This window comes from Rousettus aegyptiacus, unplaced genomic scaffold (assembly GCF_014176215.1).
Source record: "Rousettus aegyptiacus isolate mRouAeg1 unplaced genomic scaffold, mRouAeg1.p scaffold_m13_p_6, whole genome shotgun sequence".
In the NCBI taxonomy this organism is placed as follows: Eukaryota; Metazoa; Chordata; class Mammalia; order Chiroptera; family Pteropodidae; genus Rousettus; species Rousettus aegyptiacus.
Window position 1 is genome coordinate 95,338,120 of NW_023416309.1, and position 64,695 is coordinate 95,402,814.

General features: G+C 53.5%; 1 protein-coding gene and 1 long non-coding RNA gene across 2 annotated transcripts; both read right to left on the reverse strand.

Annotated features, from left to right (window-relative positions):
• Positions 1-2,254: 2,254 nt before the first annotated feature.
• Positions 2,255-20,992, reverse strand: NGFR (nerve growth factor receptor). Its single transcript, XM_016158545.2, has 6 exons — positions 20,813-20,992; positions 14,369-14,510; positions 10,706-11,065; positions 6,782-7,034; positions 5,413-5,573; positions 2,255-4,743 (listed from the first exon to the last, which is right to left on the reverse strand). Exons 1-6 carry the CDS (start codon positions 20,876-20,878, stop codon positions 4,442-4,444), a joined length of 1,284 nt encoding a protein of 427 aa, XP_016014031.1. The 5' UTR covers positions 20,879-20,992; the 3' UTR covers positions 2,255-4,441.
• A 25,722-nt stretch (positions 20,993-46,714) lies between these two features.
• Positions 46,715-55,490, reverse strand: LOC118603822. Its single transcript, XR_004951310.1, has 3 exons — positions 55,313-55,490; positions 53,774-53,883; positions 46,715-46,807 (listed from the first exon to the last, which is right to left on the reverse strand). It is a non-coding gene; the product is annotated as an uncharacterized LOC118603822 (long non-coding RNA).
• Between the last annotated feature and the right edge of the window lie 9,205 nt (positions 55,491-64,695).

Below are 64,695 nucleotides of genomic sequence, written 5' to 3' on the forward strand. Positions count from 1 at the left end.
AATAAAATACACCCTGAATTTTGAAAGCTTAGTAGGAAAGAAAATGAAACAGTTCATTAATAATTTTAAAATATTGATTACATGTTGAAATAATACTTTGGACATATTGGGCTAATTGAAATATATTATGAAGTTCATCTCATCTAGTTCTTTTTGCTTTTGCAGTGTGGCTGGTAAAACATTGAAAACCGCATATCTCACTTGCATTCTATTTCTATTGGACGGTGCTGCTCTAGAGCACTTCATTTAATCAACAGAGTTTTATTTGGTGCTAGCTATATGCCAGGCAAGGTGCTGAGGATGAGAAAGTGAGCAAAACCAGGCCCTGTCTCTGGTTTCCTGGAGTTAACGGTAATCAAATAATCACTCAGACGGGTGCCTAATTGTAAAGAGAGATAAGTGGTCTAAAGCGAAGGAGTGGAACATGACGTTCTCTGAATCTGGAGTCAAGAAACCTGATTTGGGTCCGGCGTGCACTGAGGGCTTCCCCAAGGGAGCACTGAATGTGCAGGTAACTTGGGAAAGAAAGGGAAAGAGTGTTCCAGACAGAAGGGACAGCGTGTGTCAAAGACTTGTGGCCAGAGGGAACATCGAAGCTTGAAGAATTGTAAGATGGCCGTTTTGGAGGAGCACGGAGAGTGAGGAAGAGGATGGCTGGGCCAAGGTCGTGAGTCTAGAGGGGCTGGCAGGGTTTTCACGGAGCCCCTGAGGCCGCATTGAAGATAGGAAGCCCATGAAGCGTTTTCATCGTTTCTCGTGGGGGAAGTGGAGCAGGAGGGGTGGAGGGTAGGCTGAAGGAGGGCGAGGAGGGTTGCTCCACAATTTGGTGTGTGGGGGTGGCAAATCCCTAGTACAATGTCTCTAAGCCTCTCTGCCCCCTACTCCCGTGAGCTCTAGGCCAGCCTCAGTCACCTCTGTACCCTGCTACCCAATCCTGCGTGCTCTGAGAAGCTTTTTAGAATGCCCACTTCTCGCCATCCTTGTGGCCCCTTCTTTACTTCAGACCACCATCGACCACCTCCCAGCCTATCCTGGCACACCCTCGCCCTGCACACTGCAGCCAGAGCTAGTGCTGTCTAAACTGCAAATCTCGGCTGTGTCCCTCCCCCTGCTGAAAACCCCTCAGTGGCTCCACAGTGTTCTAAGGATGTAGTGCAGATGCCTTAGCATGTCCGTCCACAAGCCCTCCTCCATTCAGCCTCGGTGACCTCCTGCTCACTCTCTGGGCTCCAGGCACAGGAGCCTCCCCAGGCCCTATATGTTCTGTTCCCTCTTCAGGGCCTGTGCTGAACTGTTTCCTCTGCCAGGAACATTCTCCTCTTGCAGTTTGTTCACCCCACTCATCCCTAAAGGCTCAACTTCAATGTCTTTCCTAATAAACCTTCCCTAACTCCTGGCAGAGGTTGGGTCTGGGCTGGGACCCCCCAACTCACCCCTAGCATGGCACTGCACACTATACAGGGCCTGCCTGCTGTCTCCCCCTCAAGAATGCAAGATCGCCGAAGGCAGGGATTTCTGTCTCCCTTATTCCCATAGGCAGCATCTGGCTCTCCTCCACCAAATCAGAGCTGTTTCCTCCACCAGAATGGGGGTTCCCTTAGGACAGCAATTGTGCTTTTTTCATCAGATTAGAGGTATCCTCAAGGCTGGGATTGTGTCTCCCCATCACACTGAGTGTTACCCAAGTACTGGGATCACTTCTCCTACTATCCAAACCCCACCCCCCGCCACCATCCTCAAACTCTCACAGTCTGGGAGTGGGAGACAGAAGACAGCCATCCCTCCGCCTCATGCCTCTCTCTCTCTTGCTGGCCCCTCCCAGGATCCTGATATGAGGAAGGCTTGTTTGCTGTTCCCCCTTCCCTCTCCCGGGAAGAACAAGCTTCCTCTGCCTTCCTCAACAACCACAAGCCAGCCCCACCAGAGGACCTGGCCAAAGAACCAGCAGGGTCTGAGCAGCTCTGACCAGTTGCCTGGCCGGCCTTGGAGAGGACAGGCCTAGGACCGGGAACCATGCAGCCCTGGGAGCTCCCAGGCCATGAGCCAAGCAGGGCTCAAGCCCAGGCTGGCAGGAGCCGGGGTTAGGACCTGTCTGGGAGAGCGACAGAGAGGGGCCTAACTCCAGGCTGGGCCAGCCAGGCTCCTGCCAGGCCATCTGGCGCCAGATCCTGTGCATGTGCACGTGTGTGTGCACATGGGGGTGGCGAGGAGTGTCTCCCAGGCCATGTGGGTGGCTGGGAGCTGTGGGGTTGTGACCTGGCCCTCCTAGGAAGTCTCTGGCTCCCCTGTGGTCAGTTTCACTTCTGACATCTGGTCAAGTTCACAGCTGGCTAGCTTCCTGCATGGATATTTTCACTTTCCCTCTCCAAGATCTGGGGGCAAAGGGCCTCCACTCCTTCCCTATTCCACTTAAATTAACTCCATGGCTACATGTGTGAATTTGATGGATTTCTGTTGAAACTTACCCATTTGGTGCGCATGTGGGGGAGGGCGGGGTAACAGGACAGGAACTGAGTTAGAAATTATACCTGGGTCCCTGCCACACATACAGTCCCTGCTGACTCAAAACACGTGTGTTTCCAGAAAAATTTCTTTGCACTAATTTTCTTTCTTTGCTATTTAATGTTCATCATTTATGTTTTATGTGTAAGTTTCAGGAGGGCCCAAGAAATGATTACACAGGATGCAAGGGGAAGGTGTCAGGGAATCTGGAGCTCACAGCTCCCGGCTAGGGGACCAAAAGGGTTTTATCTCAGCCCAAAGGGAGGCAGGAGGGGCCCCAGAACCAAACACATGCTAAAACTTACTTGCCACACCCCAACCCCCTCCCCAACTGCTGAGGAGGGAAATAAATACACTCAGACTCTGTCCACTCTCAGGTGCACAGGTGAGGGTCCAACAGGTGAGTTTCCTCCTCCCATCACAGATTGAGATCAAAGCAATGCCGTCTACATACAATGTTCCCAGTCCCTTATGCAAGGTTGAGAGAACCTGGCCAGGGGAGGGGGTGGCTGTCAGTGCACACCTTGCTCAGGGCTCGTTCATGCTAAATAGATGGGGAGCCACACTCATTCCAACATCAAGCAAAACAGAACAGGCCAGAAGGGACCTCCAGACCCCTTCCTGGCACCAAGCTAGGGGAAAAACAGTCCTTTGTAGGGTCCCCTGAACTTGGGAGAGACCCGCTAGGGGCTACAGTCTAACTCAGTTCATTCTTGTCGCATTCCCACACTGGCCCACTTTTTTTCTTCATGGCAACATTCAGGGCCCAGCCAAACCCATGCCTGCAGGGGAGGGGAGGATGGGGAGAGCATTCCTCCAAGTGCAGGCCCTTGGAACACAGGCGCCAGCTCAAGCCTCAGCCGTCCTTGGCCCGCCAAACCCGGGGGCGAGGGAAGACAGCGAGCAGAGTTCAATTCCCTGTGATGCTTCTCTGGCAGCTGCTTCAGGCAGAATCCGGTCCCAGCCCAAAAGAAAGAACTCGTGGAGAAGAGTTCTCATCGCATGTGTGTCTGTGTTGCAGGTGTGTGTGTGTGTGTGTGTGTGTGTGTGTGTGTGTGTGTGCGCACACAGGGGGAAGAGGTCCTAAGTCCCTGACCCCCAGAGCTGACACTACGGGAAGATACTGCCTGTGTTGGGATGCGTCTGTGCTGGGATGGAGGGCATCTCCAGCCTGGGCCACGCCACGAATGCTACACCGACATGTCTGAGGGAGACAGGCCTGGAGATGGCAGAAGGCAGACAGGATGTGGCTGCAAGACACATCCCAGAGGATTGCCTGGCCCCCTTCTCCTAGTTCTCAAGCAAACCTGAGGCCTGAGCCCCTCGTTCAGAGGGGAGGGGGCCGGCCCACATTTGGCTGCCCCAGTCTCTTCCTGGGGCTCACAGTCCTGTATGGAGAACAAGAAGGGCGGACTAAATTTCGAAACCCCTCACAGCTCTGACAACCCTCTGATCTTCATCTTAGGCCAGAGGGGAGGAATGAGGGGAGCTGAGGGAGGGTTTGGGGAGCGAGGATGCTCCCTTGCTCCCCAAGTTCACAGTGTAGAGTCCATGGCTCTGGTTCCTCGGCCTCTCCCTCGGAGTTTCTGGGGCCTTGTCATCAACTCCAACACCATTCCGGGTGTCAGCACCTCAGGTATGACATCCATTAAGGTGGGAGGCCCTGGCCCACCTAGAAGTTTGGGGGGAAGGGAGCAGAAGGCCTGAGATGATGACAGGGCAGGGGCAGGGTGAGAGAGGCGGCAGGAGCACTTCTGGTGCTGGAGAGGGAGTGCGATCAGCAGTGGGGCCACATGGGAACAGCGGCAGGGCTGTGGTTTAGGGGCCTGGGCTCCAACGCCCTGCCCAGAGGAGCTCAGCTCTGACGCTGGCCCATAAGGGATGGCTGGAGCCTCAGTCGTTGGAATGTCGGGGCAGGGCAGGGGTTCTCAGGTCTGGCTCACACAGGGGACGTGGCAGTGGACTCGCTGCACAGGCTTTCGACGATGTCGGCTCGCTGGATGCGGCGCAGGGCAGCCAGGAGGGCATCGAGTGTTGCGCTGTCCTGGGCGGCCCAGCTGGTGAGCAGGGCACGGACAGGGCAGGCCTCGTGGGTGAAGGAGTCTATGTGCTCAGGCTGGTAGCCCAGCTCGCCTGCCAGGTGCCGCCAGGTGTCCCCCGCAGAGCCATTGAGCAGTTTTTCCACCTCCTCTTGCTTGGCCGGTGGCAGGCTGCTGTAGAGGCCTCCATCCCCCTTGAGGGCTGCCAAGAACACAGGGAAAGTCAGACACTACCCGCGGGGGGCCCCCTTTCCTCCACAGGGGGCCTGGGGGCCTAGCAGAAGACCAGAGAAGGACCAAGGCATTTCTCTTCCCAATCTAGGGAAGGCTTGAGAGCCTAGGGGCAGAGGGATGGCCAAGATGAGGTGCCGAATGGGGGGCCCGGCTGTGGAGGGGCTGGGAGATGCTGACTCACTCCCTCCCCACCCATTGCTCCAGCATTACCCAGCCACCTAGCCCCTCCCCCTGCCCCATAGCAATCAATCAAGGCAGAGGAGGAGACAAGACTTCTCAGTCCTAGACCCAACTGTAGCCAGTGTCCTGGAGCTGAGCTATATGGGCCACTAATTAGGGGACATAATTAACTACTTGTTCCCCAGAAGTCCAGGGCAGGAGGCTAATTGCAGCCACTTGGGGGAGTAATTAGCCCCAGGGGGGACAATTAGCTTGATGAGTCTGGATGCTCCAATTTGTCAAGGCCTCCATTTCCCAAGTCAGTCCACTGGAAAGAACCCCCACCTCCCCTCACCAACTCTCCCCTCCCTCCACCCGGAGGCACTGTGAGCCAGCCCCTCTGGCAGTCCTTCCTACAGTCTACTCTTAATCACTCCTGATGGCCCTGCCTCAGCCCCCTGCCCAGCCTCCAGCTCACCCTGGCCTGCAGCCGTCTGCGTGTGCGGCTGCTGGTCATGCAGGCTCTGGCTGTCCACAGAGATGCCGCTGTCGCTGTGGAGTTTCTCTCCCTCGGGTGGGGGCGTCTGGTTCGCGGGCCGGCTGTTGGCTCCTTGTTTGTTTTGCTTGCAGCTGTTCCACCTGGAGCCGGAGGACAGGCCCAGTCTCAGTGGGCGAGGGACCGCCCTGGCGATGCAGTTAAGTGTCCTTGCTCTGGTGTGTGGGGGTCAGGGGAATGGCAGGCGCCCACCTCTAACCCCAACCACAGTACCTAAGGTTCTTCTTTCTCTAGATAGCTGCCCTGGTCTACACTGAAAGCACCGTGAGGGCGGAGGGGCGCTCAGGGCTTGGTGCGCGCTGCAAGTGTTTGATAACGTTCATGGAATGGTGCATAAATAAATAACTTCCCGGGAATTCCATCCACTTTTCCCAATCTACGCTTGTAAAATACTCGCACATGTGTACAGGATATACAAGGACTTCCTCTGCTATTACACACAATAAGAAAACAAACCAAATGTCCATCAACAGGAGATTGCTTAAATAAATTATGATCCATTCATATTATTGAATGAGTGGTTACAAATGATCAGATAATCTATATGTCCAGAGGAAAGCCCTCCAGAGGGAGATGAAGTAAGAAAATAAGTTGTAGAATATGTATACTATATCCCATTGATGCTTTTAAAAGAACCTGCGTGTTTATGTACAACTAAAAAATTTTATGTACATGTGTTTATAAAGGCACAGAAAATGGCTGGAAAGGATTCAAGCAAATTCCAATGAGGAAAGGGGTAGGATTTGGGGAGGTAAAAGGGAAATTTTGCTTTTTTTTTTTTTTACAAGACATTGCTCTTGTTTGCATTTTCCCAAACAAGCATATATTACTTTAATGATTTTTTTTTAGAAGCAAAACGTGCACTTAAATGTTTAAAATGTCTTCCAGGAGTTCTTGCACACCCTGGAATTCTGGATGTGGGTGCCGTAGCATCTCAAGTGTAGGAAGGAAGAGATACGCATGCCCAGGTAACTGCGTGGGTACAAGGGGTTCAGGAAATGAAGACACAGGCAGCTGGTAACGCAAGCTTTCTGCGTATGGTTGGGGGCCAGGAAGTCAGGGAGGGGAGCAGCTTGGGAGCAGGCAGTGCTGGTACCAGAACAAGACAGGGACGATCCCCCTCCCTACCTCTTGCTGACCTGCCCCTCTCTGGAGTAGTGTAGCCAATGGTGAGTGAGGATGAGCTTGGTTGGGCTTGAGTTAAGAATGCATGCATTTTCAGGGCAGGGTCACTGTGAAACCTGCCTTGAGGGCAGAGGTGCTGCTCCCTGTCCCTCACCCCCCTTCTCACCTCTTAAAGGCTATGTAGGCCACAAGGCCCACAACCACAGCGGCCAGGATGGAGCAGTAGACAGGGATGAGGTTGTCAGTGGTGCCTCGAGTCACCACGGGCTGGGAGCTGCCCATCACTGTGGTCACCACATCTGCCACTGTACTGGCCACGAGGTCTTGCTCTGGAGGTACCTCAGGCTCCTGGGTGCTGGGGGCGGTGCTGTCTGAGCCCTCTGGGGGTGTAGACCGTGTAATCCAGCGGCCAGGGATCTCTGGGAGAAAGGGTAACAGGAGTGAGTGCTCATTCCCCTCAGCCCTTCCCCTTACTTTCTGACCCCCGGTGCTTCTTCCCAAGTCTGGGCCCAGCCCACTCCAGGTGCTCACATGCCCAGCTGTTAAGCAAAGGGGTGAGGCCTAAGATTGTGTACATGTAATGATGGTGGAGAAGAGCAAGAGCCTAGCAATCAGACCTAGGTCCCTTTTGGCTGTATTTCTGTGTGACTCTGGATCAGTCCCTTCAACTCTCAGGGCCTCCATTTCCCTGTCCATAGACTAGGGATGTTAAGAGAGATGGTCACTAAGCTCCCCCACATCTCAGGGGTACCTGCGGTCCTAGAAATCTATTCTGCCTCCCCTGGGGGCCAAGAAGCCTGGCATGGAGGTAAAAACACAAAGAAGAGAAGAGAGTGGGCCCCAGGTAGCCTCCAGCTAGAATCACTCTGTGGAGTATTTTAACCTCTCTGGCCTTAGGTTGCCCCAGTGGCCCCAGTCACCCCTGTCTTAAGGAAGGATGAGGGTACTCACGTCCATGCAGAGAGGTACCCTGTCCCACCCCACCTCCCCAGAGCTGGCACTCAGCCTCTTTTCCTGTCTTCGATATCCCAACTCTAGGCTTGGGCAGGGTGGAGGAACTCAGCTACCTTGCTTCCCTCCAGCCAGTCCTTGGACTGTGGCTAGCTTATTTCTTGCCCTGCATGGCCCTCACACCATCTGATCTTGCCACCCAGAGAAGACAGTGTCAGGTAGCCCAAACCCTCCCTAGGAAGGAAGCAGGCTGCTGGTGGATAGAAGACCTACAAAGCAGGTACTGCCTAGCACCTCGGCGGGAAGGAGACTGTGCCTTGCCACCCACTTAGGCCCTCTCATGCCAGCTGGACATAGCCAGCCCCCTTGGCAGGGGACCCAGCTCCTCCTAGTACCAGTGGGTTGGATTTTCCATTCTGTCACCCAGCTGGGAGCAGTACCCAAGGTGGTAGACTCCAGATGGCCTGGGGGGTACCTGTCTGGGCGAAGCTGCCTACCCCATCCCTCCTCACTTCCCACGCCTGGGGCAGAGAGGGAAAGCAAAGCAGACAGGACATGCCTATGGGGTGATGGGGAAGGCATTTCGCTCCCCGGCTTGCCCACCCAAGTTGAAGTCAAAGTTGCCCACTGGCCTCCTGGGCCTCCTTGGCCCAAGACAAAGATGCTACAAAGACCCCCATTTTCAGCACCTTTGGAGGGGTAAGTCTCCCAGATATGAATCTGGAATCCATTTGGCTGGCATTAGAGAGGGAGCTGCCATCTGCTGCCCCATCCTGCCCTTCCCCGACCTCACAGTCCTGATAGCGGGTGGAGGGTGTAGGACATGAAGTGGAGACCTAGCCTTGTCTTTTGGGAGCCCCAGATAAGGCATTAAAGTGAGGAGGGTCTTCTTTTGCCCTGCTGGGAGACTGGGCCAGCTGGAAGGACAGCCTGAGCCTTGAGGCTGACCCCAACCCATAGGCTAAAGGTGGAGGGTGTTGGTGAATCAGGCCATCACAGAGATTTGAGGGTAGTGGGAAAGGACTGGGAGAGGGCAGTAAGGGACAGACCAGGCTGAAGACAGCACCGTCCAGGGCACTTTCCCCACATCTCTCCAATTCCCCTAAATGGGGGGTGGAGGGGTGGAGGGTGGTGGGGATGAGATCCAGATGTGGCCATGTCCACTAGCATTCCAACCCGCTAAGCCCTTGGCAGGTCCTGACAGCCATTTCCGGAATGGGAGCTGCCAGACTTGCGGGTGGAAAGAGAGACCAGGTTCCTCCTCCCAAACCCAAATTTCACTGGGACAATGGGGTGGGGAGGGGCTTCTGCCCTGAGGGTGGGGTGAGTCACCACGCTGACACCTGAAATGTATGTAGCAAGAAAGTACTGTGCACTGCAGTGGAGGGGCAACCAAACCATGAATCAAATTCCATTTCCTGGAATGTTCCCTCTGCCCCAGAGTTGACATTTAACCCTTCAGAGGCTAGAGAGGAGAAGGCAAGAGGGCCAGGGATAAACACAGCCCTCAGGGGCACCCTCCATCAGGGTGGCTGGGAAAGTGGGGTGGTATCTGGGATGAATGCCCCAAAGGCAGAGCCCACCCCACCCCAGCCACTACCTTTCTTTGCTCGAACCACGCCCCTGACTAAATCCCCCCACGGCTGGTCTGGACTTGCCCACGGAACTGTGCGGACTGCCTGCTCGCTGCCAGCTGCTGAAACTCCCTCCCTGCTGTGCCCTGTGCCTGACGCCACTTGCCTGTCTCCTGGCCCAGGGCAATCACCACTAGAACCACTGTATTCTGTACCCCGATCCTTTTCCCAGCGCCGCCCCCCCCTCAATGCGGGAAACTTCACACACACACACCTGGCCTCAGCCCAGCTTAATAGCCCTCTCCACCCTGAGCTCCCTGAGCCAGAGATCACAGGAAGTGGAAGGAAGGCATGGGTGTGTGGAAGTCAGAGTCACACCGGAGGCTTCCCATGGAGGGTGTCTGTCTCTCCCATCTGAGGGGCGGGGCTGACCAACGGCTGTGATGCTTCCACTAGAATGGAGGCTCTCCTGGGAACTAAGTGCTAGGACCTTGTCTCTCTCATTAGACAGAGGCGAAGCCTGTCTCTCTCCCACCAAACTTAGGGCTCCTTAAAGGAGCTGCTGTGTTGCCTGTTTGGAGTAATGGCACCCTGAGGGTCAGGGACATAGCCAAATGGGTGTCCAGCCACAGGGTGATGAAGATAAAGTAAAGGCATTGGAAGCTTCTCCCTGCAGGGAAAAGCCCACCCATCTCCCCAAAACAGACATCACCACCCAGAGACCAAAATTGTCCTGCCCTATCTCCTCGGGGCCCTGCCTGGCTAAGCACCCAGCTCCCACCCAACCCAGGGAGCTGAGCCCTCCATGTGCACCCTACCTCTCACCCTCAGGATCCCAGGCCCCAGGCCGCTCTCCTTCTTTCTCCCCACCCCCCCGAAAGCCCCTCCCCCACAACCTCCTTACTGTTGCCTGGGTCCAACTTTATCCTTGGGTACACTGTAACAATGACTATTGATGCCTCCCCCATACAGGACACGTTGAAGTGAGCCAGCCACCTCTAACACACAAGGACACTGGTAACTGTGGGACCCATGAGGAAACCGAGGTCCAAGACAGGAGTGACCTTCCTAACTAATGTCATTCAAATAGCAAGTGACAAGGCAAATCCCATCCCAGGTCCCGGAGCCATGAACCACCATGGACGTAGGCCAGGCCTCAAAGCCAAAGGGTCCCAACTCCTGAGGGTTCTCAAGCCCCCTTTCCAGTTCAGAAAGCCCCCCTCAAGGATCAAACACGGCCTGCTCTGTGCTCTGGACACAGTGGCCACCTTCTAGCTGCTTATCAGCGACCTATCCAACCCCCAGCTGGTAGTCACATGATTAATAAAGCCCCGGAAAATGAATTAGAAATGTAGTAGCTGTAGCCTGGGGGGGCAATGATGGCTTACCAAACACTTAGCCCAAATGAGGAAAGTGTGAAAGAGAGCCTTTGGTGAGAAGGAGGGAAGGCCATCTCCTCTGTCGGATTTCAAGGAGGGTGTCCTCTGGCTAAAGGCCAGGCTTGGCTCTGCCCGACGCTTAGGGGGCGCCCTTCCCCGCCCGCAGCCAGTCGGCCACTTGCTCACCCTCGCACTCTGCATCTGCCCAGCGCGTGCACTCGCGCAGCTGGCGCTCCGTGTCCTCGCACACGGTGCAGGGCAGGCACGGGTCCACGTGGTTGGCCTCGTCGGAGTACGTGCCATTGGGACACTCCTCGCACTCGGTGTTCTGCTTGTCCTGGCAGGAGACCACGAGGCCCGAGCCTGGCTCGCACACGCGGCACGCCTCGCAGTTGCCGGTCGTCTCGTTCTGGTAGTAGCCGTAGGCGCAGCGGCACACGGCATCGTCGGCCTCCACGCACGGTGCGGACATGCTCTGCAGGCCCACGCACTCCGTACACGGCTTACATGGTTCGGTGGCGCTCACGACGTCGGAGAACGTCACACCTGAGGGCAGATGAACGGGCAGGAGAGCTGAGGGCTCAGAATTTAGTCATCTACCCTTTGGGCACTTGGCGTGAGAGTGCTGCAGGCCCTCCATCCCTCCGTTTCCCACGCAGGGGGCTGGCCCCCTCATGTAGCCTGGCTCCCTCATTGACACCCACCCTCTCCCCTTGGGTCCCTGATCCCAGGCAGCCCAGTAGGAAGAAGGAAGGGGACCAGCAGCCCCATGCTCCAGGCCCCCAGCCATGCTGCTCCTGAGGCTTTTGCAGGGTAACCCAACTGGTGCAGGTAAATTTATTGGCATATTCTCTTAGAGTTCCCAGTCCTGTGCCCTTGTTCTCAGCAAGATTAAAGAATAATCTGAGTGTGGTTCCCACCCAGCCCTCCCTGCAGGCCAGAGCTGAGTTGTGAACCCAGCCCAGGCACAGGGCCTTCACTAGAGAGCCTCCTGCCTCAGCTGCCCTTCCATGCCTCTGCGCACAGGTGGGTGCTCAGGTGTGTCCTGAATGGGAGTGACTCCAGTTAGACAGTAGAAGTTCCCACCCATGACGCTCCTGTATGCTGCTGAAAGGCTTGGCTCTTGAGGGTGGGGATGAGACTCCAGGCAAGCAAGTTCAGGTACAGCAGGAGAGATTGAAGCTAGAAAGCAAGAAGGACTTGCATATATCGTCCTCTGCCCTTTCAAGTGGTGTAAAGAGGAGACTTCCAAGCTTGCTCTTGACTCATGCTCTTAATGAATAGATGTGCACTCCAGAATAAGGGGAGGGACACCAGGGGTGCCAGGGTCCTCTCCTTCCTGTACAGAGAGGGGAGAGGCACAGAGCAGGTCTTCACTCCTTCCAGCCCAGGGCAGAGAACTCGAGTCAGTCTGAATCCCAAGAGGATGTGTCCTTTCTTGCTCCAAAAGCAGAAAGAGCATGGGTTTAATGACCTAAGAATGGGGGAATGAGAGATTGCTCAGAATGTGGAAGCGGAAGTAGAGAAACTAGGGTCCCATTGAAGGGGTCCAATTTCAACCTTCTCTAAAGGCACCAGGAAACAAAATAGAGCACGAGGTCATTGTCATGGGGGGTGGGGATGGATAAGCAAAGAAAAATCCAGACAGAACTGAAAGGGGCAGAAATTGAGGGAGAAGAGAAGACAGAGTCAATTCTGGCAGAGGGCCCCCTGTGTTATTCTTTTTAGGGATTAGGCAGATCTTGATTTAAAACTGCTGCCATCACTTATTAGCTGTGTGACTCTCTGTGTTTTGCTTAACCTCTCTGAGTTTTTTTCTTTTTTCTGTAAAACATGGAATAACATCTCTGCTCACAGGGTTGTGGTGAGGAATAAATGAAGTTTCACTGTAAGGCACCAGACAAACAGTGAGGGTCCTACAAAGGCTAGGCCCCATGGGGTGGGCAATGGTAAGTGTGGTGAACTCTGGTAGCTGGGATATCATCAGATAGCAGAAAGGACTTCCGAACATGAACAGCCAAGGCAGGATGTCCAATAACACAAACAAGAGGCTCTTATCTTGTTGGCATGTAGCAGGGGGTTGGTTCTAGTCACATAGGAGGAGAAAGGAGGGCCCTGCCCATGGGAAAATGCAGAAAACTTCTGGGAGAGGGTTTTAGGGGGTGGGGAAAATGTGGACTTTTTTGGCAGAGAATGAAGGCAGGAGCTTAATGGGCTTCCTTGTGGAAACGTTTTGAGGATAGAGGGAAAGTCTGCTGGGGTCTCCATCCCATAAAGTGGGCTTGTAAAGGCTGCCTGTAAAGGCAGCTGGTTAACACAGCTGGTGGGGAGCGGGGAGGAGGGAAAAGAAGGGGGAGCAAATGGAGGAAATGGGAGGGAGGACTCCTGCCACCCCCTCTGAGCTTGCCTTTCCTTCCTCCCCCTCCCAGAGATGCCAGAACCTCCATCTCCCAGTCTCCTCTACCCTACCCCTTGCTTTTACAGAAGGTGAGTGGGGTCCCATCCTGGGAGACTTAGGATCCAGGGAGGAGAGGCCCTGGGCTGGAGTCTAGGAAATGAGAGAGGCAAACTTGGGAGGTTCCAAGGTAGCCATTGGTTGGCCAACCCTTCCCTGGGATGGAAACCCTATTAGGCCAGGGCCAGGGGAGGTGGCCAGAAGGCAAGGGCATTACAGCATGCCATTACAGGATGCCTAGTCTGCCCCATGCAGTCCTGGGCATCCCTCTGCTGGGGGATGGAGTTATAGGATCCACAAGCACAGAGATAGGTAAATGGCATATTTGGGGACACCAAGGAGTTGGAGTTGCCTGGCTGGTAAATAGGTGCCCGTTGTGCTGATGGTGGTGGTAGGGAGGCATCTAGAGGTCAGACTAGGCTGGCAGAGGGGTTCAGAATCCCCAGTTCCTATACCCTTGTTCCCAGTGTGACTATAGAATAATCTGAGCATGGTTCCCACAGCCCCTTCAGATGGGCACGAAGTGCCAGGCAGAAGGCAGAATCTGACTGTCGGCAGTAAGGAAAGATTTCTGGACAAAGTCAGGAAAAGGCTACTGAGTCCATGGCTTGAAGGCAGCAACTGAGGCTGGCAGCATCCAGCAGAGCTGAGACTCCTGACTCAAAATTGCACAGAAGTCAGACCCCAGACCCACCATCCTTCTTCCTCCTTCATCTAGCAGCCCTGGAAGACTGGATTCTCTCCCCTCCCCAAGGAAATCCCAGGTAGTAATGACCAGAGCACCCCTCTCCCCTCCTCCACTTGAAATCACCCCACAGTAAGGACATCCTTAGAGTGCTCCAACCCCCATCCCTGCTGCCTTGGGAAAGGCCAGCTTCCTTGCTCAGAGCTGGAGAACAGTTGGCTTGAGGGGAAGGGTAGCCACGCCCTCCCAGGATCCCCCAAGGTCAGTCTCCAGGGCAGCCAGGATTTGATCCTCCACCCCTCCCCCCAGACACACAGGGTAAGTGGCAGCCATTGATTTTGCAGTGCAGATGATATTTTTAGCTGGTCTTAGCATCGGCTACTCTTTCCACCTGGCCATGCTCTTCTACCAGGTCTCTCTGCTGGGGGGTGGTGGGAAGGGGGTCCCCCTGGGTAACCCCCATCAGGTCCCCCTCCTTCCTCTGCAGACCTCCCTCATCCATTTAGCTGCTCTTCTCTGCCTCCTATCCTGCTTTTGGTACCTTCCTATCCACTCTGGTGCCCATAGAGTGGTGGGCAGGAGACCCTGCCAGGATGCAGAGAGTACTTGTAAGGCCTCTCCTGGGCATGCTCCTCCCCAGCCTAGGCTCTGCCCCCAGCTCCTCCCTGTCATTCCTCTCCCCTGCCCCCACCTGCCACCCTATACTCACTGTCCAGGCAGGGCTCACACACAGTCTGGTTGGCTCCGCAAGGCTGGGCCACACCTTCACCCAGGTTGCAGGCTTTGCAGCACTCCCCGCTGTCGGTGTACCGGCCTGTGAGGCATGCCTCTTTGGCACCTCCGAGGGACACCTGTGGGGGGACCAGAAGGTCAGACTAGCAAGAGAAGGGAGGAGGGTATCTTCTGAGCTATTAAGCATCCTCTCCTAAAGCCTTCTATTGGAACCACCTGGGCCCAGATGAGCTCACCAGTGAGGCATTAGGCACATCAAAGCTAACAGGAAGAAAGGCAGTGGGGGGCAGTCACCCCTGCAGGCTGTGGGGGTGCAAGGTCAGAGCCTGTCATGTTTACCCTCTGCAAAGTTCATTTTGGGATTACAGGAACTCCTAGAATCTCAAGGATGCACCACCTGAGGTCCAGTAGAGGCCCTTTGGGCAGAGATGTCATGAACAGTTGGACAGGTTGCGGCTCACACAGGGCTCCCTGCCAAGGGAGTAACTAGAATCTGAATTCTAGCCCAAATGTCACTTGCTAAGCTGCACACCTGCAGGGCGACATCTACCTAGAGGGGAGCCTTTTTCTAACAAAGGCTAGCAGGACCCTACTCCAGGTCCTTAATTCTACCATTCCACATGTTAAAGATCAAACGGAGGTGTCTGTGCCCAAGAACAGAAAGCAGAGGGGTGGGATCTTGGGTTCAAATCCTGACTGTGCACTGGGAGCTGGCCTGCCCTGTTCTCCTTCTCTGAGTCTCCATCTCTCTGCACAGAGATAGCTACAGCTCAGGGCCAGAGCAAAGACAAGCCAATTGGCAAGAGTCTGGCGCCAAGATGCGAGAAAGGGTCGCCTGTTATCAATGATGAGAAAGTGGCTGCTCTCGCCACCTAGCAGCCCTGCCCCACTAGGGTTTGATTTCCAGTCCCCAGCCCGCCCCTCTCCCAGCCCCCAAGCCGCCAGTGGGAACTGCGCTGGAACCAGGGGAAAGGGGAGTCAAATTCCTGCCGCCGAGGCATCTTTGCTCATGGATGGAACGATTTAGCACCAGATTCCCTAGAGGGAGGGGCTGCTGGCAGCTTGCTTTATATTTCTGCTCTTAAAAAAAAAAAAAAAAACAACTTCATGTCTAATAAAACTCCCAATCCTGTTTCCCTGGCCCCAGACCATGCAGCTCCCATTTGATGCCGAGAGGAAGTATGGGCTCTCAGGTCGTGGGAGCAGAGGGAAGTTTTAATGGTCATTTTGGATATTCCTCTGCTTCTTCATTGACCAGATCATAGCTAAGAATACTCCTTTCCCTCTGGTTGTTTAAAATATCTTGAAATCTCATCAGGGTTAGGTGGAGGTGGGAGGATGGACAGATTGCATCCTCTAGGAGGCAGCTTATGGTCTTCAAGAGACTGGCAGAGAGGATGCAAGCAGCATGGGAGAGGGACCTTGGATGTTGCCACCATCTCCTCCCAGGTGGCAGGAACACAGTGCTAGGAACATCTGTAAACCAGAAGTCTTGGGGCGGTGGGGGGAGTCCCAGATACAGCCTTACCCCCAGGAGGCTAGCAAGATTCCAGAAGGGTCTGTTGAGATTTCTTTTCATCCTTTAGGGCTCTGCTTAAATATCGCTTCCTCAAGGAAGTGGGCCTGTGTCCCAGACCCCTCCCAGACCAGGCGGGGATGCCCTATTACACATTGGATTCTTGTCTGCTCTGACACCTTACAGAGTCCTCCACTTGGCTGTCAGGTCCCTGAGGGGGTAACTGTGGTTGCCCCAGAGCCTGGCACACAGTAGGGACCCAACATATATATTTATGGAATTTAAGAACATGAAAAGACAATATGACTTCAATTAACTAGAACTCTGGGGGCATGACTTCTGGATAGCTGAGTTCCCCGAAAGTCAAGGATTTGCAGCTCTAATCACCTAATACTTTTCATTTTAACTATGGTGGCTGCACCTTTCTCTGATTTTGGAATAGATCTTCATGGTTTCCACATGACTCAGGGACTCAATATTTATACCAATGATTATTCTGGGCTTCGAATTTTGAATTTCAAAATTTGATTTTTGAATTTCCTTCTGCCTCAGTGTCTTCATTATTAGGTCATCATGACTGTACCTGCCTCATAGGGTTACTGTAAACATTAAATAAGATATTGGGAGCCCTCTTTTCCCTTTTCTTGCTTCCTTTGTGGCTTTTGGCTGTATTAATTGAGGTCAGTAGTGACCTGGGCTCAGATAGCTGAAGATGTCTGTCTATGGTAGTCGTGAGAGGAGTGGCAGCCCTGCTCGAACCCCTCTTCTTTGAAGTCTGATCTCTCTGCCTCAGCCCATGGTCCTCTCTCTTTTCCCAAGTCTTGGGTTTGGAGTCGAGGCCACATAATTAGTGACCACGTGTTTCCTGTGCTTGTTTTATGTTTCCTATTTCAAAACATCACAGATGTGCTTCTTAATAGTATGTTACTTTGGGTAAATTCTCAATCTCTCTGAGTCTCGGGTTTCCTCCCTAAAACATTGGTTTGGTAGTATCTACTGCTCAGGATTGCCATGAAAATTAAATAAAATAATTTATGCAAATCTGTCTGGTGTAGAGTAGGAGTTCAATAAATGTTAGGTATCAAAGAAGTATCTTCTCTTAAGGAGAGTGAACTCCTGAGCCTGGGTGAGAGGTAGGGGGAAGGAGGAGTTGAGCCATCCCCAAAAAGAGGAAACCATCTAAGAGATCTAGCCACCAGGGAGTCTGAGGAGGACATGGGGACCAAAGGAAGATGGGTAATTGCTCTCCCTAAAGTTAATTTAACAACTATTTACTGAACATTGAAATAAGAGTTTCCAATGAGACATGGTCCTTGACCCCTGTGGGGGAATGCAGTCCCATGAGAGAGAGGAAATGTCATCCCAAAGAGCTATTCCAGAAGCCAAGATGCTGAGGGGGAAAGACTTTATCCCCCCTCTGACAGCTGGGGAAACTGAGGCCCACAGAGTTCACTCTGCTAAGTGGCCTAATGCATGACCACTGGCACACCCTCTATTGGTTTAAGCCAGGGAAATCTTGGGAAGCCAGGAAGGATGACCAGGATCCAGGCTAATTGCTCCAAAATGATCAATTTACTAAATAATAGATGCATTTGCCTGAAATTTACATTCATTACACTTATTCATTTCCAGTTTGATAGAATGATTTCATCCCAGTTTTGAGAACGTTTAATATCTTTTTATTTTTGCCATTTCAAAGCTTTCAAGAAACTAAGGTGGAGGTACCCTTAAGCGGATTGACTTAAGAATCTTAATTTTTTTTTTAACTGGACAAAATAAAAAATACACCATAATAGTTGAGTATTTGAAACTATATGAATGCTTCACTATGATGAATCTTAACCATGCACAACAGCTTCAGCAAAGGGTTCCTTAGGTGAATGGAGCCATTGGCGACTACTATGAGGTTGAAGAATTTTCAATATGTGGAGGGCCTTTTGAGGTAGATGAAAACCCAGGGGAAGTACTGGTACATTCCCTCCGCCCCTTTAGATGGGGCTTGAGTTTGGGGTAGGAGACAAGAGCTAATTACTGAAGATGATGTTGCATGAAGACTTTGAGAGGGGTGTAAGGACTCTGAGTGGGGAGTAGGGGCTCAGTTCCAAATCTGTGGTACCAAAGGCATAGGACATGGGTCTAATCTCTAGAGCTAGTGGTGGCTCAGGGCCACGTGTCCGTCCTTGATCTAGAAGGGGGTGGAGGGCTGGCTGGCATACGGATGAAATAATAAGTTCCAAGCCGGGCAGCCTGGGTTCCTAGGGCTCCATCACTTACTAACTGTGGGAGCCTAGTTCCATGCCTGAAAGTCTGAGGCGGGGGCTCAGTTCCCTTAACTGTAAAATGTGAGTCACTAGATTTTCTCTGCCAGGACCTCATAAGGTTTAAATAACGCAAGAGAAACTACCCAGGGTAGTGCGTGGCACATAGTAGGTACTCACTAATTTTATTATTCCCGCCTCTCCACCACGCACCCCCAGGGAAGAATCTAGGCACATGAATGGGACCAGGCTGGTACAACTGGGTAGAGACCCCTTCCCTCTGCGAGCCGCCTCGCCTGCCCAGGCGCTCCGGTACTCGCATTTGCTGCCCTCGCTTGCATCCCTATTAAGCGCATTAGCCAGCCTGGCGGCTCCGGTTACAGACGTCTGAATGACAAAGTGCCTCCATTACCGGCGCGGCCCGCCAGCCGACCCGCCGGGACCCGCTCTGGTTTCAGCACTCTCTCGCCGCGGCCCAGGAAGAACTCAGAGCGCCGCGGTGCGCAGAGCCAGCCGGTGGAGAGCAGCGGCTAGGCGTATGCGAGAGCCGCAGGGGCTGCAGGCGGCAGATTCTGCGGGGGCTCCACCTTCTCCAGCCCCTCCACGCCCAGGTCCCCTCATTCCTACTCTCTGCTCCACCTGGGGCACACTCTCTCCAACCCCAGTCCGAAGCCCACCCCCTAGCTCCTCTGGGATCCCCACTACTGGCGGCCCAGTCCTACCTCCCCGCCCCCTCCCTGGCGGAGAAGCATCTCTAACCCGCCGCGTTAGTCAGCAGACGTGCCCGCAGTCACTCTCAAATCCCCGGACCAAGCGACAGGTACCGACGGCCCCAGGGAACCTGGGCTGAGCTTCGGAGAGGGCGCCAGTTCCAGAAGAGGGTCTCTGCCCACCCATTCCCCCATATTCTAAAGCTGACTTGGCTCTGGGGATGGCGTCAAGCCCGCCCCGCCGAGAAGTGCAGCTCTTATTCCGAGCTGAGACGCCAAGCTGCCCCCTTAAGAGGTACGCGGAGTTGGGAGCAGAGAATCAGGTGAGGAGCAGTCTAGCTAGGACTCTGGGCCAACTTGCTTGTGGTACCTTAGCCAAGTTGTTTAAACTCTCAGAGCCTCAGTCTCCTTATCTGCAAAATGGGAATCTGAGGGCGTGATGCTCAGATAAGAGATGAAGATGGCAGGGAGAGTGAGGACGCCTCCTCCATTGCCCAACCTTCCAGGGCACTCCGTTCGTGACTACACACCAGGTCACATGTCCTGAGTATCTTGTCGGAACTACCGAGTGGACATAGATGCTTCAGAGGACTCGCAGTCCTTTGCCAAGACAGAGTCCGCGGCGTCCAAGCGCCTCCGTCTCGTTCGGGGCTCAGCGTCTTCATCTGAAAGCTGGGCGGGGTGCGGGCGGCATTTCGACTCTCCCGGCCGCTGGAGCCGAGCGAATGGCGGGCGCGGCGCTCGGGTCGCTTAACTTAATGGGGGTCCGGCGCACAGCCCCAGTGGTGCCCGCAGCCGCAGAGGACACAACGCTCACAACGCAGCGCCCCCTGCGGGCCGCCTCCACCTGAGCGACCCCGGACTGCGCGCGGCCGGGACATTCCCCGCCTGGCGCGTCCCGGCGCTCTGCACCCCGAAACGTGGAGGCGGCCAGACCTGGTCCGACGACTCCCGTTCCATCCCTTCCGATTCGCTGCGCTGCTTCAAACCACGAGAATAAGCGTGTCGGGACAGCCCGCCAGTCGTAGGGGGCCCGGGGAAGCGGATTCGCTCCGGCGAAGTGGACACTCCTTTCCCAGCCTCGGATCCCCAGCCGCAATTCCCCGACTGGGCGAGACCGCGCGAAAGCGCGCGACGGGCGCGGGAAACGTCCCGGCGTCTGCGTTCCCTTCTCGCCTCACCGTCCCTTGCGCGGCCGGCGGAGCCGCGACCACCTTCGGGTCCGCTCTCCTTCCTCCGCCCTTTCTCATTTTACTTCCATCTCTCTACCTCCGTCGCTGTCGTTCCTTTTCTGTCCTTCCTAACTCACTTTTCTCTCTTCGACAGACCCCCACTCCCGAAGCTCTCCCTCCCACGCCCCTCCCCCCCCCCCCATTGTCTGGCCAGTCCTCATTGTCCGATGCCCGGTTCCCTCTGTCACGCCAACCTCTCCCTCATTGTTCCATCCCCTCGTCTCCGGGTCCTCGCCCCAGCACCGCGCTGCCCTCACATCTCTAGTCCCCGTCTTATTCCTCCTTCTCCTCTAGTCTGGGTTCCGTCCCACCACCCTTCAGCAATCAGGATGCTCAGGGGGAAAGTCGCCTGGAGATCCCGGCATTCAAGCGCCCTCTTCCGAAGAACCCAGGCATCCGAGAGTCCCAGGACCCCCTCCTCAGAGACCCCTCCCAGCTCCTTCACTCACACCTGTGCGGTACCCGAGTACTCGCATCCGTGCGCCCCTCTTGCCCGCATCTCTATCCTGGATCTCGGCGTCGCTTCTGCGCCCTGAGAACCCTAGACGCCCCTCCGTGGATCCTGGTATCGGAGCTCCTCTCCCGTCATCCATCCCCAGCATTTGGGACCCCAATGCTCTGTTCTGTTTTCTCTCAGCGAGACCTGGACCCATTGAGGTTCCGGTCCCGTTTAAAGGAGCTGGCTCCCCTCCGGCTAGCACTCACCCCCAGGAGCAGCAGCAGCAGCAGGCGCAGCGGGTCCATGGCGCAGCCGGCGGCACCTGCCCCCATCGCCCGACACCCGCGGCAGCGCCCGGCTTCCAGTTAGTCCGCTCCGCGGACAAACAGGGATGCGCTACGCTCCAGCGTCCGCCCCCCGGAGCTAGCCTAGGCTCCGCTCGCTCTGACTGGGGGCGGGAGGGGCTGGAAGAAGCCAGTGCAGCGGCCCCGCCTCCTCCCCGCCCACCCCCGGAACCGCGCCCGCCCCCCCCCCCCGCCGCCGCCTCCGGGAGGGGAGAGGAGGGGAAGGGAGGGCATGCGGGGAGCCGCGCCCGCGCGCCCTCGTTGCCGCTTCTCCGCGCTCAGTCCCTCAGTGCCTCTCTCTCACCTCGCCTCGATACCCAGTGCCTGGTCCGCGCTAGGGCTTGTCTGTCCCGGATGCGGTGGGCTCCTGACCAGGGCGGCTCCCGTTCGCCTCTGGCTGAGCCCACCCGCAGCGTTCACCCTCTTAACCATCTTCCTCTGCCTCCGGCTTCAGCTTCTTCCCTGGTGCCCTGCTCCCTACCCAGCCTTTACCAGCTTGAATGACCACTGCTTGCTCCGCCCTTCATCTCCTGGTCCAAACCCTACCCCTACATCTGCCCCTTCCCAGGGCAAAGACCTAGGGAGAGGGGAAGGGAGGAATAGCAGGTGGCCTGACCACCGACTGTGTGCATCCGGGACATTGGAGGTGGAGTCCATCCCGACGTGGCTTGAATTCTCGAAAAATGTGTTTGAAAGGGTCACAAGTATGCACACAAAACACAGAAAGACACACTCCCAAGCTAGCATATATATGTACTTAAGCATCGCATATACCCACACCATCATCGTGTAGACCTGCAAGTTCTACACAAGCGTGTGCACCTGCACACTTAAGAACACATGCATACATGTGGTCATAACGCTCAAACACACATACACATTCACACATGCACTTGTACATGTTCAGTTACCTCCACACAAGCCCTCACATGTATAGTCTCTTGCACAAGTACACACATACATTCATGAACATACACGCACTTACACCCATACACAAACACACAGACGTATCCTTAACAATATACTTTCACTAGACTGTGACTGTTTCCTTTAGCTTGTGAGCTCCCTGCAGGCTGGGACTATGCTTTCTTATCTGAATGCCTGGTACACAGTAGGTGTTCAATAAAGGTCCATAGAACGGAATAAATGGAAAAATAGTTCGATGGACTTACATCCATGTACCCATCCATATGCTATGTTGGCATCTCACACTCACCATGCCCCAGAAAACTTAGCAGGTCCAAAATAGGCCCAGCAACCCCGGGAGTGCACCAGCAGCCTTTCTGTGGGAAGCATCACCATGCCTCACCTCAGTGCTCACCCCATTCGGTGTTCCCAGACATGAAGGCCCTGGAGCACAGAGCTGTGGGGGTGTGTCTACAAAGCCCATCCCAGAACCCTGATCTTGGCTATGTGTGGTCCTCAGTTTTGACTTTAAAAAAAATAGTACTACCCTCCCACATTACAGGAAGGAGAGATTAGAGTGCACTTGTGAAGAGGGCATGCTAGTAGTTGGTAGGTGATTTCCTAGATCAGCTGAAGCTAATTCATTCATTCATGGGGGAAATATTTTTGCCCTGTGAATTTCTTTCTGTGTAACTAACAAAGTTTAGGGGACGGCCCCAGAAAGGACAGGTAGACATCATCGCAGCCTTGAGCATAAATGTGAATGAGCCACCACTTCAATGGCTGGACATTAGAGGCCAGGCAGCTAGCTCCTCTTCAGAAATCTCCGAGGAGTCCCTTCTCCTGGACAGGGACCAGCTCTTAGCTGCCTCCTCCTCCTGCTGCTTTTATGGCCTTGCCTTTCTTCTCAGCTGAATTCATGGAAGACAGGAAGGAGCAACATTAGTACTAACGGCATCGAGCTGCTTACTACCAAGGGTATCGACAGTGTGGCATTAATTTAAATACTCCTGTTATTAATTTATGATCCCAGTTACAATTATTGCCAAGGTTATCCATCTCAACACTATTTAATATGACCCATACTACCATGGCTGGGCCTGGTTTATTAATAATTTCCATGGTCGTGACCATTTAAGCCTTACTCGAACAATTACAAACAGAGATTGTTACTATTATTAGCAGTATGTCTATGATTAAGCCTGCGCACAGGACCACAGTGTAATGCTGAGTGCTGGCGGGGAGAATGGCTCTGCGAAGTGTGTAGAGGAAAGAGCACTGAACTGAGAGTCCGACAGAAGTGGCTACAAATGCCTGCACAGCCTAACCCACCCCTGCATGGCTTCCTCCCGTGTGGTCTTAGGCAGGTTATGTCATCTCTCTCAGCCTCAGTTTCCTCATCTATTAAAAAAAAGATCCTATCTTGAATGGGCAGGGTGAAGAACAAGCGAGGTAAAAGGAGAGACTCCATCCCCTTTTACTCATTTGACACATATTTATTGAGCACCTACTATATGCCAGACACTGTTCCAAGCACTAGAGATACAGCAGGAACAACAGCAGCTGCTGCTCACGGAGCTGATGTTCTAGCGCATTAGGTATTAGATAGGAAGGATTATTTTATCATGTGATACCTTGGCTTGACCATACCATAGATAGCACAGCTGCCATCAGGATGTTCCTTTGCTGGGACTACCATCATGACCGCGATCACCACCACTGTCACCATCACAACCATCTATACCAAACCGGCACCATCATCACTACCAGAACCACCACGGCTGTCACTGCCACCACTCCCACTCCCATAATCTTTCCCGTCGCTACCATGAATGCCATAACATTATCACCAACATCCCTACTGTCACCATAACTACCAGAGCCATGGCCACCACCACCACCCCCTGCCTTCCTTCCTCTGCACCACTGCAAGCAGTAGGAATTCCTGCTCCTAACTCAAGCTGGATACTTGGAGTCCCTTTTCTTGGAAACCATATCAGAGGCCCTATGGAGCCACTGCCTGGCTGACTCTAAGTCCCTAACGGTCGTGACTCCTGGCTTCAAACATGAGCATCCTTTTCAAGTTTCTCCCTGATCCATCCCCCTTTTCCTTAATCCTCAGCACTTGCAGCTATTACTGTGGGATGGAGCGTGGGAGAGGGCTCTTGGGAGCTGACTACCAAGTAGGATCAGACAGGCAGTGCCAAGGGGTCAGCTGTTTTCATGGGGGGGTCCCTCAGAACCGTCTCCCATAACAGAGCTGCACATATAGAGGACCAGCCACCACCACACACACCAGGGCTTCCTAGACTTAATAGTGACCCTAAGGTGAAAAGGTGGAGAAAATTATTTTTCTACATGAATCTGGGAGTGCGAGTGGTGAGTCAAACTTCATCTTCAGGAGTCGAAATGGGTTTGCACCTCTCCTGTCCATCTCCCCACCCCTCTGTCACCAGGGAGGCTAGCTCCTCACACACACTCCCTGTCTTTCTGTTCCATTGGGACCCCTCACCTTGGGCCCTCTGCAGAACATTGCTCACAGCTCCCCGTGCCCGTACCCAGCAGTCCCTGAGGAACCAGCCTTCATTCCCAACCCACTTCCGAGTAGAAATGGGAAAACAGACAGTGAGAACTCACATTTATTGAGATGTCTTGTGGGCTGGAGATCCACATAATTATCTGTTTTAATCCCGACTTCCTTTAAGGAGGTGCTGGGATCACCATTTTACAGATGAAGGGACTGAGGCTGTTAAACTACTTGTCCAAGGTCCCCCGGAGGGAAGCAGTGGTACCACAAGTGGCCACCGTACTGCACAAGGCCCTTCATAGCCAATCCTGGTCACTGCTCCCCTCCGTCCCAGCCCTTCCAGCCTCACCCCAATGAGTTGGAGAGATAGAACCTGCATGTCTGAGGGGCTGCATACTGTCTTTTCATGCTATCGTTCAGATGCCCCTCCTGACACATCACAGAATCTGGGCTTGCGGACCTAGAGGGGACAGGCAGAGGCAAGCCAGGGGATGATCTCTGCCATTTGAATGAAGGCATGATTTCCAAGCTCTCTTGGTGAGCGCTCGCTTTTCCTGCTTTGGAAGAACCGCCTCCCCTATCCCCATTCCAATTTCCAAACAGAGAAGGGGTGAAGGGAGATGGGCAAGGAGACAACAATTTCTGAGGGGGAGGAGGGGAAGAGGAGGTGCCTGGCCTCCCCCAGCTGCATCCCATCTGCCCTGGGCAGGCGGCCAGGCAAGGTAAGTGAGACCCGCTGCCCCACATGAGGAGCTGGCTTTGAAGGAGCTGACTCCTTCTAGGCTGCAAGGGGTAGGGGTCTTGACCAATGAGGGGGCAGGGTGGGGCCTAGGGACTGGTTTGGGGGTCAGCACGGTTTGATTCTGGAGCCGCTTTAGTAGTGAGAGGGGTGGGAGGAATTAGCCAATTTTGGAGTCCAGTTAGATTAACTGGAGCATCAAAGTGGGCCAGTTCCACGGTGCCCTCCCTCACCGTCTGCTCCAGCCTGAGGCCAGTGCCCCCTTCTTGCCCCCACCCTGTCCTGCAAGGGGCCTGTCTAACCCACAGTTGTCAGCCTTCCCACCTCCAAGCCCTTCCGTGAGTTATGCCTGCCTAAGAGTTGTCTCCTCTCTTCTTTTGATATAACGGCAGAATTAGTCAAAACCTTCCATCTTCCCATTTGCATTTTTTCTTCTTCCTTCAAAGGCCACCCTTTCTCCCACCTGTGCCCCATTCTGTACCCAGACCTCTTATCAAGGTATCTCTCACAGGATCCGATCAATTTGTTCATATAGGCTATAGGGACTTAATTTCCCTAGACTTTGTATCTTGGAGAAGAGGTGCCCAGAGAGGGCAATGCTCTACTCATGTGGTTGAATAGAGAGAGAGTCCCAGGCCTGTGGTAAGGGCACAAGGAGTGAGATTCAGTGCACCCCTCAGTCAGGGCAGCCGTCTTTCTGGCTGACTCAAAGGGCCACCCCCCTCCCAGCCTTTTGGTCCAGCCTCCACCCTCGTCTGTGTGGCACACATTCCCCCAAGCAGCTTTCCTCCAGGAAATTTCTCCTGACTCTCAACTTTGATCCCTCCAAACCCTGCAGGATCTCAGAGCTGCCCTGCAGTTCTGAAGGATTTGGCCTTCTCTCTTTTTATCCCGCATTCAAGGACAATCAAGACATTTTCAAGAAAAACTGACTAGGGCTACACCAAGGCTGGAGCAGTGGGAAGTCAGCAGGTGGGAAGATAAGAAGATGAGGCATCAGGAGACCTGGGTGCCAGGCTACCAGTTATTTGCCCTGTGCCCTTGGGCTAGTCCTTTCCCCTGCTCTGAGCTTCCGTCCTCCTTCATAAAATGAGCATGAAAGGCCAGCCTCACAGGGCTATTTCGAGGATTCAGAGAGAAACCGAGTGAGTGTGCTTCACAAGTCAAGGGAGCTGGAGAGATGTCAATTACTCTTGTTCTATTTGATGCTGCTGGTGCTGGTGGCTTTTGGCCTGCAGGCTGGAGACCGGATGAGGGTGAGATGACATTTCAGCACTGGAGACCCGGGCTCCAGGCCTTTCTGCTGCAGATAAGAGCCAGAGCTGTGACAGCCCTCCTGCTCAGCACAATTCCCACGGGAATTGCTGGGGGAGGAGACATCTGAGGCCCAAGCTTATCTTCACTCTAGCTGTCTGGGAAGTGGGGTCAAGTGCAATTGTCTGGGTTGGTTTCCAGCAGGGGAGGGTAAAGGGCATGGATGTACAATCTGTTAAGTCTCCCAGTCAAGGGAATACCCCCAAGAGGGCTTAGAAAGGGGGAGGAGTTGGAGGAGAATGATCCTTTCTCAGTCCCACCCATCCCAAGGCTGAGTCTGCTGGACTGGGGACTCTGAGATGTGGCTGGTCATTTAAAAACAAAGGCTTGGATGGCCAGCTCTTCCTGCATTAGCTCTCGCAGTCACATCCACTCCACTTACCAACTGAATGCCCCTCTCCAAGGAGAGAGAAGAGACAGCCCTGCACTGGGGGAGTCCCCAGTCTAGGGGGGAAGACAGCAACCTCGCCTAGGAAGTAAGTCCCCCTACTCTGAAAAGAGGAACATGGTCTCTAGGTTGCAGTCTCTTCTCCCAAGGGAGCACAGAGATTGGCCTGGGACATGAAAAGGAACTTCAATGTCACTGTCCTCTCCCACACTTTCGAGGAGGTGAAGAGGTGGAAGACAGGCCACGGCCTTGGGGAATCTCTCAGTCTATGGAGTCCCCCAATCAAATGAGAGTGTTTCACACCTAGGGTAGAAGCACAAGAGTGTTCCCTGTTGTACACTCTAGTCCAGGACTCAGATTTCAGAAGTGAAAGCCATCGCCTAGAGGTCGTCTACAGTTAGGGAAACTGAGGCCCAGAGAAGCGCATGACATGTTCGTGCCCCAATTGCCTGCGTAATCTGGGACCACTCACTGTGCCTCTCCAGGCCTGTTTCTCACCTGGGAAGTGAGGGAAACTGTCCTTCCCAGACTGGCCCTGCTCTTGCTTCCTGGGAAGTCTGAAGCCAGGTTCTTGTCCAGCCCCAGCGCTGCCCAGCCCACAGGGTGCCCCAGGGAGAGAAGGCAGGTGCAGGTGGGCGGGGCCGCCTCCTGGAGGAGCCTGCGGGTGGAGGAAAGCGCTGAGTCGACACTCAGAGCCCCAGCCACCTCCGCTCCTGTTCCATTATTCATCCCTGTAAGAGGCTTTCCCTCCTCCTGCCTGACCCAGGCCCAGTCTGGAGAAATGCCTTTGCCTTCCCCCACACCCCCCGCAATCCCCCCTCAGCTGGAAACTCTTAAGCAAAAAGGTCGTCAAGATGATTAAATGCGAACAGATTTTCAGCTTTTTCCACTTTAATTAAAAATGTGCTCTTTATTCAGAGGAAGCTGGAGACGGAATAGTGGCTCCCCAAAGGCCCCTGGGCTGGAAAGTGGGGGCAAAACACTCAGAGATGTCTGAGGGTTGGCCCTCGGTGGCCTGGGGTCAGGGGCCTGGCCTGGAGCTGCCATGTGCCCACAGGCCCTGTCCACAGAGGGCAGCTGGAATCCTGAGGCCTCTGACCACTGGAGACAGAGCCAGAACACAAGCAGAGGGGTGGCCAAGCAGGTACGCACCGTGGATCTGGGGTGGGAGAGGGCTGGGGAGCAGAAGGAGTTCCATTTCCACAGACCCTCTCTACTGGGGAGCCCTCGGTCTGAGACAGGAACAGGACACTGTCCTCAAGAAGGGCTGGAGTCTGACAGAGAACTCAGGATAGGAAATGAGAAATTGACACATAACTTCCAAAACAACCTAGAAGCAAACACAAGAGTGGCTCAGTGTCCCTACAAACAATGGGGTGGATGGGGTTCATGTAAGGGCAGCGGGGGGCCTCAGCAGGTTTCCCGCAGAAGGACCACAGAGCCAGGAAAAGGCTGGGAAGGCAGCCCTGCAGGGTAGCTATGGAAGGTCATAGGAAAAGGGTAAGTTGGGGAAGTGGGGAGCAGGGAGAAGCCAGCAAGAAAAGGACTCTACCTCCTGTCTCCCCCTCCTACCAGGGATCAGGAGCATGAGAGGAGGAGTGGCAGGGGAAGGGATTTGGTTGAGACACCTGAGAACATCCGCAGGGGGAGGAGGGAAGAAGGGAAGGGCGGGGGAGCTGGCACCGGCTGCAGGAACAGCGGGAGCCCATGGCCCTCGGTCACCCATCCCATTTCCAGTCTGGCCCCAGGCCTGGGCAAGCTCCGGAGCAGAGCTTCCCTCCAGAGTGTCAGAGAGGGCGATTGTGGTTGAAGTTCCTCTCTGTGTTCTGGAACACCTCTGGGCCCATGTGGGCGAGCGGACTGCGGAAATGGCCACCTGGGCCCAGAGAGATTGGCTTCCCACCCCTTCCCGCTGGGTGGTCCCACCTGCCCTCCACTCAGGAGCAGGGAGTTGGTCTTTAGCCTGAGAAGAAAAGAGATCCCTTCCTGGTGAACCACCCTGGTGTTGGGAGGCAGCCCAGAGCCCAACCCACTACCCTGCTCTGAGCCAGGAAGCAGGTCCCATCAGCTTCGGGAAGGGGTCAGACACAGCCGTGAGGCATTCAGGGTGCTTCAGAGTCCACCCCGCCACCATATCTTTCCAGCTTATCTTTACCGTCAGCTCTCCTGTGAATGCCACCAAACGACCTTAGGAGAGCAGGAGGAGGGGGAACCAGCAAGACTCTCAGAGGAGGTCACATGTGCACTAGGCCTCACCAAGGAGAGGACCTCACCAGGACAGGGACGGGAGGACAGTCTGAGCACAGGGGGTGCAGAAGCATGGAAGGGAGGGGAGTGCATGGACATGCTGAGTGATCGGTTTGGGGCATCATCTGGGATGAGGGAGCAAATGGATTGGGATGTAGCTGGCCATGCATGTTGGGAGCCCTTCAAAGGCCTCTTTTCTTCAGTGGTGGATCACTCTCCCTAGTTGGAATTCCCATCCTGCCCTCAGGGGCAGGCAGTAGGCTCCAAGTCCAAACTTCCTGCTTTTCCAAGACTGGCTCCCGACCCACCCTCCCTCCTTCCAAACCTGGTGACTGGAGGAGTCCCGCTTCTCTGGTTCCCATCACGCTGCTCCTGCTCTGCTGGCCTCTCTCTCCCTGGCTGCCTCGGTGGAATGGGCAATATATACCCAGACCTTGGGTGCTGCCTCTCTCACTCTCCCAGTTCGTGGGCTACACTGCAGAATACCACCCAGACGAGCAGACTGGCACCTACTTCTCCAGGAGGGAAATTTAGCCAGGAGAGGAGCGGGCTGCTGACCTGATGTTTGTTGGATGGGAGACCTGACACCTGGATCCTGACAGCTCGAGCCCCGACTCCCACCCCCCCCCCACCCCCGACACCTCTCTGAAACAGCTATCCACCTAAGCGGCCCTTATCTTTGGCCTTCCTCCTTTCGTTCTACTTTTAGAAAAACCAGAGGCTCCAAGGCAGGGTGTAAGTAGCCTATTTTGACAGAGTCCAAATGGAGCAGCATGGGGAGGGGTAGCCAACAGGGCGGGAAGCGTGTCTCTGTTGGCGGGCACTGCTTTGCCCGGAACTCGCTTTTCCTCCCCAGTGTTAATTATCAAAATTAACCGAACACTATAAATAACCCAACTCGGAGACTTGAAGAGCCTCACTTCTAATTAATTCATTTCTAATCAAAACACTTCTATGCCCCCCTACCCTAGAATCTGAAGGATGGGATCTTCATTGTGCAGCTTTTCAAATATCGAATCTGACAGTCCCCCTCACTCCTGAGCTGGGAAAGCTCAAAGAGGAGAGAGAGAAAGAGAAAGAGAGAGAGAGAGAGAGAGAGAGAGAGAGAGAGAGAGAACATTCAGCTTTCTTGGAAGGAGGTAGCCTATAAATAACCCCATATTGGTGCATTTGATGGAAGACATTCGGGTCTCGATTGGCTTTTGTTGGAATGAGGAGACATAGAGGGTGGGGGTGGGGTGGTGGAGACTTCCATCTGCCGCCTCCTTTACTGGGCAATAAATTTAACGCAAGACCGTGAGCACCATCCAAGGCCTCTGTGTTGGCTAGAGCTGGGGAGACCGATCAATAGAGGAGGAGGATGGGAAGCAGGGAAGAGAGAGAGAAGGAGAGAAAATGCAAGCCCTAGATAAGAGCAGGGATGGGGAAGAGAAGAAAGAAAGAGAGAAGGGGAGAGGATGAAAATGGGGCCGGGGGAAAAAAGAAGAACAGAGAAAGAAGAGAAGAGAAGAGAAAGAAGGGCAGGAAGGGAAAGAATAACAGGGAAAAGGGGTGGGAGGGGCGCTGGCAACCCCGCCTTGTACCATGACCCTTGCCAGAGACCCAGTGAGCTGCTCCAAGGCCATTATGCCTGTGTCCAGCTGCCTCACGTCTAGATCCTCCAGTGTCTCCTCTCCCAGAGCTGTTGGCATCCTTTGAGAAGTCATGTGGCCTGTGTGCCCCACCTAAGTGCCCCAGCAGGCAGGCCCTGGCTCCTGGTTCTCTGCCTCTGGGAAAAGGGACCCAGGCCAAGAGCAAGCAGGCCTCCCATGGGATCTGCTCACTGTCTTCTTTGACCAAGTGCCCTGCTGGACATGGGCCGGCGACAAGGGAGGAGGGGATGGAGATTGAGTCAGAGGAGAAGAGAGGAAGGAGAGAAGGAGAAAGAGGGGCTGAGTTAGAGATGAAGAGACAGGAAGGAGAGAAAGGCAGAGACCCAGAGGCAGACAGAGACGGATAGAGGAGAAAGAGAGGGGAGAGAGATGGCTCTGGCTCAGTGGGCCTTGGCCCCTTCGGGTCCGGATCACAGGGGCAGCTGGAGCTGAGGTCTAGGAGACCAGTGCTAGGTGGGCTTCCTCAAGCGCCATGACCTTGGGCAGGTGATGTCCCTCGGAGCTCCGGCTTGCCCCTCTGCCCAATGGGTAAGCCCTCTCCTCCTGGTCAACGGCAAGATTAAATGACATTAAGCGCATAAAAAAATCTTAGCTAGGGGTCTGGCACAAAATGAGCGCTCAATTCGACATGGCTATTATTACTATCAGTACGAGTAGTAGAAGTACTAGTCCTAGTAGAAGTGCTAGGTTCGGCTTCCTTATCTAACCCCTTGCTGTGAGCGCCTCCAGGTGGACATACGTGTTCTTCCCCAGGAAGGCGGAGCTTTGTACCAGCCACTCCCCTCCGGAGAGCAGGGCTGTGGCCCTGGCCCAGACTGGGGGCTTTCTGAACTGCGTGCCTTCCATCAGGCTAGGGTTCCCCTAGTTGGGGGCAGCCCAGGTTCTCTCCTTCCTCTGAGTGCCCCAACCTGGTCCTTCATGGGTAGAGGGTCCCATGCATGGGGAGTGGCCACCTGTGGAACCCATATCCTAGGGGGCCGACTCTAGCCGGCCTCTCATTCTCTCGCTGCCTATGGCTGCCTCCCATTTCAGCACACCTGGTCCTCCTCCTCCTCCAGCTGAGATTAAGGGATGGACCAGGTGGAAGAGTGGCCCTTTCCCACTTACGTCCTGTCTCTGGGCCTCTCTTTTCAGCAGGCTGGGGAAGGGGCTGCTGGGAGCCAGCCCCCGGGCAATCTGATCTCCATTAGCCCCTTCTCTGGTTCTCATTACTGCAGCCCAGGCAGCTTCGGAAACGTGTAATTTCCCCGTGGCTTTTCTCTCCTTCCTCTGCTTTTTGAGGTCCTTTTCCCATCTCAGTCCTCCTTGGAGGACCCTCCTCCAGTGGACCAGCAATAGAGGTATAGAGTTGCCCAAACTTTATGGCGGGGAAGCCTATGACATGACCCTCAATCTTAGCCCAACTCCGGATCTCAGGGGGCAGAATGCTGCCTTCCTCCTAAATAAAAAATAACTCCCCTCTCACCCTTTCCTTCCTCCTGAGTCCCCTGCTTCTTCCCCTATACTTGCAGTATACACCCTCAGAGTCTGAGAGACGGGGCTGCTGACCGCTCTGCTGGGACCCCACAGAAGGTCCCTGTCAAGTTGCACAGCAGCCAGCCTTGTGCCTGCACTGAGGGAGGCAGGCAGAAATGAATGAGCTACGTAAATGGTCAAGCAAACAAAAGAAACATGGAAGCAGGGGAGGGGAGAGAACTCAGCCAAAGAAAATACCTGAAGCCAGTGATGCTCCTTGCCCCCATCCATTTCTCCAGCTTTACCTTCCCCCTTTGAAACTGTCTCACTCTGTCCTACTCATCATTCACAACCCGGCACAGGAATCACCTCTTCCAGGAAGCCCTCCAGTTTATTCCAGCCTGGGTGACCCGTGTGGACCTTAGGCACACTGCTTCTCCTCTGTCAGCAATACACTGTGGCATGGTCAGTGATTGCCTTCTCTCTCCATATGAGTGCCGAGCCCCTTGAGGAGGTGAATGATTGTGTCTGTTATCTATCTGGGTGTTCATTTGCCTAGTACAGGCCTCTGGGTAAATGAATGCAGGGATAAAAGAGTGAATGAATGAAGGAAGGAGCAGATGAACCATCAGCAGCCTGAACAGCCACCCATAGAGATTCAGGGAAGTCAAAGAAGGCATGCCCCTCGATGAACTTTACGTAGCTGTTAAAAACTAATTAGGGAGCATGGGGAGAGCAATGAGTAGAACAAAGTCAAATTGCAACTCTATCTAAATTCAATATGCCATGTGCTCAAAGACCAGAAGGGAGCAATTGTATGTATTTTTTCCTTTATAGAAACCCTCCTTTAATGTAGGAGTATTATGTTTACAATTTGCAAATGACTGTTTAAGGACTTTCTGATGCCTTTTAAAAGGCAGTGAGGAATCCCCAGATGAACAGGAGAGATTGTGGGCAGAGGGTTCCCCATCATCCCTTTCTCATGTCTCTGGCTCCTCACTGCTCACATCCCCTCCTCCAGGACTGGACAGTGGCCTGGACAGTGGTCTGGACAGAGGAGGGAGAGAGCAAGCACCCTGCTTGCAGGGGAAGGTAGCTGCAGGGCCCAAACAGCCTTGATTAAGTGTCTAAATGGACAGGGCTGGGCCATGCCCAGATGGAGTGTGGCAGACATTGTCCCTGCCCTCTGGGGCTTCCAGGATGATCCAGACATACAGATGGGAACAGACATGGATGGGCAGCCAGTGACAAAAATAAAACAGAATGTGAAATCAGACTCTGTTTGTACACATGCATATAAGGTGACCTTCTCTCTTCTCTCTACCTGGTGAACTCCTATTCACCCTTCAAGACCCAATTCATTTATCCAGTCATCGTGTATTCATTTGTCATGGATATCTGTTTCCCAGTACCACTTTACTCTCTTTAGCTTATGTGAAACCTTCTCTTCCCAAGTCTTTTGTAGAAAGAAGCTTGCTTTCGTTCTCCCGTCATTCACCCCTCTGACCACTCCAGGAATAGTCATGTGACCAAAGCCTGGTGAATTGGTGTATACAATATCCCTATCCATGTGATTTGTTCAGGATGGGCATATCACTAAATCCACCCAATGAGTCAGCTCTGGGCTTTCTTTGGGACTACAGGGAGAATGGGGTTGCTGAGCTAGAATACTGTAAGGCTTCTTGCCATCCCTCGGGGAGAGCCTGAGAAGAAAGCTAACACAGAAGAAGAAAGCAGAGCCAAGAGGTGCTTACTGGCAACAGTTAGCACTTGAACCTAGCTTTACTTGACCTTGACCCTACCCTACTCCAAGACATTTCAGTTATGTTGAACCATAAATTCTCTCTCTCTCCTTTCTTTCTTTCATTTTTTTTTTTTTTTTTTTTTTTGCTTGAGCCTGTTGATATGACTTTTTGGACTGACAACTGAAATGCTCCGGATGAATGCATCATTTATCTATCAAACATTTACTGTGCTCCTGCTCTGGGCCAGGAGCTGGGTGATGGAGGCCAGTGATGAGTAGGACACAGCCCCTGCCTTCGAGGAGCTCAGAGTTGCCTAAGCTTTGTCCATTTAAATGCTGCTCCTCTGTGCTACCCGGCCAGCCCCCGCGGACAGTGAGCCCCCTTCTCCCCGCTGCAACCCGGCAGTGTGTTCACGTTATTCACCAACAGATAGCCATTAGCTGCCCACAACACACCAGGCTCTGTGGTTTCTCCTATTGTCCTATCGTCGTAGACTATGTCTACAACTGTCACTGCCTCTGCCTCTTAGATTGTGAGCTCTTTGATGATAGGTGCCATGTTGGTGACTTCCCAGTGCCTAGGGCAGTGCCTGACACCTGCTACTTGCTCATGTTTATTGAATGAATGAAGGAGTACATGTCTCTGTATGTTTACGTGTGTTGGAGTGACGAGGTGGACAGGTAAGGAGAAGGACAATGTGATGTACAGCGGAGGGACCCGGAGGGTTATAGGTCCAGCGAGGGGTCTGACAGGGAAGCCAGCCCTCTGATCAATCCGACGAGCCTTCCCGCAGAAGCATTCCACACGTTTGCACCACAGGCGTCTCTGAAAATTCTGCCCTTTCCCAAGCCCCACCCATAGTGTTCCACCTGGACACTACTTGGACCTGTGTGAAGTGTCATCGAAGTCCCCCCTTGTCAGGCCTCGGTGCTTCGAGGGGCTACTGGACCCATTCTTCACACAGCATTCTCTCATGTGACTGACTCACTCCTTCTCCAGACACCTTCCCTCCTTCCTTCTCTTCGCTCTGCCCTCCTTTTTCCTCTCTTCCCCTTTTCTCTCCTTCCTTTCTGCCATCTCTCTTTGGCTCTCCATTCCTTCCCCTTCTCCTCATCTATTTCTCCAACTCTCCCATCCTCTCCCTAGGTCTTTCCTCCTCCATGTCTGCAGCTGGGTGAATTTCTGTAAACAATTAAGTTTGTAATGAATTCAATTGTATTACATCCGTATTAGAAGCTTATAGCATTTTGGAAGAGAGACTTGGGCGGCTAAGAGGCTGATATCCTCTCTGACGGCTGAGTGCCTGGAAGTGGAGCGCTCCATTTTCAAATTAACTTGAGCTTCACATATTTCATTATCTCCCCGCATTTCCCCCTGTCGTATCATCCCAAGCATCTCTCTTTCCTGCCTTTCTGCCTGAGAGAGTTTCTCCTCCTCTACCTTCCTCCAGTCCCAGGAGATATTCCCTTACAGCAGGAAGGATGCAGGCTATACGTCAAGCTGGACTTCCGAGTTGGTAGTACATTAAAAGAATCCTTATATAGAGGGAGATGGAAGGAAGGTGAGTCTCCATCAGTGGAGAACTGTGGTCTTGGATGCGAGAAGGGGAGGCCAGCCTCCTCAGCCCCAAACCTGGGAACCTGGGGACCAGGGACCCACAGAGCAGCTGACGTGGGTTTCTGGATGGGGAGTGGGAGAAAACAGCTGCACACATCTGGAAGGCGCTCGCCCAGCTCCATTAGCCCAGGCACCAGCCGGGCGCATCTGATGTTTGATCTTGCCCTCAATGCAGGGAGGAAGCCAATAAGATGGCAGGGACCACTCATGGAGACACCCCCCTGCCATCAGCCCGGCTCCCCTCCCTAGATCCCCTGACAGCCCAAGCCAACTTCCAAGGCATACATGAAATGCCAGAAAACCAAACACTGACCCCCCGCCCCCATCCCCACAACAGTGGAGCCAAAGCCAATTCCTCATGGGTGGGGGCGGGGTGCTGGAGCCTCCTACCCGCCTGCATCCCTCCCCATGCCTTTGTGTCTGTCCCAGACCCTAGGAGAGAGGCTGAGAGCCAGACCACAGTCACGCCTCGTTTTGGTTCTTTTTGCAAACGGCAGGTAATTAATCGAGATTTTTCTTTTTAGGGAGGGGGTGGAATGAATCCTGAAGACTTATTTGGGAGATAAAGTGGATGCAAGAAAAAGCAGGAAACTGCTACTAAGTAGGACTGGAAAGTACAGCACAGAATGCAAAGTTACTGTGCATTTATTGAGTGCCTGCTACATGCATGTATACAGAGGTGAATAAGATGGTCCACTGAGGGAGACGGATATGCAAGCAGACATAAGCATCATGACGAGGATAGTAAAGGCACCCGTGGAGTGGATGGAAGGTAGGAGTTCCATCAGGGGAGGGCTTCATGGAGGCAGTGACACTCGAGCTGGGCTGAGAAGGGTGAATAGGAGCCAGCCAGGCAGAGACGAAAGGGAAGAGCCTTCAAGATAGCGAAGCAGCACTAACGAAGACTTGAGGTGTTTGGGGGAGAATGAATGAAACAGGGGTGTCTAGATAGAGAGATACCCCTGGGGCCCCAGCTTGGGCCGAGGAACAGAGAAAGAGGGGAGAATAAAGGGAGCAGCTCGGGCAGGCTTCCTGGCAGAGGGAGCCGCAGAGTTTGGTTGGGATATGGAGGAGGGAGAAGCTGGTGTGAAACTTGGTGAGGGCAGGGTCTGAGAGACAGAGCGCTCGCCTGGCACAAGGGAGGTGCCAGGACTGGGTATTGGATCAAATCGCGCCAAAGTAGTAGGAGCAGGGATGGCTGTGAGAAAGGGCCCGAAGGCAGTCGCGAGGGACCCCGGACACAGGGGGCAATGGTGGCTTTCCATGGGAGACAGTGTGGGGAAGTGGTTAAGAATGGGTTTTAAAGGGGGGCGTTAGTGTGAGAAGGAGCTGGGTTCAAATCTCAGCTTCACAGCTCTCTAGCACGGACCTACCTCAGAGGAGTGAGAATTAATTCGGTTAATGCTTAGCATAGCCACTGCTATGTGGCATGCGTGTTTATTATGTGATGTCCCATGAAAAGAGAGAAAACGGAATAGAGGGACCCGAGGCTGATAGACGAGAAGGGCAGCTGCCGGTATGGTCCCAGCCAGAAGAGTTGCAGGATCCACTTTCAGGATGGCACTTACTCACCTGATGCTGCTGTTGGCTGGAGGCCTCGGCACATGGGCCTCTCTGTAGGGCTGCTTGAGTGTTCTCACAACATGGGAGCTGGTTTCCCCCCAAGAAAGTGATCTGGGGGAAAACAAGGAGGAAGCCACTTGTCTTTATGATCTGGCCTTGAAAGTCACACTGTGTCGTTTCTGCAACATTCTATTGGTTGCACCCCTTGGCCCTGTTCAAGTGGGAGGAGACTCAGAACGTGAAAACCAAGAGGTGAGGTTCATGAGGACCACGTCAGAGCCTGGCTACCACACGAGGTCCGATCACCTCCATTTCACGGATGGAAGAAACTGAGGCTCAGCAGGCGCTACGCTAGTCATCCAAAGCAGAGGCTCGAACCCTGATTTCCCCTCTCTCTGAGCCCAGCAACTTTCCACGACCCCCAAGCTCCTTGGAGAAGAACCCACTGGTGGTAAAGCCTAGGTCTGCATGCTCCCAGCTTGGGGGGAGGGGAGGGGTGACAATCAGGCCTCCCAGGCCTGAGAAATAAATATAATCACATGTTTGCCTCAGCAGAAAGCAAGCTTCTAGGCGGGTGGGGGAGGGAGGGGCTCTCTTCATCTAAACACGCTTCTGCCCTCATGGGCCATGTTTTCCATTTAAAACCACACTCGGAATGGCTGGGAAAATATGCTTGATCCGGGCGCATTTTTTTCGGAAATTCAACCTGTTGGAGTTCTTGCCCCTTCCCCAGTGCCCCCAAGAGCGGGCTTATCCCACCCCCTCCCCACAGCCTTAGTGGCTCACTCCCAGGGTGGTCTCAGACCCCTGTCTCACCCTCTCTGAGCCCCCAGGAACTGGGGCAGCTGCCAAGTCTCTCCTGGTGTTGGAACAACTTCGGTCTTCGTGTCTCGATGTCACAGACTTTGGGGAAGAGCTGCCTGAAGCCAGGGAGACTTCTGCTTTCAGAAGGGCCTGTGGGCAGGGGCTACGCCGCCCCCAATAGACTGGAGTTCCCTAAGGGCCTGTATCTCTCAGTAAGTGGTAGCCCCCCAGAATGGGGCTGCACCTCCTCTCTGAGCTGGCAGTGGGTGAGAAGAGATGGTCAATGGCTGACGGCTAGAGCAGGTGGGGAGGTGGCTGCGGGTCCTCCCACGCTTTGCTCTTTTCCTCCATCGCCCTCTCCCCAGTTCTCTTTCTCCCAGTTAGCAGCCTTGGCCTGTGGAAGAAGAGGGTCACTGAAGAAATACAATGAAGAAGACAAAGAGAGGCCGAGGCGATAGCTCTGAGAAGGGTGCTCCAGTCTCCACCCACTCCCTTTCGTGGGCACTCCCCAGCCCCTTGTCTGTGCATTGGCCCCCGCCCCCAGCCTCCCCAGCTAGACAGCCTTCACAAAGCTGCAGAGTTAGAAGGGACCCTTGGGCTCAATATGCAAATGGAGAAACTAAGCCTCAGAAAAGGAACAAAGTGCCCTCTGAGTTGACTACAGAAGGCAAGCAGCTTCCCTCAGGTAGGGGGACTGGACAGAGCTGGTGGTGGCCACGGTCAGGGTCAAAGGTCACCGTATCCCTTCAGAAAGCCTAATCCTCCTAAAAGGAGGAAGGAGAAGAGAAGAAGCAGCAGAGGGTGCTCAGAAAGCTCAAGGAATCCTCTTGGCGGGTGGCTGGATGAGGTTGTGTAGGGTCCCTTGGAGGAAGGGACAGGAATGAACAGCAAGTAGAACCTGGTATCCTGGCTTTAGACAGATGAAACCAACTCTCCAGGCCTCAGTTTTTCCATCTGGAAAATAGGGATTAGTTTCCCCAGTCTGGCCCCACGGCTAATTATAGATCCGAGCCTTTCCCTGTTGGCCCTAAGCCTCTAAGCACCAAGGACATGAACTTGGCCTCCTCTCTCCTGACTCCTGATCCATAGTTTCCTCTGTAGTAGGGTGAGGGAAGGAAAATAAATCCTGTGGGAGGATTAAGGTCATTCAGGTCACTTGAGAGCTCAAATTGCAGCAGTGTGGATGGTTACCAGGTTAGGACTTCCTGGCCTAGTGGGCAGTGGCCCCGCAGGGCCCGTCAGGAGGGAGGGAGATCCTCTCTCCTGACACAGCCTCCTTTTGCTCTTCTTCCTCGGGGCCAGGGGAGAAGTGTGGTGGTGTGGGGGATGCTAGACTCCTGGACATTGCTGGATGCCCCTCCCCACCCGTTTCATAAACCCCCAATCCACCTGTCCCATTACAAAGCTGCAGAGGCCTTGAGCAGGGGGAGAGGGGCATCCTCTGCTAAGCGCCGCCCCCCACCCCACCACCACAGCTCTGGCCCTACGTTTCCTGCGTGGGGGAGGCAGTGGGGTGAGATGAGGTACACGGAGAGAAGGTGGGTGTGGGCCAGCTGTCCAACTGTGGGGTATGGAGGGCATGGAGAAAGCAAACATTTTACTCAAAAAGGAAAAATATTCTATTAGGAAAAGCTGGTGGCAAGATCTGCCCTTTGAGTCCTTCATTCAACCTTCACAATTCTGAAAGAGACCCAGACACCCCTGAAAAACGGCAGCCAATGCAGGGAAGGCTCAGGGGGCAGAACTCGGTGGGAGAGGGCTGATTTCCAAACAAATAAACAAAAATTCATCAGGTGGTGTTAAGGATTTGAAGACAATGAAATAGGTATGATAGAGAGTGTCTGGGGGCCACAACAGATGGCGTGATCAAGGAGGGCTTCTCTGAGGAAGTGACCTTTAAGCTGACACCTGAAAGCCAAGAAAGGGCCAGTGGGGGGAAGCATTCCGGGCAGAAAGAACAGCTGGTGTAAAAGCCCTGAACTGGAAATAAGCTTGGTAGATTTTGAGCCAGAGTAAGAAGTCCAGAATGAGTGGCACCTAGGACATTGTAAGGTAAGGCAAGGAGGTTGAATTTTCTGCTAAATGTTATGGGAAACCGCCAGAGGGTTTTGAGAAGGGAGTGACAAGATCCGATTTATGTTTTTAAAAGATCGAGCTGCAGTGTGGAGAATGGAGTATAGGTGCCAGAGTGGAGGCCGAGAGGGGAGGCCTGACCTGAGCTCTCGCAGTGTCTGGCTGACGGCCTTTGGCGGCAGTGGAGACAGAGGGAAGAGCCCGATGAGAGTTTGGTTTAGAATGAGAGCCAGCAGGCCCTGCTGACAACTGCATGTGGCTGAGGGTCAAAGGGAGGAGTGGAAATGACGCCTGGGCTCTTGGCATGAGCAGCTGAGAGGCTGTGGTGGTGCCTTGCTGTGGGCTCTTCTCCATCCGCCCCTTGCCGAAAGCCCCGGCCTCCCTCTGCAGAGGCCGCAGGACAGTTGTTCATTCATGGATTCCCACAGGAGGTATTTCTGAAGCTCCAGCCAGACCACTTCCAGCCCCCAGTTCTGCCCTGACCAGCCCCTGCTCTATTTTTGACAGTCAGGGTAGACAGCTGCCCTCTGCCAAGCCTGGGGGGGTGTGGCCTCATATACTACCTCAGCCCAGATGTGGGGTACAGACATCAGGGGCCTTGGAGAGCTTGGAAATCTCTCTATGTAGTGAGACACTCTAGAGAAAGGGGCCGGGAGTGTCCCTGTCCAGGGAGTGGAGTCCAATCCTTGTACCAATCCTTGTACCCAGGAAGGGAGGCACCAATGAATGACAGACTCATAGGGGTCTTGGAGGCTTGGTCTAAGACACTATCAGAGAAAGGTCCCCAAGAGTGTCTATCCCTAGGGGTGATTGTCTTCTACTAAAGGTCCTGAGATATGGAGGTACAGACTGGTTAGGTGACGTAAAGAGGTCGCAGCAATTTCTTAAAAAATCAGGTCTCTTTTTTCTTGTTCTGGACAACTTAAGAGGAAGCGTCAGAGTGCTGTGTTACAGATCTCTGCTCTGAGTCACTCGCCAGCCTCATCTCTCATAATTCTGTTTCCTTTGAGTCAAACCCTAATTTGCTTCCGAATTTTTGCCTAAGCCTTTCCTCCTGTCCCTAATGCTCTTCCCATTTCCAACTGCATCCTATCTCCTCTTCTAGAAAACCACCACTCACCTCTTACACCTTCCCGGATGTTCCCTGTGTGCTCCCTAAAGACCTAAGGCCCATGCAGCCCTCGGATGCCCCTCCGTGGCAGGGGTGGGGTGGGAAGCATCAGATAGCAGCTCCGTACTGGGGTCCCCACCCCCAACCCAGAGCCCTGCAGGACCATCAGCAGTGATGGATGCTGGGCAGCAGTCCCTTGGAACAGATCCTGGATCTAAAAGCCTCACGTAGCCATCCTGGGCGGGAAGCGGGGGAGGGACACAGGGGTCCCCCAGAGCCCGGCTCCCTGCCATGAATCAGGCAGCCAGCAGAGCCAATTAGCGCAGACAAGAGCCCAGTGATGAATCATGAGCCCATTAGTAGGGCCGGCTTGCCCCTCCCCCACCCTGGGAGGGGGTCCTGGCCAGGGATGGGGGATGGGGTGGGGGGGTCCTTCCTCCCTGCAGACCGCTTTTCCTCCCCAGAGCCCCTCCACCTCAGAACTGCCAAGAAGACCCTCCCACTGCAGATGCTGCTTTGGACAGGGTAGCACTCTGGTCATTTGCATTTATTTGCTTCCAGTGAGGACATTGGAGGTCCCCCAGACTTGTCTCCCATTCCACCAGAGTGGTTCAACTTGAAAAATGACCTGCTGGGTGACCTCTTAGCCTGACCCTTTACTCCACCCTCCACGGACAGAGGGCTAGACCTGGGTTGGCAGGTGGTATGAAATGTGAGCCCTGGACCCAGCTTCAGGGTTCACCCAAGTCAGCCCCTGTCATCCAAACCTGGCCCTCCTCCGACAGGGAGGGAGACGAAGCCCACAGAAGGTAAGGGGTTTATCAGAGACCCAGTTCAGACAGCCGTACCTATCGGTCTAGCCAATGCCTGGAGCTAGTAGCTCCCTGAGCCCTTGCTGGTCTCTGTGTTCGTGTCATTCAAAGTAGACTGAAGCTTCAAAGCTGGACTCTGGTGACTGGTCAATGGTTGGCATCAAGTCCATGCTGGGCAGTGGCAGGGGAGGGAGGGTGTGCCCTCTCGCTGGACACTCTTAGGTAGTAGGATCAGAGTTGGAGAACTCAAGATTGCAGAGAGGGAGTCAAAGAAGGTGGAGGGAGAAACGAGACAGCCAGAATTTTGAATGTCATGTGACGACTTGGCCCTGGCATCTGTCACCTGGACAATTCCAATTCTAGCCAATGACCAAGTCAGTAATGAGTGGTTACTGGAATGAACCACTCTCTTTTAACAGTTGATCCTCATGATTACTTGCTCCATTTTATAGGTGAGATTATTAGGTTTGGAGAGGGTAAGGGATTTGTCTAAAGTCTCAGAGCAAGGACATGGGAATCAGATTTGAACCCGTCTGGCTGACTTCAGTGCTTGAGCAGGTAATCTCTGCACCCCAGGACTCTGATTCTGTCCTGAACTTAATCTCATTTATCCAACTGAGTAATTGACATCATAACCAGCTGTCCCATAGGGGTCTCTAATTTAACATTTTGAAATCTGAACTCATCATCCCTCCCTCCCCAGCCCAGTCTTCTCTCCTGCAAAAGGTACCTTCAGCTACTAGCTGCCCAAGCCGGCAATGTGAGGCTAGCCACCCCCTCTCCCTTTCTTCCTCCATGACTGACCAGGCATGTGAGTGTAGAATCTTGTCCGTTCCATCTATGAAATGGGCCCCTTATTGAACCTCTACTCGTTAGCTGTGTGGCAGTGGCGTGGCTCAGGCCTTGGGCCTCTATCACCTGGATGACTCCAGGACTCTCCCAGTAGGCCTCCAGGATCCCCCCCACTCAGTTCCTTCTTCCATGTTCTGTCATAGTACACACCCATGAATATAATCTAATCCTTCCCTTCCTATTTTAAAAGTGATGGTTCCCCATCATTTTCAAGATAAAGCATCAAGGGGCCTCCACAAGTGGGCCTACCTCTGGCCACCTCCCTCTTAACACCCAGTGAGCTACTAGCCACATGGGACTGCTCACCTGCCCAGCAGGTACCAAGGTTTGCATTCCTCTTAGCCTTTCCCTCCTCTGTGCTTCGGCCAGAAATGCTTCTTTCCCATCTCCGCCTGGCAAACTTGTACTCCTCCTTCTAAGATCGGTTAAATGTCACCTTCTCAGGGAAACTTCTCCTATCTGCCCTGGCAGGATGAATCGCCCCCTCCTCTGTGCTCCCACAGCACTTTGCTCTCCCACAAACTGCTGGCCTAGCACTTCTACACCCGCTAGTGCAGTTAGTGGGTATCTGCCTGCCCCCCTTGCCTGAGAGGCAGGGGCCATGGCTTGCTCAACTCAGCTTCCCCGATAGGGTCTGGCACATCAGAGATGTTCAATAACGGTTTGATAGATGGGTGGACCGCCCTCTCGCTCTTCTTTCTCTATTCTTCCACTTCCTGTTCTGGACTCGCTCCAGAGTCAAAACTGTCCAGTTAAAGGAGTCATGCTGGAAGGCAATCCCGGGAGTTGGCCATGGTCTACGTGACCCCTGGAACTGCAAGTACCTGATCTGGACAACTACATGGACCAGAAAACACAGGCTAGAGGCAGGGAATCTGGATTCTGAACGGAAGGGCAAGACCTTGAACAAGCCACTTCTCTTCTGTGGTCTCAGTGTCCTCGTGTTAAGAGGGCGTATGGGTAAAAGGCAGATGACACTTCTAAAGTCCCTTCCAGCTCTGATGTTGTTTGAATTTATTGTTTTACGATTCCACAACCAACGAAGGGCCCTGGATAGTTGGCATATTATGTGAATGAGAAGCAAGAGCTATATCTTGGGGGTGGGCTGTCCAAGGCCCGCAAGCAGCTGCCTGGGAGGTGGCTCCTGGGAGGACGAGGGACTGGAGGGAGAGGAGGTCAGGGTGGGCACACACTGATAGGATGGCTCTAGCTCTTGCGATTCAGTTAATTGTGAAAATCAATGGTCTGGCCAGTGGCAGGAGCCAGGGGAAAGCCTGGGGGTGGAGACTCCCAGGGAATGAATGGGATGGCATCCTTTCTGCATTCCCTTCCCAGGGCTGTTCCAGAGATTCTAGGGACAGAACAGGGTCCAGGAGAGCTAGAGCTCAGGAGGACAGTGTACGGGGGGAAAGCCTGTTATTAGAATGTGGTCGGGGGATCGGGAAAATTTGGGGTGCAATGAAAATAGTCATCATATGCAAATTAACGAAAACCTCACTGCTGCACTTCCTCCCCATCCACCCCGAATCCAGACCTGGGTCCTAGTGTGGGCTTTGCCACCAACTCATCGCGTGATCTTAAACAAGTCCCTATTTGCTTTGGAACCTCTGTTTCCCCACCTGTGAAACAATGGTTGTTCTTGACCACTCCTGAGAGCCAAGGGCCTGGCACAGTACGTGGTCCCACCAAGGATCCTGCCAGGCTCCGCATGTTTACTACCTCTGACCCCTCCACCCAGGCGTCTCCCGCAGGCCCAGGTTCTTTCCATGCTGGGCTGGCCTTTCTGGGCTCCTTCTCAAAGCAGACCTTGTCCCCTTTCCTTTCCTAATGCTACTTCCAGGCAGGCCTTCTAGCCTCTCCGAGATCCTGGTTTTGAGTCAGTTAACTGGCAGAACCAACTGATTTTGATTTTCACAATCAGGCTCAGGGAGCATAGGTTGTTGTAGGACAGCCCGGACCTCCCACCGTTTCCCTCTCCTCATCTTCCAACTGATACCACCCCAATGCTCTCTCCCTCCACAGGAGGACGGGAACAGCTACTGGGTGTCCTGAGGGAGGGGGGAGAGGAGGACCCTGGCGGTGATGGTAGGAAACCAAGGGGACCCTGGGGGCGGGGAGGACTCTGGTTGGGGGGATGGAGGACCCTTGTGGGAGCAGGGGAAGGAGGAGGAGTAGGGAGCTGCAATAAACCCTCTCCTTTAATCAGCGAGCCTCCCAGGATGAAATAGTACTCCATTTGATGGGGTAGAAAGGAGGTGCCAGTGTCGAATCTGAACCTGGACAGAGCTGTTCCCTAGGAAGGGAACCCCCAGCCCACCCCTTTGATCGCCCCTCACCAGCTCCCTAAGAGGTTGTTAACATCTTTCTTTATGGGGTTGGGGATGCAGCCAAGACTCACACCTCATCTGGGCCTTGGGCGGCTGCCTTTGTACTTCTCCCCTTGCCAGGCGCCTGCCATGGAGACCAACGTGGCCCCCCTCCACAGGACTGTAAATGTGCAGTAGTTAGGTGATCTGATGGAAAGAGCAGTCTGAGCTCATGGGGAGCTCCCAGTCTGGTGGGGGGGGGGCAGGTGGGACACACACCTCAGCTGGCAGATTAAAGAGACAGTCCAGAAGGACAGAGCTGAGTGAGAGCCTCTGGTGGGCTTCCTGGAGGAGGCAAGGTGAGGCCAAAGGAAAAGAGTAAAGGTCTGTGGTGAGACTGAGTGAGGGGACAGGGGTCTGCAGGGGAGGTATGGGTGGTTTGTCCATCTGGAGTGTTGAAGAGGTGGTAAGGAGGTAAGGCAGGAAGGTGGGCGATCTCAAAAGCCGAGATGGCTGTGCTGAGTCTCAGTTGACTCATCTGTAAAAATGGGCCTGATGCCTGCCTCCCCAGTTGCTGTGAGAAGTAGCCAAGACCCTATCTATAAAGGCCCTGGCTAGAGATCACACTCTGTCCTCACTCATTTCCTGTCCTCCCTCCATCCCCCCCACCCCACCCCTCCAAACCCAAAGGGGCCAGCCCCCTCTCTGTGTCTTAGCATCTGGCCTCATCTGGAAACATCTGCCTCTTTTGCATGGGGTCTCGGTTAAAGCTCTGAAGGAAGAGCCGGCGGGGGCCAGTACTGAGGTGGGGGCAGCTGACGGAAAGAACAGGAGGTACATCTTCCTCGCCCCTGCCTCCCCCAGGCCTCATTTAACACAGATCTGCCCTTAATCTCCTCATGTCCCCTCACTCCTGGCTGCCCCCAACACACACCTGCTTTCTCTATTAACTCTTCAGCGTAGCCCCTCCGGTGCCCTCAGTAGAGGCCTCTACTTTTCTTCTTCCAGCTTTTCCTTCGGTGGCTGCCCCATCATGGATTCTCCAATTTTGTTTCCAAACTTTTAGCCAATTTTGTATTTCACTCTGTAACGCATCCATGTTGCTCTATGGGAAAATATTTTATCTCCCAGTTAAATTACCAAACTTTTCCCTGAAATATCTCTGAGCGAGCACCAGTGCCTTTGTTCACCTTTTGGCTTTGCCAAGTGATGCCGCCTGATGAGGACTCAGAGGGCCCTGTGCCCCCTTTCGAGCCACGCCTCAGGGCTCAGTGGGGACACAGAATCCGTAGAGCCCCCTTTCTGCCCCAGGAGAAGAAGGCAAGGGCATTAAGTGGAGCAGTAGAGAGTATGGGTCAGGGAGGAGGCGAGTAATCCTGTGTCCTGCCCCACCCAGGTCAAATCTAAGCTGTCCTTAGTGCCAAGGGACTGGACTTTTGACAACATAGTAGACTAAAAATAAACTAGGCATGGCCACTTAAACCTTAGAACCAAGTGTCCCGACTTGAGTTCCAATGCCCCAGTGAGGTGGCAGGCTGACCCCATGTTACTTCTGGGGATGAGTGAGGAACCCCGTGAGTGATGGTGAAAAAACAGCAAAGGACCACTTGATTTAATCTCAAATCATTTATTGATTCTTAAAAAGAGAAAGGAGAGGAAGCCAACCAAAGCCACGGGCTGCCAGTTGAATAAGCCATCAGGAGTCTTCTTGGATCAGAGATGTGGTTCAATTTGCAGCAGTTAGCATCTTCTGTCTTGAAGGAGAGTTCCTAGGGGACCTCGCCTTCTCCCTTGACTGTAAGCTCACTGAGGACAGAGACTGGGATTGGCAAGGTGCCTGACTAGCAGAGGGTTCTGTTCCTCTTTCATAGACTGTCAATTCAGCCTCCCAAGTGATTTCTCTGCCTCTGTCTTGGCTCCTCCAGTCCACCCAACAGTCTTCCTAAACACCCCCTCGATCTTCTGAGTCTGCTTAAATGCCTTCAGGGACTCTCCATGGCTACAACAGCAGTAATTCTCAAAGTGTGCCCTGGGGCACATAGGTCCCAAGGGATGCTCCTGCAGAAATGGATTGGGGGCCAAATAAGTTTGGAAATGCTCTTTAGTAGAGCCTTCCATCCCTTGGAGACTCACGTTCCACTTGAGCATAATAAAGGCTCTGAGAAGTACTGTAAAGTCAGCGTGCAGTCTGGTTGGCATGTTTCACACAGCTTTCTCTATCTTATTCCATCACACACAATCATTTTTGCAAGAACTACCTATAAACAGCCAATAAGCATCCCCATAGAACATACTTCAGGAAGCAGTGAACTGAATGGTGAAGCCTGAAGTCCATTTGGGGAGAGGAGGGACAGCTGTGACATGACAAGTCCCTGCCTAAGGGAGTGTGGGTCTGTGGGAGCACTCGGGGAGCAGTGCTGGCCTAGAGCACCAAAGGGAAGGTATGGCTGTGGGCGATAAGGCAGAGACTGTGAGCCAGAAGATTCCACCAACTGCTCTCTTCTCTGCATATGGATGTCCTGGGAAAGGGTGTGTGTTTCTGGCCTGGCATATCCCGAGTGAATCTTGGCCTCTCATCGGACCCAGCAGCCCCCACAAAGGAGGTCACCGAGATGGTAGGCAACTATGAGATCTTTCCCCAAAAGAATATTCCAGCTCATCAAATAGATAGTTATGGAGGTCATGCTCCGACGGATCAGTGACAGCAGGAGCCTTCTATGGCAGGAAAAGCACAGGCTTCGGAGGCGGAATCCTGGCTTCCTAGCCTGATCCCATACCCTACTAGGAACTGTGGGGCCTTGAGTAAGTCATTCGATCTCTCTGAGCCTGTTTACTCATCTGTAACATGGGAAAATAACGACTGCTTTCAGTCTTGTTAGTGGAGTCAGGATTCAAACCAAGATCTCGATGCCTCCAAAGCCAGGTGGGTTCATCACCCCGTGGTTTAAGTCTCATCACCTATCCAAAGTTCTAAAAGTTCCCAAGGGAAGGAGTAAGTTGCATTGTTCACTCACTCATTCAATCCATATATTTATCAGGCACCGACAATGTGCCAGGCGCTGAGGAGACAACGCTAAAAAAAAACAAGCCAGGTCTCTGCCTTGCGTGGAATTCAGTCCCCTTGGTGGGGACTGAATCATTTATTTATTTGTTCATTCAATACTAAGCCGTTACTGTGGGCCAGGCACTGTGCTGAGCTCAGGCCCTGTGAATTGTGTTTGCAAAACGCTTTCCCCATCATCCTTTCATTTGTTCCCCGTGACAATCTGCTGAGATCGGAAGTACAAGGGTTACTACTCCATTCTGTAGACGGGGAACTAGAGGATCAGGAAAATCAAGTAAAAAACTGAGCTGGGAATCAAAATCTCCCTTCTCTCCGCAGGAATTAACTGAAGGCCTGCCCTGGGCCAGGTGCTGTGTCACCATGCAGTGCAGATGTCCAGTCTGGCTGCGTGGAGCTGACGGCCCTTGCCTGTGGTCCTTAATCCTCTCTGAGACTCCGACCCTCCCCCCACCAAGCCCTCAGCCATAGACCTTCCACAGAACAGGGTGTACTTGAAACTGATTCCTTAAATTCCAGCCTCTCAGCGATCCCCCTTAGCAGCCCAGGAAATCCTTCCTGCCCTTGAACTTCCACACCTTACAAACCAAGGCTGGTCCCTCCAGGGGGCCTCCTTTGAGTGGAGCCATGCTCAGGGAAGCCCAGGATGCTTCAGTCCTTCCCCAAATGCCAGCGAGGGAGCCAAAGGCACAGCAGACCCTGCACCACCAGCCAAGCAGGTGCTCACTGTGGGGGCAGGCGGGGGCCGGGAGGAGGGACAGGAGCTGAGCAGAACTTAAAAGCCAATGGGGCTAGCAACTGGAGTGGGAGGGGAGGAAAGAGTGATGAGGGGCAGAATGATGAGTACAAACTCATAGCAAGATGGGATACTAGAGGGAGGTCCTAGGGTTGGGAGGGGGCAATATCACCTAACACCACCTTGCTGTCAGCTTAAATGAGCACATCCCTGCTGGGCCAGAGGACTGACAAATCCAGCCGTCCTCAAACTCCTTCTGCATGCCCCCATCTTCCACCCCCTCCTTCTCCTCCTCCCCCTTCCTCTACTTCCTCTAGCAAGACTTCCCAGATCATCTCCCCTCCACCAGAATGTTCCCTACGTATCTGTCCAGCTCCTGTACCTACACTCTTCCCCCACCCTCTGTGTCCTGGGCATGCTCAATCTCCTTCATCACACGGGGACCCCAGGAGGTGGGTCAATGCCCGAGATCGTGGAGGTTTCTAGAGAGCATCCCATTTTCAGGTACAGAGTATGGAAACTCCTTCGAAGCTCCCTTCACCTGGGCTCTCCTGCCTCCTGAGCCAGCCCCAGCTTCAGGGGCCACCCCCTCATCTCTACCAGACCCTGACTGTTCCACAGGTGTTCACAGCCTCTTTCCTGTGCTCCTGGCACATGGCCCTCTGCCTGGATCCCGTCTCCCCTTTCATCCCCTGCTCCTGGTTCTTACCATTATTCCTCTAGCCCTATTGGCAATGAGAGTCTAAGCCAGGAGACCCCAACCCCCCAGGCTGTGGACCGGTACTGGTCCATGGCCTGTTAGCAACAAGGCCACACAGCAGGAGGTGAGCGGCAGGCGAGGGAACAAAGCCTCATCTGTATTTGCAGACACTACCCAGCACTAGCATCACCGCCTCAGCTCCACCCCAGATCATCAGGCATTAGATTCTCATAGGAACACTGGTCCCTGGTACCAAAAAGGTTGAGGACCGCTGGTCTAATCTAAATCACACTCACTGCAGTTTTAGGTGTATTTCTTACCTTCCCTACAGGTTCTGTAGGGGTATGGCTAGCCTGAAGGATTTGGGGTTGATCCAAGATATAACTCTCTGGTTAGGGGAGTATTCTTATACTATTCTTACACTTAACTCCAGTGCCTTCCTGAGGAGAATTTTTGCCTCCACTAACTTATCGCCAGGAAAAAGTAGAGCTGCTTCTTTCTTCTTATAGATGAGAAATCGTGCAGGCAGGAATTCAGGAATCATCCTTGACTTCACCTCCTCCCCTTACTAACCTCCTGCCAATTCCTAGTTCAAGCTGGCATCAGCTCTCACCTGGACCACTGCCATCACCTCCAAAGAGGTCTCCCACCTCCACTCTCATTACACCTGACCTGCAGCCAACTTGAGATGATCACATCACCCCCCAGCACAACCCCACAATACTAAATGGATGCCTCTGCTCTTAGATCAAGGTTTTAAACATGACCCAAAAGACTCAGTCTCTGCTCACCTCTCACTCTACGCCTCCCCCTTGCTATTTGGACTCCGGGCACATCTGCCTTCTTGTAGCCCCTTGTACATGCTCCCTCCTGCCACAGGGCCTTTGCGTATACTGTTTTATCTGCCTGGGTGGTTCTTCTATCTCCTTGGGTTTCAGGTAGGGTATCGTCTCCTTAAGGAAGTTCCTCCCCATCTCTGGATGGTCAGATGCTCCCTATATATTCTCAGAGCATCATGTGCTACCTTTCCTTTTCACTAACCGTAATTGTCTGACTGCATTTGTGTGGCTATTTAATTGATGCCCACTCTCCATCAGATTGCAGGCTCTGTGAGGCCAGGAGCCAAGTCAGCTTTGCTCTCTCTGTATCCCCATGGCTAGCACTGTGCCTGGCACATAGTAGGCTCTCAATAAATAGTTACCGTTTGAATGAGTGAGGGCCAAATGAGTGATACACCTGGGAGAAAGCCACCCAGTGAGGTCTTGACCAAACTTGGACTAGGAACTCAAAGCCCTTGGGTTAACTCCCAGGAGCTATTGGGGAAGCCACTGTCACATGCCCTACTGGATGAAGACAACTCCATCCCTCTGCTTGGCCTGCAATTAGTTAATATTTGAAAACAGAGTTTGCTCCCTCAGGGACCAGGTGTGCTAGAGGGTGCCAACTGGAGTACTGAATCTCAGCAAGGTCCCCACTGCTGCTGCTCCCTCTCAGTGGTCTGGTTCCTGGCCTTGGGAGCCCAGTGCTTGCTACTCCTTTACCTTTGAAACAGCCCTCCCCAGGTCCGTCCCAAAACAGAGAAGTGGGAGGCTTCAGTTATTGCTTGGAGCAGGGAGACTTGGTGGGAAGGAGAAGGGTGCAGAAAGAAATGGACGACAGAGCATCCGTGAAAAACTCAGAGTGATGGGAAAAAGGCTTGTGAGAGGCAGAATATTTGTCATTTGGGGAGACACTTTGGGAGGGTGATTCACCCTCTCTAGTCCTTGGGTTGCCCCAGAGAGCATCACAGTCTCCCTCTTTAGCATCTCTCCCATGGGAAGGGAAGAGGGAAAGAAAAAGACATCTACTGTCCAGACGAAGCCAGACAGGCTCTTTAAAGCAATCCTGGAGGACTTCCTGGAGTAGAAGAGCTTCATAGAAGCCCCAGGCAGCCTGGGAAAGTACCTGAGAAGCCAGAGACAGCAGAAAAAGAAACGCAGTGTGACCAAAGTAGAAGGAAGAGTACAAGGGAGATAGGAATCACTCTACTGCATTAATACGTTCAGTCATGTCACTCCCTCCTCAAAACCCTCCAGAGGCTCCCCATCTCACTCAGAGAAAAACCAAACACTTTCCTCCCTGCCCTCATCTCCTCCTCCCCACTCACCCTGACCTGCACTGTTCAGTCACACTGGCTTCCTCCCCAGTCCTTGAACACATGCTCCTTAGGCTGCTTCCTCCTCCTGGAACTGTCTTCCTTAGACAGCCCCACAGCTCACTCCCTTGGCTCCTGCAAGTCGGCTTGTGTCACCTTCTCAAGGACACCTCATCTGATGATGCTATTTAACATTGTACCCCTTCCCCAGCCAGCATTGGTCCTCCCCATTCCCTTTACCTTGCTTTCCCCCGTTCCTATAGCCCTTGCAATCTTCTCACATACTCCACAATTTACTTATTCTCTCTCAAGAGAAAACAAGCTCCACAGGGCAAGAATAATTGTCTGTTGGTTTGCTAATAAAACATCAGCACCTGAGAGTGCCTGGCATGTAGTAGGTGCTCAATAAGTATTGGTCAAATAACTGACTAAAAGGACTAGAGGGTGTAACTGGGGCTGGGAATGGAATGGAAAATTATTTTTCCAGGCTCCTTGGTCAGCTGAGGGTAAAGGGGACCAGAGTGGGTGGTCAGGTCATGTGAGCCACCCAGCATGCTAGGAACAAAACTGTCCCACTTGCTATCACGTCTGTCCCAGCTCTCCCTCCTCCCCCCCTCTTGAGTCCTCTCTGGGTGATGGTGCTCATGGCATCTGGCATCCATCAGTCCCTTCCAGAAGTCCCTGTGAAACAAAGGGGATGGCTAAAGCGTTCCCAGACTGGGGGCAGACGGGGGTGTGCGGGCGAGCTGCCCTGTCCCCGAGCCCTCCCACCTCAGCCCTGCCCAGAGCTACCAGCCCACTGGCTTCACCACCCCCAACACCCATGGACCTGGAGGAGGTTGTTGCCAACCGCATGCAACTCCTGGATCCAGATTTGAGGGAGGAGGAGGGGAGCTGGCAGGAGGAAACAGAGGCAAGCAAATGGGACCTGACAGGGGCCGGGCACCTCGGGCAAAGAATGTAAATAAAAATCAGTAAATATTTAGGGGAAGTGGAGCAGGAAGTGGGAGAGGGAGGGGTGGAGGGGACGTGTTGGATTTCCAACAACATCTGGAGGGCAGTCCCCTCCACCTCCTCCCCCACATCCCATCCCACCCCATGTGGGGGCTCGCAGTGTGAGAGAGGGTGCTGGCTCGCGGGTGTGTGTGTCTGCGCTGGGCTGTCTGGATGCATGCGTGCATGGGGTGAGTCTGATGGCCTGGAGTGTTTGCTTGGCCAAGGGCACACAAGGTCAGCCTTGCCCAGTCGCAAACAATGCTTCCCTCTGAGTAGTTAGCATCCTCCCTTCCACAGGGCCCTGCTGTGAGCCAGGTAATGGGCATTCTGGGATAAAAAGACAGGGTCCCTATCCTCGAGGAGCTTCTAAATGAAAGGATGATGACAACACATGAAGAGTGTCTTGACAGATGTCTGCTCATGGGGCTACAAACCCAGGTCAGGGGGTAGTGACATGAAGTGGAGATCAGGGAGGGCTTCCTGAAGGAGGGAGACATAGATGAGAAAAGAATGAGTGTGTTGTAGGGGGATGCTCATTTTCAGGGAGAAGTAAGAGTATAAAACATCGATGAGGAAGGTAATGAAGGATGATGGAGGAGGAGGACAAAGAGGTTGAAGCTTTGCCTACCACTAGGAGAAAAGATAAACCAAGAGCCCAACTATGCAGCCAGGAGCATGAGAATGGACATGGAAGGATGGACCGGGATCTGTCTCACCATCATTTTCTTCCATAACTTCCTGATGAACCTTTTCCTGGACAGAGATCATGTCTCCCTTTCTCTGTAGCCCCCCTCTTCAGCCCCTGTCACCCCGGAAGCACAGCCCAGAACCCAGGAGCCTGAAGTCTCATGAGTCCCACTCCATCAGGTTTAGGGGAGGAAAGAGAGGCCAGGAGAAGGGACATGACCTGTCCATGGAACCATGGGTGGCACTGAGTGGTACAGTGGGGGCTAGAATCCAGGGCCCCTGACTCATGAGGAGGAAGTGGGGGCGTGGTGGAGAGGTCCTTATTTCTCTGTGCCACTCCAGGCTTTGCCTTGGGGACTCGGTGTGTGTCTGGGCCGTTGGCAGATTACGTCGGAGAACCAGTGTCCAGCCCCTCCTTGCACGTGCACTCCCACTCTGCTTGCTGATTCAATACTCACCGCTGATGCCCTTTGCTGTGGCCCTTTCCACCAGGGGACATTCGATAGCTCTGGCATAACGGAGAGGGAGCTCTTGAACTGGAGACGGACAGCCAGGATCCTGATTGTGCCTAGAGCAGAGAGGAAGTAGAAGAAGGTGCAGCCCAGGCCCTTAAGAGAACTGAGCACAAAACCTGGTAGCACATAAGTGAAGGGATAGAGACCGCTCATTCATTCATTCATTTGTCAACTAGACTTCAAGCACCCGCAAAGAACTGGCCCTTGGATGCTTGGGGGACAGTAAGGAGCAAAGCAGTATAAAGCCGTGGTTTGCAGACTATGCTTCATGGACCTTTCTTAGATGCTGCCGTGATCAGGGGAGGGAGGATGAGGAAGATACCAAAGTAGCTTCTATCTTTCATTTGCTTTACTCATCAAACTTCCGGAAAGATTTTATTTGACAGCTCTCAATACTATTGGGGGGAGAATTTGAAAACCACTGCTCTCCCAGGGCAGAGAAGACAAGTCTACCCACCCCTTACAAACAGAGGTCACCGCTAGAACAAAGGAAAGCGGAGAGCATCTGCTTCTAACTTCAGAGCAGTGGGCTTCAGTGTCCCACTAACCTCTAATGAGGTTAGACCCTAGGAAGGACCAAACAGATTTTCCAGGCTTTTCTCTTGTCATTCAAATTGGGTCAGCCTCGCTGTGGGGCCTGCCTGGCTGTGCTGGCCCACCCACCTCACAGTGAGGCTGCATCCGCTAGCTAGAAGAAGTGCGGGGTCTCTAAAGAGAGTCTCAAGATTGGAGTGTCATCCTCCCACCTCCTGCTTCCAAGCCGAGGGAACAATTGGGACCTTTGTCCAGCAGGAGGATGCCCAAAGGGTGAGGTCACCCCCAACATGGCTGTTTTTGTTCCAGAGCCAGGGAGATACCAAAGCTGAGTCCAGGCACCCACCCCTCACCCCCCTGTCCCCAAACCCCTGGGCACCATCCCTCATGGAAGGGTTTCCTCAGGACCTCGGACAAGGAGGAGGGCTGGTGTGGCCAGCACTGGTGGAGGAAAGGAAGGTTCAAGATGGGTACGCTTGGGAAGGGGACTGAGACGACATCCCCAACTTATAGAGGGTGACGGTTCCTTACAAGGATCTCCAGGAGCTAATGCAGCTTGGCCTACAAAAATGGTTCCAGACCCAAAAGGAAAAACTAAGGGCCCTGATGCCAGAGGCCCCAGAAGCTTGCCTCAACTTTCACCCGAGAGTCCTTTGAGAAGGGGGATGAAGTGAAAGTCCCCACTATGGTCATAAGGAGGGTTTTAAAGGGACTCGCCCAGCCCCAGCAGCCCCTCCCTAGAGAAGGAGTCTGAGGAACAAAGGACAGGGAAAACTGGGGGCGGAGAAGGCGGGGAAGGCGGGGAAAGTGTCTGCAGCCTGCAAGAGCAACAGAGCCAGAGTTCCAACCAGTGTCTGAGGAGCAGGGATGGGAGGCCTTCAGGAGGCTCAGACGCCAGGATGGGGTGACGGTGGTTAAGACAGACAGGAGGAGCAGGAGGTGGCTCACGTGGAGTTCGGAGGGGATGTCATTGTGGTGTCGCTGAGCACTGGGCTGGGGTTCAGGGACCTGGGTTCTGGTCCTGGCTCCGCCTCTGACTCGCCCAGGCAGCCTGGCTAGTTTTCCTCTCTCCCGGCGTCAGTTCCCCTCAATCTGTGTGATGAAGCCCTCCAGAGCCCAGTTCTAGTTGTCCGGACTGAGAAGTCCTAGGCAGCAGGGTACAGGAGTGCAGATCTGAGGCATTAGATCAGGGGCCCTTGTGGTCACCTGATGAAACACGGTGGACAGGGCAGGACAGGAAGCGCCCTCCCGACCGCCCCCCCCCCCGCCCCCCCCCCACACACACACAACTTCCCTCTACCCAGAGCTTCAACTACAGGAGCAGCCGCTTGTGGGGAGTGGGGTAGGGGGCAGAGCTACACAGGAGCCGACCATGGCATGGAGCTGGTTGGGAAGACAGTGGTGCTATTGGTGGAGAGTGCAGCTATCCAGAGGCCACCGACGTTGGGCGCCTGGAGGGGTGGGTCACCCGCAGGGCTGAGTGGGCAGCCACAGAGGGCTCAGAGCATGCTGGGAGCAGGGGCCAGTGACAGGATATTGAACGGTCTGACCAGGTCAACCTCTAAATATGGATTCTCAGACTTTGGGAGCAGACTGCCTCTCTGCCCCGCCCCTCCCCCCCATTTATTCTGGACCAGGCCCCACCCCATCTTGGTGGAATGTTGTGTGAGCTGAGAATAGTCATTGCTGGGGTCAAGAAAGGGAGGGTCACCAGGGACTAATTGCCTTAAATAAATGAGCAATTAAGGCTGTTACAGGAAGTATCCAGACCCCCCTCCACCCACCACCCTGAAAGATCACCATGGCAACCACTGCCGATTTTGCTCCATGAAAGACCGAGCCCCTTGGTTGGTTCACATGGCTGTCATTCAGACAGTGAAGAGTGGAGAGGGCATGGTTTCAGTCAAGAAAAGTAGAAAAGGTAAAAGACTGCTACGAAGGGGAGGTAGAGGGGTGACTAGGGTGACCTCTGGGCGATTCCTTCCAGTCAGTGGGGAAGAAAGGAAGAGCCGGGAGCACACTCCACGACTACAGTGTGCAGGACAGCTGCCCCTGTGGTAGTCACTGGGCCTGGTGGGTGAGGGGGCAGTTGTCAGGAGAAGTAGACTTTGCCAGGTCCCCATCTCCTCTCAGCACCCCAGCCCCTCCCCCTACACTTCCTGTAATGGCGTCTCCAATGGGGAGGCCATTAGTCCTGCTCAGGGCAGCGCCTAAGTACTATGGCTGATAAATATAACATGAGCCCATCGATTAGAATCCTCTAGTCCTGCAGCAACTCAGCTCCCTAATGGCTCCCCTCCCCTCCACACACTGACGACCCGCCCCACCCCCACACAGGGCTGCTTTCCTTACTTACTTGGGACTGGGAGGTGGACGATTTAGAGGAGCAGAGTGAGGTGACAGAGGCAACGCCACGGGCCCAGGCTGAGGGGCTGCTGGTTGGAGAAAGGCTGGGCCTCCAGGCGGCCTGGAAGCCCCTCTGAAGGCAGAGGGCCCCGACCTCTATAAGGTGGATGGCACAGCTCCTGCCTTTGGGGCTCTTCTGTCGACTTCAGAAAAGTTTGCTGTGAAACCAACTTAGACACTGTCACCATGCTCTCTCCTCCTCTGGGATCTCTCAGCGCCCCCATGGCACATGCCCCAGACCCTCCTCAACTCTCCCAACTCTGATGTTCCTGCCTTCACTTCACCCATCTCTGGGGTGTCCACACTCCCTCCTCAGATCGGGAGTTTTGAGTGCAGGACTCTCTCCCCCAACTGCCTGGCATCCCAAAGCAGTAGGGACTGCCTTCCTTCTCTAGATTTGGGGACTACGGAAATTATGAGCTATCTCTCCAAACCCCTAAATCCAGACTAGGAAGTTCTTGCCGTAAGATAATCAGACCAATTAAACCTTCAGACTTTAGTAAGCTCAGTGCTAGGAGCTGAGACAGCAGAACTGCCCCGCATACCTCCCCCACCCCCAAGTCTGAGACCCTTCAAGTCTCCGGCCAGCTGCTCCAAGACATCTGGAAGGGCCCTGGCAAGAGGTGCAGGAACAGCTCCTACCTGGGCACCAGAGGGGGCCTTGGTGGGTGGGGGCCCAGGCCTGGGAGGGGGCTGTGGTTTTGCAGAGCTGAGTCTCTGGGCAGAGGCTGCCCACAGAATCTTCTAACAGGAAGGCTGAGCCAGGCTGGCTGCAGCCAGGAAGTTAATCCTTAATGTGCCTCTGGCCTCGCTACTGTGCAAACTCACCACTTAAACACTCCAGGCCGGTGGGGACGAGCCACAGAGCCCACACTCTTCGCGGTGGGGTTTGGTACTGTGGCAGGCTGAGCACCAGTCGTGCTAGGGGAGCCCCAGGGGTGTCTGGCCACCTGAGTGGCTTTGTATGAGAGGAGTGGGTGTGTGAGGGGCCAGGGGTGGGTCTGGCCCATTTTCTGCTGGGGCCCCCACGCTCGGCCCCACCCTGACCTCTGTGCTTCTCTTAAGCCTCCGGCAGGAATTCCAACAAAGAAATATGTTTTCGTGGGTTGGGGATTTGAGCACCATTCTTCTTTCCCATATATCTAGTGGCAGCTACAGCGATGGTGGCTAGATTGCAAGAAGAACTTCCTTGTGTGCGTTGAGTGGAAGCCTTGAGTGAACATTCATTAGGGAAGTCAAGGATTATCTTTTGAAGAAGTTTCTGGAAGGGAAGTTGATTTTTGGAGGGATGGATGAAAGCACAGTAAGAGGATGCGCAGGCAGATCAGGCCTTAGTCAGCTCTGGCTGCCATGACAAAGTATCACAGACTGGGTGTCTTAAATAACAGAAATTTATTTTCCTTGTGTTTCTGGAAGCTGCAAGTCCAAGATCAGGGTTCTCACCGTTTTGGTTTCTGACAAGTCCTCTCGTCCTGGCTTTTAGATGGCCTTTCCTTTGGTTCATGTGTGCAGGGAGCAGAAAGGACATGAACTCTCCTGTGTCTTTTTTCTTTTTTTTTATAAGGACACTAATTCTATGGGACAGGGACCCCATCCTGATGACCTCATTTAACCTCGATGATCTCCTTTTAGGCTAAATATGCATATCTCCAAATACAGTCACATTAGGGGTTAGGGTTTCAACATATGAATTTCCAGGGGGACACAATTCAGTCCACTAAACAAGGTGAGGGATATCTCTCCTTTTTTCCTACATTGCACTTCACTTCTGAAGATGAGCTAGCTTGGATTTCCCTTTCCAAATTGCCACACCAACTCTCTCCCACCCCTCCCCACCTCCTAGGAGGGCCTATACACCCGATCCCCACCCTACTTTCTGTTTTTCTCCAGCTTCCTCTTCTCCAGTTCCCTGCGGCCCAGGCCTGGGGCAGGACAGCCGAGCCTGGCCCCTCAATAGCCTGAATTCAGCCCCTAGCCCAGGCTATATTTAGCCTCAAGCCTCAAACACTGGACAAAGCCACTTTGCAAAGAGCTCATGGGACACAGTTGAGAGGGGGCTGCCCTTCCTGCCCCTTTCCCTTCCTGGGGACACCCCTCAGTTGCCCTTCTGGGGTTACTGGAAATACTGTTCACAGGACCACGGGCTAGGACTCTGTGGGACTTACATTCTATTTCTAGGTGATCCACTGGGAAGGGGTGTTCTGAATCCACTGCCCCAGCCTAAATGGGGACGCTCTGGACCAGTTTTACTTTCCTGTCCTCCCTGTGCATCAAAATCGTCTAGGGAGCTTTAAAACTACGGAAGCCCAGGCCCTGCCCTAAACATTCTGATTTAATCGGTCTGGGTGAGGCCCTGGCATCCTTTTAAAAATCTCTCCAGGCGACTGTAATGTGCAGCCAAGATGGCAAGCCGCTGTTCTAGATCTTTGCCACTCAAAGCGGGTTCCCATATCGGCGGCATCAAGGGGAAGGGGAGGCTCATTAGAAATGAAAATTCTTAGGCCCTATGGCAGCCTGCTGAATCAGAATCTGCATTTTAAGAAGATCCCTGGGGGATTCCAAAGCAGGTTGAAGTTTGCGAGTCAGTGTTCTAGAAACTTCCACCGTAGTGGTCAAGACTCCAGATCTGTGCTTCCCAGTCGTTGAGGTAGCAAAGGGTTTCGGTCAGGCTGGAGCAACAAGATGCGCGTCCCCCCCATCCCTGCTTTATTCTTAAGAGAGGATTCTGGTTCCTTGAAAGCGCCCACCTCTTTCAGGTCCAAATCATGGACTCAGAGCGGTATCTAGGTCCTTCCTTCATTCCCCTATGTGTCCTCACACTCATACATGTCCCAGATCTCAGTCCATACCCCCAAAGCAAGTAGGATCTACGCTACCCATAAGGCATGCTCAGAGAGGTCCAGGAAAGTCTCGCATCTTATGACTAGACTCTCTTCCTATCAGGAGCAACTTTTGGTGCTCAGCTCTCATTTCCACCAAAGAGCTGTTCACTTGCTCCTTCAACATCAACAAAAGACTCCCCTATTTCCCCTGTAAGAAACCTCAAGCGTCCCCAACCTAAATTCTCAAGATCCACTTCACTGCAAGTGTCTTTTATGTGATTCGTGTCTTGTCTTTACTTAAAACCATTCACTGCTCTGCTCCTCTTCCCCGTCACCTCGCTCTCCCCACCCCCGTCCCCTCCCCCGCTATAAGACAAAGCGTAAAGTCCTTGGAAGAGCACCAGTGTCCTGCAGGGTCTCAAAGACCCTGCCCGGGTGCAGGAGCCTCACCTCCTGCTGCTATCCCCACCTGCACCCACCTGCACCGGAGCCAGCTCCTAGCTGCAGCACACACACTGCTCCCTTGATGATGCTTCCTTTGCACTAGAGCGCTTTGAATTTTCTATTCCCTAGCTGAAATGGCTTTTATCTCTTCTTTGCCTACCTCCCTGACAAGCTCCTCTTTATCCTTCAAATCCCAGATCAGGTCACCTCTTCCGGGAATCTTTCCTTCATCCTCCAGGCACAGTAAGTGTTCCCGTGGCTGTGTGTACAGGTCCCTCTCCTAACACCTATTACATTGTCTTTCGACGTCTATCTCTTCCACTAGTCTCTTCAAGAGACGAGGCCGTTTCATTCATCTTCGTAACTCCAGCACCTTAGTCCAGCACGTGGCAAGGAATAGAAGACATAACGATAGCTAACAATCATTGAGGGTTCACCTCATACTAGGCACCATACAAAACACTTTCTATGTATTTTTTCATGGCAACCCCACATGACAGGTGTTTTTATCATCCCCATTTTATTGCTGTGGAATCTGAGGCTCAGAGTGGCAAAGCAACTTGCCCAAGGTCGCACAGCCAATCATGGCACATGCAATATGGTCTCAGTCAGTCAGGCTCCACAGCTCATGGTCTTTACCGCTGTCCTCTGTAGAGCTTGTTACATGGATGAGGGAATTAATGAATGTACAACTTAATTACTCCTTGGTGGGAATTGCCTAGAATCACCTCTTTGTCAATACCTTCTTCTTCTTCGAAGCTCAGTGTCAATCTCATCTTTCTATCCTCCTCGTTATCTTCGCCAGCAAGTATTCTTTGCAGGAATCCAGTAACTAGTGTCCTGGCACAGTTGGCGTGTCACAGAGATTAGGACATCATTCCCGGGTTTCTGCTTTAGTTGAATAAATCTTAGGATTCAGACTGCTCTCGTTCAAATTCTGGCTCCGCCACTTCTTACCTGTGTGACCTTGGGCTTGTCACTTAACCTCTGAGAATATTTGGGCAAGTTGTTTAATCTCTCTAAATCTTATTTTTACATACTGGGGCTAGGAATGGTGCCTGCCACTGAGGACTATTAGAAGATTCATTGCGGTACGTATGCAAAGGCCTAGCCCATAGTAATGGCTTAGTTCATGTTAGCTAGTGAGCTAAGGCCCAAGGAGAGACAGTGTTATTAGGGGCAGGTGAATTTCCTTCTCTTCATTCTGCCCAAAGGGCAAGAGACGTGGCTACCTGGTCATGACCTTGATGAGGGGAGAGCGTTATCACGCGGTGTGGAATTCTTTAACTCAAACTGATTGGAGTTGAGTGAAGCCATCCCCTCCCTCTGATTACTCCAGGAAGAGCTCCTGAGGCAGAGAGGAGAACTTTGAGAATGATGGAGATAATGACCCAGAGATAGTCCAGAGGGCCGAGGATTGAGGATGCAGGAAGGAGGCAAGGGTGCCGGGGCCCGCGGGGCCACCACAAGCTCTAGCCGACTCCTCCCTGGATGGCCGCCTGCCCCCATCTCCACCTCCCCCACAGTGCAGTGGGCGCTCTACTAAAACCTGGAGGTGACCCCTACCACATCCCAGCCTCATGCCTTGCTTCTTGGTCATGGGACAGAGCGTTGTTGGCACCATTCCCCCGGCGAGGGGTGGGGAGGGGGGCAAAGAGGACAGAGAATGAGAAGAGGGGACCTTTGTCCAAGCCCCCAGTGACAACCGCTCCTCGGGTCAGGGCCAGGCCGAGCGGCCAGTGAGCAGCCCCCTCCCTTAGCCCTTCCCTGCCCCATGAGGAATGTGTCCTCTGAGGCTCACCAGCTTGGTGGCAGGCTCCAGTTCACAGAGGGGGCTGTGTCCTGCCACCCATCCCCTCTGAAGCCCCCATTGTCAGGCAGGGTTTGGGGGCAGGCTGGGGGCATGTCTCAAAGGCCTAATGTTCTCAGAGGTGGGAAGGCTGAGGGGCCGCCCAGAAGGACTAGGCCAGGGGACACCTGGCTCTTCTCTGCCTCTCTGCCTGGAACCCTGATTTGCCGGAAAGAAGGCTTCCCAGGAAGGGACGGTTATGGGGCATCCTCTGTATTTGCCTGCCTTGTGCTGAGCTGTTAAGCCTGACAGACAGGCTAGAGGGGATTAAAAACAAACAACAAAAAGCAGGTGGATAAAATACTGCAAGCTAATTTGGTAAAGTTTTGCAGAGGGCCAGGGACCATGCTGTGGGTTTTACAATCATCACACCCACCTTGAAGCCATGATTATTATCGTCATCCCTATACTGCAGATGAGGAAATGAGGCACAAGGATGTTAGGTCATCTGACCAAGGTGACACAGGCAGTAAGAGGCAGAGCCAGCTGAACTCAGGCAGGTTAGTTGCAGAGCCCATGTCTGCAATGACTATGTGAACTAGGGATGGAAGGATGCTTATGGGGAAGAGTTATGGGGAAGGTGAAAGAGGCTCATTATTGCCTAGAGCCAGCCCCCGAGGTACCTCCAACGACCCCAGAGGTCTGCCAATGACAGCCGAAAACACTGTTTTAAATCTTCTCCCAGGATCCCGCCTTCGGTGGGGTCTCTAACCCATGGATTGGATTGCTTTGGTCTGGGATCTAAGGACAATAGGGCTCATCTGCACACCCATCCCTGCCCCACTTACTGCAGCTTTACCAGCTTCCACCAAAGGCCCCTCCGAGCTGGGTGGAAAGTACCAGTGCATTTTTTCCTGGGGCATGAGGCCAGCACTGCTGGAGGAAATAAAGGCCCTGAAAGGAAAGCACAAGATGTCGCTGATGGTTTTGATAAAAGCACCAGTACTCATTCATTGAACCACGTGTGGCACTTTTCAAAGCAACCTTCCAAAAAGTCTCCTAATGTTTTTAGAAATTCCTCCCCTGGACCAACTTAGAGCTAGCAGCTCAGGCCTCTGGCTCTCCTGGAGGAAGGCAAAACTTCCTGCCACGAGGAGTGAACTTGAGTTTAGGGGACAGCCAAGAGCCACCTGAGTCCAGTGTGATGAGTAAGAGATGCCTCCAGTGTGGTGAGTAAGAGATGCCTCCCTCCACTTGGGCAGGTGAGCGCCATTCAGCACAGAGCCGTGGAGGAGGCATTCACCCAGGGCGCAGTGCCAGGCTGGGTGGCCGTGGGGGTGGCCCGAAAGTGAACAATGGATCCAGGACCATCATTCGGAGGGGAAGGAAAACACCCATCCCTGAGCAGTCCAAAGCAATGTGGACGCCACATGTGGTACCTCCCACAGGGTAGGACTTCTCTGTACACGGAGCTCCGGGACAGGACGAAGAGCAGAAGTGTCGCCATGAGGTTCGAAATCCAGTACATCCTAAGGATTACCTCCAGAGTATGGGGAGGGACTTAACAAAATCCAGGATGGCTTCCCGGAGGAGGCAGGATTTGCCTTGGGCTTAAAAAGATGAGTAGGATTTGAACAGAGTTCAATAGAAAGGGGACTCTAGGTAGAGGAGACAAGCTAGCTGGTACTATTTTCATTAAAATAAGTCAGTAAATAAAATAAACCCTAGCCTGGAATAGTTGCCACGGGCGGGTAGGAGGTGCTCTAAAGTCACATTTAAAGTTCTGGCTGAGAAGTTAGACCTGAGTTTGCATCCAGCCTCAGCCATCTACTAGCCGTGTGGCCTTGGGCAAGTGACTAATCTCTCTCAGCCTCAGTTCGTCATCTGTAAAATGAAGATAGTAATAATACCTTCCTCATAAAAGTTTTGAGCATCGAACAAATTAAGTTCTGAGAAGCAGGTGCTCAGTAATTGGCTCATGCATGGTAAGGGCCCAACCAGTGTCGGTTCTTATGACAACGGTACTATCTTCTTAAGAAGCTCCTAAAGGGACTGGAAAGGTTAGTTCTCAAAAAGAGGTCCCCGAGCTACTGTGAGTCATGGGGATCATGTGAGATTCCCCTTGCCCTGCTTCCCAACAGGGCTGTTGAGGAAGGGGATGACCTTTTCAGGTTCCATCCTCAGCAAATGGCCCCCATGGAGGATTCCTGTTTCTAAAGACCTACGGATTCTTCTAAAACAATTCTTCCCCCTTCTCCTCTCCATATCCAACACCAAAGCAGCAGCCAAATGGTCTCCCTGCTTTGGTCTCTTCTCTCACCAAATTTCATCCTCCCACGGCCGCCAAAGGTCAGATGATGTCGCTCCCCAGCTCAAAAACCTTCCATGGCTTCCAGTGCCTCGAGAATAAAACCCAACTCCTCAGCCTGGCATCTCCCCCGGTCTGCCTTTCCAACCTCCTCTCCCATCACCTGCATGCCAGGCCCTCCAGTCACGCTGGGCCAGCCACCTCCAAGTCCTTGAACAAGTTTCGTAAAACCCTGCCTTAGAGCCTTCTTTTTACAAGCAGCCCTGCCTTTCCCTCTGTCTGAAACATCCTTTCTCCCTTCTCTGATGGTTAAATCGTAGACATCCTTCAAGGCCCAGCCCAGACATCTCCTCCTCTCGGGAGCCCTCCCAGACTCTATTCCCCTGCAGGGCCCGTGGCTTGCTCATGGCTGTCTTTTTCTATAACTGGGTGTGGAATACGGTTGAAAGCTGGGCCATACTCTGCAGCTGCCCAGAGGACTGTTGGGGACCACCCTGGGGGCAGAGATTGCTGCTGAGAGAGGCTCTGCCCCACAGTCCCCTGGAATAGAGCAGGGTGGGGC

Bases quoted from the DNA above. Each gene is read 5' to 3' on its own strand.
- NGFR (XM_016158545.2), bottom strand. From the start codon at position 20,878: ATGGGGGCAGGTGCCGCCGGCTGCGCCATGGACCCGCTGCGCCTGCTG. The intron at 11,066-14,368 runs GTGAGTATAGGG...ATCTGCCCTCAG, and splicing joins GTGTGAGCCCTGCCTGGACA to GTGTGACGTTCTCCGACGTC. The intron at 7,035-10,705 runs GTGAGCAAGTGG...CCTTTCTCCCAG, and splicing joins GGCAGATGCAGAGTGCGAGG to AGATCCCTGGCCGCTGGATT.